Below are 72,089 nucleotides of genomic sequence, written 5' to 3'. Positions count from 1 at the left end.
TATAAACAATTAGACTAAGGGCTGTGGTCACTACATACATGTAAAGATGCCTAAAGGATCTCTTTTAGTGCTCAGAGAACTTTGCGCTTACGGCCCTGGGGGTTTTCTATAGTCATCTAATTCCTAGGTGTGTTTCAATTAATCATGCCCCTCTGTTCGTTGTTAATGCTCAAAGGAGAGATCAGTACATTTTGAAATAATCACTTTCAACCTTTGACTTGAACCAGGCGCTTTTGGACCGTTTTGGCAGAAAAGTGCTTTACTACAACATTCTCATTTGGAAAATTTTGATTCAGTCATTCCTACCATCTCAGATCTTCATGACAGCATGACTTATCAAGAAATTGAAGCACTAAAATCAGCTGCCTCGCTTGGTACATCCGTCTGCTCTGGGCTCCCATTGAAGATGGTCTGTCAAAACGTTGCCGGAACTAAGGCAAAGCTGGAGGAACCCGGGTGGCTCGCTTATTTGAGCAAGTATGATTTTATTCTGCCGCAAGAAACTTGGCATTTGGGTGCAATCACTTGGGACGGTTTCCAGAGCTTCTGTGTCCCAGCTAGTAGGTCGGGAATGGGCAGAGCAAGGACTGGCTTCCTAATTTTTGCTCGTGTCTGTAGCAATTATGTGATCATTCCTTACCGATTAATCTCCGTGGTATTCAAATTCAAATTCATGGATTATTTGCTCTGCTAGTACTAATAACTTATTCATGGTGAATTTTTTATAATACTGTTTCCCAAAACAGCAACAGATGTAATATTGATAACTTTTTTTTTCCAATTAAGAGACTTTGGGATAGGTTTTCTAAAGCGTTAGGTTGTTTTAGTGTTATCATGGGGAGGTGGGAGGGTGTCTTTAACGCCAAATTAGGATCCAGCACCGACCTGGCTTCATATTTTCATGGATCCTTACCTTTTATCAACAATGCCGATAGATGGGATGAACAGCTTCTTGCATGTCAAATGTAATTTGGCTTAGTAAATGCATTTCAATTATATGAAGATGCCAATGTCCTTCCTCCCACTTTTATTGGCTGGGGCAGAGGTACAACTATTGATTACATGTTTATTTTCCCATTAATTGGTGAATGTGTGATTCAGTTATCATCAAACTTAGCTCCTATAATGCTGATAACCCTACGGAATTTACCTTTTCCTTTCCTATCATACCTAATCATGCTCCAGTAGATGGGCCAAGAAAATCAAAGACGATCGATGGAGGGCTCAGGCCAAGATGGCCCCATATGAACATCTCTGCATTATTGGTTAATGTGGTACAATCTAACTTCACCTTGTTCCACAATAACGTTTTATCCATGTCTCAGCCTTATGATCTGGTTGTTGATGCTTTTATAATGGGAAACAGGAATGTTGAAAAGTGTATTTTGTGCCCGGCAGTGCTTCAAGAAAAAATAAATCTAAGTTGGTTTAATCAGGGCTGTAGGGCTGCTAACCAAATGCCGCGACAGGCTTTAAATTGTACCCTAAGGGATGCCCCATTAATAATCAAATGAAGGGCTGAGTATAAAAAGATTATTAGAGCTAGCAAAGTGGCAGCTAAAAATCCAATGTGGGACTGTCTGGTAGAAACGTTATTAGTCAAAGATAAAAAAAAGGCTTCTGGAAAATCATTAATCAGCCATGTCCACTAGATGGCCAGATGAATAATTTAGGGACCAACATTAGTGCTTTTCAGTGGGTGAAATATTTTCAAATATGCTATTCATATTTGGGCCCTAATTCCACATTTTCTCGATATTAAACCAGTATTTCCACTGAAAATCAGGTTTAGTCTTGATTAAAGAACTCAATCGATTCATTCTAGTCCTGAGCAGAAAACTCCAGGCCTGATGATGTCCCTATGGACTTGTACAAGGAGAACCCCGAGGTGTGAGCCCCTATTGTCATTATTAATATTATTAATTGCGCTACTAGCATTAGATTCCCTGGCTCCTGGCATGCTGTAGTAATCGTTCTGCTTTTCAAAAAGGGATCTAGGCAGGACCCTCTCCCATCTAATATGCCTTCAGAGAAGGGCTTGGCACTCTAGGCCAGTACCTCAACTCACATCTAGTTATTAATAAGTATACAACGGCTAAAGGGGGGCTTAATACCTCTCTATTATGGACTCAAGCAGCGCCTTCAATAGAGTGAACTGAAGTAAACTCTGAAGCATTTTGTTAAAGTCAAGCTTAGATCAGGATTTGGTTGATTTCTTAAGAGCCTTGCACTGTGGGGTTAATGCTTCGGTAAGATATGGCCCTGGTGGAGGAAGTTTTGATTCTTTTATGCTGGAGTGGGATGTGCTACAGGGATGTATGCTTGCACACATTGTTTTTCTACTCTATATTAATGATTTGAATATTTATTTGCAAAACTGTGGAAAGCACATGCCTAAGATAAGTTCTGTTTTTTCTGTCCTGGTTCTGCTTTAGGTGGATGATGGTGTTTTGCTTTCTCGCCTCCCGAATGGCCTGACAGCATTGGTTGAAAGCTTTGGGACATTTATGGATAGTCTGGATCTTGAGACTAATATTTCCAAAACGAAGATCATGGTCTGTGGGTCCAGAGCATGTCATCTATGCCCCGCTAGAATACAATGGGCAATTGCTTGAGAAAGTTACTACCTTTACATTGGTGGGACTAATTTTTGAGTCTCAGAGTACTTAGCTGGCTTGTACTACCAACAGGTGTCAGCGTTTTACTCAAGCTGTGGGGGTGCTTTTTGATTTTGCTCTCAGAGTGTGAAATAACCCGATACAACCTCTTATGGAAGTGTTTGTGCGCAAGTGTTTACTGGTTTTAACATATGGGGCTAGGATATTCAGGATGTGGCCAACTTGAAAACTAAAGAGAACCAATTTTTTCCCAATTACCCTCCCCCGTTCCTCCACCGCCATTTCTTCCTGCATGAGGCACTGGGTTTACCTTATATAATGGGCTCAATAAAAATTGCCCCTCAATTGCTTTGGATTTCTCACTGAGCTAATAAACAAAAAATAAAAGTTTTAAATGGGCTCTTATTTCAAATTGTTTACTTTGTTATAATGGCCACATGATTCCCTGGCTTAGAGTCCTCTGCAAAAGCAGTTGGTAGAAGTGATTTGATTACAACTCCTCACCTTCTGATTAAGGCAGATATTAGCCGGGTAAAGAAACAATACCTGTCATTTTGTTAGGTGTCCAGGGAAACGGATGATTAAGCAACACCACTGTTGTGGGACTAATTCATAGTACAAACCTCTCCAAACTTAGAACCTTTCTTGAGCTGGATTAAAAATCTCTGGGAAAGGCAACTTTTGCTGAAATTTCGGTTGGGGTCGATAAGATCCCATCTTGTTATAATTTATCCTTAAAACAGGTGATGAGTCTTCTGTGCAAACGCTAGAGCATTTTATCCTGTTCTGTTTCTAATATAAATCATTGACCGAGAAATGTGGTTTTAATCAGTACAAACCAACACTGTATTTCTTATGGATGCTCCCGAATCATTTTGTTTTACCGTAGTTTTTTTTTTAAATGGCTTTTCGTAAGAGAATTTCAATTCATTTTTAATGTATTTCTTTGTTATCATATTTGTATTGTTGGTTTTATTTATTTATGTACTTATAACTTGTATGATTGATTAAAGCCTTGATTGATTGACAGTACCCATGACATAAGTGAAATGATTATCTCCTTTTTCTGTTCTACTTGGCTCAGCACTGCCACCGAGGCCATGAACTGATATCAGTGGGGAGAACTGCCCCCGCTGTGATCGTCAAACTTGTCAATATTTAAATATCCATGCTACCAATTAATATTCCACTCAAACCTGCATTTATTTTTTAACAAGACTTGCATGGCTTATTTCATTGTTTGTAAGCAACCACATTGTCATACTTCAATCAGATAATCAATTTACTGCATGTTGGCACTTGATTCTCGAGAAGTAGGGAAGTTGACCAGTCAATAAGGAGGAACAGCTACTATTATTCCAATGTCCTGGACTTATCCCAACTACTAAATGATGATAGCCACTACCTAAAGGTCTGTCCCTGACCTATATTCTTCCCTACAATACTGGTCATGCATGTCATTCCCTCTTTGGCACATCCACAGAACAAACAGGGCCTACGGAGCTTCAATTGTGGTGGATGAGGTCATTTGCCTCTTGTGTCCTGGGGTCCATCCTACTACTGCTTTTTAAAATGGGCCACTCTTTCTGCACTGGACTCTCAGGGTAGCAGGGGTGAGCTATCAAAGGCTGTTTTTTAGAGCTGTAGTATGGGTAGCAAGAACTCGGAACTCAACAATCGACCAAGAAGCACAAGGTCTTTGCTTGTAAAATGATAAGTACTTTGATAACACAACAAAATGTAATACTAAACATGGGAATTGGGTTCAGTTACAGCATTCTTCCAGCACAACTGGTTACAACCAGTTGTAAAACTCCTACATCTACCCAGGGTTCTAGCTCCGATGCACTAATACCTGCCATACTAAAGAGATCCAGTACTTTGGCTGTAGCTCCCACCTATATAAGGGGACGTGTTACTCTGGGGACCCTAAGGCAATCGGCTCAGGTGTGAGTACAATGTTTGGTTATGCAGGTGGACCCGTATGTCTGTTCAAATTGCATCTAGATAAAGAGTTTGTGGTGTCACTCGTACTAGACTGCAGTAATCAGCTCTATGGCAAGACAAAGGCCCTCATTACAACCCTTGTGTCAGTGATAAAGTGGCGGTAATACTGCCAACCGTCCGAAGGTAGCAAAAATGGAATTATGACCACGGTGGAAACCGCTCAGACAGACAGCCACTTTAACACACCGACCACCACGGCGGTAGCAACAAGCACCATGGCGGTAACCGCCAACAGCCAGGCGGAAGACAATGTACTGCCCACTGTATTATGACAGGCCTATTCGCCACCTTTTCTGGGGCGGTGCCAACGACATCAAAAAACACTGTGGAAACAGAACACAGAAGTCAAAGGACTCGCCTCAGGAGACCCGGGGAACAACCACAACGCCATGCAGCCTGAGTTGCACATTTTTCCCATGCTCGTCTACCTCTTCCTGCATCATGAACACCAACGCCGGCAAAGACGACCACAGTGAGTACTGCTGCCTAGCACACAAGAGAGGGGGGAGGAAAAAGAGAGTGACCCACACGCCACCCCGCTCACCCCCAACACCATGCACACAAACAGATGCAGTAACATTACATATTCTTCCTCAGGAATAATGCAAGGACAAAGTGATTTGAAGAAAGTGAGTGTAATAAGAAAAAATACAAGGAATAAGTGCATCAAAATACAAACGTATAAACATATTCACAAATGGAGGGACACTGCTAGTTCTCAATGTCCATGGGCCACAGGGCCACAACACATAGGACAAGGCCCCACCTCACTCCTGCAACAAAACAGAGAGAACACTGTAGGGGCATCAGGTCGAAAATACACAGGCACCTCAGGGATATGGGGAATGGGGGAGCACCTCAGCCGGAAGATGGTACAATACCACTGGTCCTGGAGGGGGCAAAATGCCCTGTGCGATGTCCTGGGGAGTGCAAAGCCACAGTCTCTCAAGTGGGTGGTTTGCCCACTGCTTGGTCCTGGGGAGTGCAAAGCCACAGTCTCTCAAGTGGGTGGTTTTCCCACTGCTTGGTCCTGGGGAGTGCAAGGCCACAGTCTCTCTAGTGGATGGCTTCTTCCACTGGTTCTGGAGGGGGCATTGTGCCCAGAGTGCTTCATCCTGGGAAGGATGGGGTGAGTGGATGGCTTCTTCCACTGGTTCAGGAACGGGGGCATTGTGCCCAGTGTGCTTCATCCTGGGAAGGATGGGGTGAGTGGATGGCTTCCTCCACTGGTCCTGGAGGGGGCATTGTGCCCAGATTGCTTTATCCTGGGAAGGATGTGGTGAGTGGATGGCTTCTTCCACTGGTTCTGGAGGGAGCATTGTGCCCAGAGTGCTTCTTCCTGGGAAGGATGGGGTGAGTGGATGGCTTCTTCCACTGGTTCTGGAGGGGGCATTGTGCCAAGTGATGCAGATCTTGGGGAGTGCAAGGTCACAGTCTCTCACCTGGGGGTCAGACCCACTGGATTTGCAGTGGCCAGGACGCACAACAGCCCATAGAGGAATGACTACACACTGTCCGCCGGCGGTGACGGCTGCTCAGCGCTGCTGGTGGCGATGCTGGCAGTGGTGGAGGGAGGCTCCAGCCCATTCCCTGCAGCCTCGGGCCCATTCCCTGCAGCCTCGGACGGCTGCCAACTGGGGCTGCTGCTGGCAGTGGTGCTGGTGTCGGCGCTGACAGTGGTGGGTGAAGGCTCCAGCCCATCCCCTGCAGCCTCGGACGGCTACCCACTGGGGCTGCTGCTGCTGGTGGCAGTGCTGGTGTCTGTGCTGGTAGTGGTGGGGGGAGGCTCCAGCCCTTCCCCTGCAGCCTCGGACAGCTGCCCACTGGGGCTGCTGCTGGTGGCGGTGCTGGTGTCAGTGCTTGTGGCGGTGCTGGCAGTTGTGGGGGGAGGCTCCAGCCCTTCCCCTGCAGTCTCGGACAGCTAAACCACCATGGCTGGTGGTGGGGGCTCCAAATGAGTCCCAGCACCAGGCTTCCTGTCCTTCTTGCCCGCTGGTGCAGGCCCCTTGCCCTTCCTGTCAGCAGCCGGGGATTGCCCCTTGCCCTTCACACCTGCAGCTGGTGGTGCCTCCTTGCCCTTCCTAGTCGCAGCTGGTGGTGCCTCCTTGCCCTTCCTTTATGCACCTGGTGCAGGCACCCTGTCAGTGCTGCTGCCTTTTGCCTGGAATCCTCTCCCACCTGCAGTAGCTTTCGACACTACTGTGCCCCTGGACAGGGTGGCTGAGGTGCTTGCCTGGGTTTTCTTCACCCTGGCCTGACGTGAAGGACGAGAGTGAAGGATTGAGAGTGAAGGATTGAGAGTGGAGGAAGAGGAAGTGGTTGTAGGAGGTGTCTGTTTGCTGTATTTGGGTGCAGGTGCATGGGCTGGACGCTGTTGTGAGGTGGATGGCTGTTGGGTGTCTGATTGCTTGCGTTTGTGTACCTTGGGAGGAGGGGGCACAGACACAGTGGGAGAGGACACAGGGGACGTGTGCATGGAAGTGGGGGTGGTGACTGCCAGTAAGGGGCGTGTAGTGATGGGCGTGATGGTGGTACTGGATGAGAATGTAATGCATGCAGGAGTGAGTGTAGACGCAACTGGGAGGGAGGTGGACGATGAGGAGGAGGGGGACACAGTAGAGGCAGTGGATGTTGGTATGTCTGTATGTCTGCATCTGGATGGTGTTGGTGTGAGTGCCTGTGTGATGATGTGTGGTGCTTGTGTTTGCTTGAACCACTCCTGTGTGTTGTCCTGGGTGCATGCTGGTCTGCCTGTGTGCTAGGGATAGGTTGGGGTTGAGGGGAATGGGATTGGGCAGAGGAGGCTGTAGGGGGGAGGCTAGAAACAGGGAGGAGGCCAGAGCCTGGATTGATCTCTGTTGGGCCGTCATGCCAGAGTGAATGCCCTCCAGGAATGCATTTGTTTGTTGCAAATGGGCTGCTAGCCCCTGGATGGCATTCACAATGGTTCACTGCCCAACAGAGATGGATCGCTGGAGGTCAATAGCCTCCTCACGAAGGGCAGTAGGGCTAACTGTGGCAGTGCCTAAGGTGCCTGGGGCGAAGGAGATGCCCACCCTCCTTGGTGAGCGGGCACGGGCAACACGCTGAGGGCGGTGTTGGTACGGGGGTGGCAACTGTACCTGTAGTTGGGGTGGACACAGAGGTGTCTGCCATCACCAGGGAGCTTCCATCAGAGGAGGTATCACTGTCAGAACTGCCCACTCCAGTCTCTGCCGCGGGGTGCTCCTCCGCCAGATGATGCTAATGCACATAAGGAGAGGGTGACCAAACAAAAAGGGAGGGGACGAGACAAAGGATACCTTTGGTCAATGGCGACAACAACAACACCGTACGCATACACAACACACTCACACACAGGGAACCGCCCTATGCACTAGGCAATGCGCTACCAGTCACAATGCTAGTCACCATCCCATGGACAGGGATACCTAACGCCAATTGCAGCATACCTGAGACCTACAGACCCCTGCCCTGTAGTGGATGCCTACCAGCTTGTGTGGAGGAGGTTGACATCAGACCCTGGAAAACATGGGCCCTACCCTGCCTGGCTGGCCTGTCCTAGGGGCCCCCACAGGCCCACATCCCCTACCCGAATGCCACCCCACCACGTGCAAGTATCATATTGGGGCACCGTACTCACCCCCTTGTGGTTGCTGTGATGCCCCCAAGCGCCCATCCAGCTCCGGGTAGGCCAAAGCCAGTATGCGGGCCATCAGGTGGGTCAGGGTTCGACGGGCACCCCTTCTTCGTTGGTAGTCCATCCCCAGCTGGGCCACCGCCGTCTTCCATGCCCAGCATCTCAGGTCCTCCCACTGTTTGCAACAGTGGGTGCTCCGCCTGCCGTAGACCCCCAGGGTCCGCACGTCCTTGGCGATGGCACGCCATATACCCTTTTTTTTTATGGGCGCTGACCTGCAGAGAAATACACATAGGAAAAGCTATCAGTCAGACCGTCCTGCCTGTTACACTCATGGCCCACCATAGCCCTCACATCCCCTTATGCACAGACATTGCCCACCATACATGCAGCACGCTGCCCAGGGCCCTTACCCCATCCCCCCCTACACGAGGCCCTCACACACAGCACTCCTTGCATTCATGCCCCATTCATCGTGCTCACAGTGTACTCACCTGTTGGTTTGGAGGCCCATACAGCATTCGGTACTGGGGTAGGACCCCCATCCACCAGTCTCTCCAACTCTGCAGCGGTGAAGGCAGGGGTCCTTTCCCCAGTGACACGAGCGATGGTCCGTTCCAGACACAGGTCACAGCAGCACTTGCAGTGTTGGTCCTCTCCTGTTGAAGGTCAGGTAGCAAGTGGGTAAACAGATAGAATGGCGGTCACGTCCGCGGTGGTGCCACTGTAACCCATAGGGCCCAATGGGATCCAATGAGGATTTGCACAGCGGTTTTCGACCGCCTCCCGCAACGACGTACAACGTCAGTGGAATTACCTCATTTCCACCTGTCCCTCCATACAGGACAGGCAGACGCCATTTTGTGGGGGGGGGCAGGCCATGGCACCTAACTGCGTCACAGTACACATAGGCGCCATTCGGGCCTATACAACAATATTGTGTTACAGTCACAACATGCAATACAGTGTAGTGTATGGGAATATGGAATACTGACCAGCTACTCACCGTTTGCCCCCTAGATTGCAACCGCTGCGGATGAATAGAAGATGGAGACTTCCCCCCCATGTGCAGGCCCCTGGTGGACTTGGCAACAATGGAGGACAGGCACATTATCCTCACCTATTGACTTGACACGGCCACAATCACAGAGCTGTGTGCCCAATTGGAACCTGACTTGATATCTGCTATACGTCAGCCCACCGGGATCCCCCCTGTTGTGCAAGTCCTATCTGTGCTCCGTTTCCTGGCAAGTGGCTCCTTCCAAGTGACAGTGGGCCTGGCAGCTGGAATGTCCCAGCCAATGTTCTCAACAGTGCTGACCAGAGCATTGTCTGCCCTGATTAAACACATGCACAGCTAAATCGTTTTCACCCAGGTGGAGGATTTGGCCTCAGTCAAAGCTGATTTCGATGCAATGGGACATATCCCCAACATTATTGGGGCTATTGATGGTACACCTAGAGCATTTGTCCCCCTCCCCCAGAGAAATGAACAGGTGTTCAGAAATCGAAAGAGCTTTCACTCCATGAATGTGCAGATAGTGTGCTGGGCGGACCAGTACAACTCCCATGTCAATGCAAAGTATCCTGGGTCTGTGCATTCACCCTTTATCCTGAGGAATAGCAGCATCCAATATGTGATGGCTCAACTCCAGAGGCACCAGGTGTGGCTAATAGGTGAGCACTGGTTACCACCCAGGGGTTGTTGGTGTATGGGTATGGTGTGTGCCCTAAGGGTTAGTCTGTGTCCAACAGTTGTCCCTCAATATTTTCAGGTGACTCTGGTTACCCCAACCTCTCATGGCTACTGACCCCTGTGAGGAATCCCAGGACAAGAGCAGAGGAACGTTACAATGAGGCACATGGGCAAACAAGAATAATAATAAAAAGGACATTCGGCCTCCTGAAGGCCAGGTTTCATTGCCTCCATCTAACAGGTGGATCCCTGTACTACTCACCCAAGAAGGTGTGCCAGATCATCGTGGCATGCTGTATGTTTCACAACCTTGCCTTACGTCGCCAGGTGCCTTTTCTGCAGGAGGATGAGGCTGGAGATGGCAGTGTGGCAGCAGTGGCAGCAGTGAACCCTGTGGACAGTGAAGATGAAGAGGCTGAGGATGAGGACAACAGAATTGCAATAATACGGCAGTACTTCCAATGACACACAGGTAAGACATTGTAATGACACTTTACATTGACAGTTTTGTATTTGACATTGTCACTGGCAGGCTGATTTTCCAACTTCTGTGGCCACTTACTGTATCCTTTGGCATCTCTATTTTCAGATATTTGTGCCCCACTATCGGTCCTGGTGTGTTGACAGCAGCCAACTACAGGTCATTCCTATGTATACTTTACTGTACAGTTATATTGCAGTGTTTAAAGCTTGTTAAACAAATACATGGTTAAATGATTTGACAGACTCCATACTTGCATTTATCGAAATGGTGTTTATTTAAGTGCTAATGATTAGAGGGGGTGTGCAATGGGCTGGGGTGATGATGCAGGAAAGTCCAGGATAGAGTCCAGTCTGTTTGTATCACAGGTGCATTGTCCAAGGGGGCATAGGAAGAGGAGCAATGGCAGTTCAAGGTGGACAGGGTGACTGAGTGGGACACAGGGGTGACATTCAGGAGAGTCTTATTTCCTGGCGGGGGTCTTGGCAATGTTCTGCCTGGATCGGTGGACTTGTGTGTGTGGCTGTATAGTGACGGATTGCTATGTGTGTGGGTCATAATATGGGTGGCAGTAATCTGCTGCGGCAGCGGTATGTTGGCGGCAGTCATCATGGCGGTAAGCGGTTCTTACTGCCAATGTCATAATGAGGGCCAAAGTCTCTCAGTCTTTCAAACATGGCCTTGTGTTACCTGCATGTGTAGAGCGCTCTTTGGCCTTGCTGCGGTTGTGCTGCACCCTTCATGGTTAAACTGCAGGCTTCCTCCAACAGTGGGAGCAAGATCAAAAAGGTGGCCTTACCTCCCAGTGAAGTCTGAGTTGTGGCACGGGAGGCTAAGGGGTCAGCCCTCATCTATTTCCTACCATCAGGAAAGTGCTTGGTTGTAGCTGCTGTGGGGTCTAGATGCAAAGCTTGTTGGCATCGCTTTTGGGTGTTACAAACATCAGGAAGATGGCTGTGTGCCTCCTCCAGGGCAGACTCTCCTCCTGCAGGGCGAAGCACTCATTTCTTATCTGTGAAGGATAGGTAGGCTTCTGGGCAGACCCACAACTTCTCTAGCAAGTTGAGCAGACTTCAGGTGATGTCCCCCTCAATTCTCGGAGGCTGGCTGTCCTGAAGACAACATCCTTAGTTTCACCAGCTCTTGAGAAGTACTCCTTTACTTGGTCAAGGGTAACTTGGAACTGCACAAAAGTAGGGTGGCTTGGGCCCCACGTTTATACTAATTTTCCAGACAGGGGATGTAGATCTAGTTTCAAAGGTTCAGGAACCAATTTGAAGTGGTTCCTTTTCAAATGCTGTTTTTTTGTCTGTAGTGCAGACACAGCCCTTGTACAGGGTGAGGACTCTCACAAAAGGTAGTGATCCTGCTACCTCTGGAGAAGTGTGACACAATGGTTAGAGTGGCAGACCCTGATGCAGAGATCTGGCCCAGGACCAGGGTTAAATTCCCACCTCGGCAGGTCTTGGGCTCAATTCCCTTGGACCAGATAATTTTCACCTCGGTGCCTAATCTAATTGATAGGTCCCACTCAGTAACTCTGGGCAATAGCTTGCTTAATCTCCGCAACGGCCCTCACAGGGCTTTGATGCCTGTCTTCACCCTGGGGCCGTCCAGGAGTGGGTACCTCACAGGGAAAAGCCAGGAGGGGTTCCACAGCAGTATGCGTACAGCGCCTTGAGACCCTAATGGGTGAGTAGTGCGCTATACAAGTGCGAAGTTTACAGTGTCTTTTACAGTGCCTCTAAGCATGAGTATCAAAAATACAGACACTCAAGTGTGAAGTATTGCCACAGGTTTGTCTTCATCCTTTCAGAAGTAACAATTGAGGACAGACAAAAGGCCAAGTCCTGGCTAGGAATTTCATCACCTTTAGCCCCAGAATCTGGTGACTCATCCCCTCCTATTTCTATCCACAAAATTGCAGAGCTCAGACTGGACTAATCTGCAGTCCGCAGCTAAAAGGTAATCACAGAATTTCTACAGTTAGCCTTGATATCATTCACCTGGATGGAAATGGACTCTTTCTGCACATGTTATCCTGGTATTTGTTTGTCTTTGTCCTGAACCCTATTTTTACTGGCTGTAGAACTCTGTGTACTCTATCCTGACTAACCAGTGGTAAAGTGCTTGTGCTCCTTCTTTCAACATGAGATTGGAATGCAACTATTAGGCACATGTACCTTGCCTGTAAGTCCCTAGTATATGGTACCTAGGTGTACCCATGGCCTGCAGGTTAAATGTCACAAGTGGACTGCAATACTCATTGTGCCATCTACTACAGTGACAATGAAAACATGACTGCACGCCTGCCACCAGTAACCTGGCTGTGCAGGATTTAATTGCAAATTAACCTATCAAAATAACCCCTTTTGACAAGTCTAAACACTCCTTTTAAATATTTATAAGTCATCTTTTATTGCCCATAAGGCAGCGTACAAGTTATTTAAAATTAGGACTTGTAAAAGTTTAATGTTAAACATGTCCTTACAGTGAACACGTTTAAACTCCTGTTTTCACTGTAGCAGGTTTAGCTGTTGTCAGGAATCCCCAAGGTGCTCCCTGCATTATCTGTCAGCATCCCCAGGGATTTGGGTTAAATCATATCTCTTTCTTGGTTAAACCTTCATGTTTCTAAGTAAACATAATGGGCTGTGTTACACAGTTGGTTGTATCAATGCTTGTTTGCTAATGTGAGCCGGTTTGGACATGTGCTTCTAATTGGGTGTGGTGAAGACGTGCTTCTAATCGGGTGTGGTGACTCATCCCCGTGTGGAAACTCAACTGCTTTCCTGATTGGCTATAAATAGCAGAGTGAAGCATGCCTCCCTGCTTGGCTTTGTTTTGCTCCCTGATCTCAGCATCTGATTTGGCAGTGGAGCCCCTGCTGTCATCCTCGTATTCAGGACTTTTGAGGCAATTCTTTTCCCCGTTCCTGTACCAGCTGACACCAGGCATTCCTCCAGCACTCTGGAAAAGACTGCAGCTAAGTGACTAGTATTCTCCAGGGAATTTGTTGAGTGCCGTGCTTTCCCAGAACAGGTGGTGTATTTCAGACCTCGTATTTTGGCAGAGTGCTTATCTTGAAGAGACAAATGAATTTCTGAACATTTTACATTATTATTGTAGTTACTTGCCTAAATGTGCTTCAGGAAATCTGCTTGAGCTCAAGTACTACAAAAAGTGACAGTGCAATTTTAAAAGAACATTTACTTGACTTTTCTTTCTCTAATGGCATAACTCTTGGATTTCGATTGCGTCATTCATGCCTGTGTTTCAGGTTTGAGGAATTTGCTTTTGGAGGGTTTTTCACACACACAGTGAAACCAAACCAAACTGTGCCACCCTAACTGTTTAAACCCTGAGTGGACATTTGTATTTCTTGGATGGTTTTTGTTCCTTTTAGCTTAACCCTATGCATGCAGGAAAGTTATATGTGATATAATTAATGCCCTTGTTTGTCTTTCTTGTGCATGATAAGTGCAACCACTGTTCTAATTGTAGTGTGCAACAGTAAATCTCTGTGAAGCCAGCCCTAGTGTCGCAGTACTTATTGTTATGGTACTCCGTTTGGGTTTTTGGTAATGCAGTGTTAGTAATTGTGCCAACAGTTATTATTATCCAAGATAGCATCCCAGTGTTCTTCTACTGCTCCTGTGCCCATATCAGAAAGAGAGATTCAGTTTCAAGGAAGTTGAGTGCACTAACTCTACTATCACTTTGTCAACAACGACCTGCCCCCCCGAAGATACAGAGTGCCTACAGAAGTGTGGCTCAATGGTTAGAGCGGCAGACCCTGATGCAGAAATCTGGCCTGGGACCAGGGTTCAATTCCCGCCTCTGCGGGTCTTGTGCTCAATTTCCTCGGACCTGATAGTTCTTGCATCGGTGCCTAATCTAATTCATGGGTCCCACTCTGTAACTCTGGGCAATAGCTTGCTTAATCTCCACAACGGCCCCAACAGCGCTGGGATGCCTGGCTTCACCTTGGAGGTTGCCCAGGAGGGGTTCCACAGCGGTATGCGTACAGCACCTTGAGACCTTAACGGGTGAGTAGTGCGCTATATAAGTACGAAGTTTACAGTTTGCAGTGCCTGGCTGGACCGGTAAGAAGTGGCAGTGTTTTGTCTCTTTCTCTTCCACTCCCCCTTTTCATTTGGGACACTTGCCGGGGTTTCTGTGTTCACCAGGAAGTGCCGAGAGGTGTTCCAGGAGGTCGGGGGGCATACCATCGCCCCTGCAGACATCCTGCTTTTCAGGTGAGTGACCCAGTCTCAACAGCTGTTCCACAGGAAAGCATTTGGGTGCAATATTAAGTTTAATCAATTATATCTCCAATAAGAAACAGCCATAAATGTAATTTTTATACTTTCTGAAATATTTGTTACTAGTCCAATTCGTAGGTGAAGTCGGATATATAATAATTATTTTGGAAAGATGCATTTAAAAAAGTTATTCCTTGAAGCGCCTGGAAGCTAAATCTGCATGTTTTTGACCTATTTCTGCCAACCAGTAATTGGCATTTCAGTAAGTGTGAATGAAGTGTGAACTTGTTCCCAGGAGACTGACAAAAGACCTTGGGTGTGGGGAGGTGGTATTGTGTCCTTGACCGGATGGCCTGTTGGCAGTCCCAAGGTCTTGATTGACTTCAAAGCGGCCTACCCTGTCACAAGCATTTGTGGCTAATACCAAGGCCCCCCCCCCTTCTTTCATTCCCCTAGTCAAACCGGCCTCCATCACATTGGGCCTCTCGTTGACATCTCTGTTAGATCTTGCTGGAGTCTCAAGACCTGTTTGATAGGTCTGCTGGGTTTTTCTTATGAGAGTCGGGGCTCACTGCAAATGAGGGAAACAGAATGCCAAAACAATTTGTGTGTATCCTCTCTGCTTGCTGAAAGCTCAGCTTTATTATACCAAACACCTGTTTCTGAGTTTGTTGGGGAAACAGGGACTGCCAAAAACTGAATTTTAGTGTTCGAAGTGAGAGGACACTGGATTACTGTAGCACACTTGTCTCACACACCCTCACCCCTCAGAGCCAATATTTATTGTGGCTGAAGACTTTGGCCATCATGAAAATGCCCAAAAGGGGTAGGAATAGCCAAGGGAACCTTTACCCCATTGGGTAGGGCCCTCTAGGGGTCATTCCAACCAACTTGCTCGTGCCAGGCATAAATGTAGCTGCTCCAGGCACCAAATTCAGAACACTTTTGGACATGTGGAAGATCAAAAGAAGACTGAACTTACTGTCTGAGTAGAGCCAAGAAGACTGGCCCTGCTCTCCCTTTTTTACCTAGGACAAAAAGTGGACTTCAAGGGTCATGAACCTCCTGGTCAAGCTAGAGGGATACAAGAAGCTCCAAGAGGTCTTTGTTGCAACGGCCCAACTCATCATTTGAAACAGGACCTGGTGCAGACTCTGCCTGCCACTCTAAGAGTGCTTAGGTACCTTCCCTGAGGTTCTGGGGGGCTTTAGAAATGTACTCCTAGGGTGGATTGGGACTTAAAGGACTGAAGTCAGAAGGTGAAATCTTTGACCAGGACAAACCAGGCTAGTGTGTTTAACCTGTACTCTATTGCAGTCAGCATCAAATTGAACCTATGTCCTGCTCTACCACAACTATTGAATATAATTGGCACTTTGTGCTTTTTGGCATTATTTCTACGTAAAACTTTGAAAATCATATCTGTTTCCCCTTATTGGATTTTTGTCATGTTGTGACATTTTGTTTACTAATTCTTACCCTATTTTTCTAATTTGTTGTGGGATTTGTATTGTTCTTCATTTCAGCTTTATTACTGTTTTTGTACTGCATAAATACTTTAGACATTGCCCTAAGCTAAGTCTGTCTGCTTTGTGCCATAATTGCCAGGGGGTTGAGCTCAGGTTAACTTAAGTCAGTAACTTTGACAGCTCACCCTGACAAGAATTGTGATTATTGCTTGACGTGGATACTTAGCCCCTCAACCAATAACCCAGTTTCTTACACTTCTCCGCCTCAATGTCTGGGTGTCCATCCTCCAGCCATAGGAATGAAGGCAGTACATTTCCGCTGTCTCAAGAAGCTATATCCAGCCTCCACCTTGTGGCTTGCTAAACCAGGACAAATCCACTAGTCACAGCAATCATACTCTCACCACATAACAATCTTGCTACCATACCGATGCCACATATCCACTATGAATACATGCATTCAATGCGTGCACAGAATGCGCAAGAGTCTGACTGTTACATCTCAGCGGAACCTTACACGAGTGGGGGCAGTAAGCTGCATTCTGACTGAAACAGATAAACAGTCTTCTCAGGACTATGAATTGTTAAAAATAATTTTACTGTACCACAGCGTATGTCAACAAACTAGGACACGGACGGTAGTTCCATATTGTTACTAAAGGCACACTTGTGCTTATCCAGGTCACAGAGAAGCTTCTGGACCTTGGCCTTACCATGGACAGGCCTAACCCTCAGTATATAAGGTACCTGGTATAGCCTTTCAAATTTTATGGCATTAATCCCACAAATTGTTATATAACAAACAAGGCTCAGTGGTTTACCATAAATTACACATCAACTTTATTTAATCTATTCATGTTTGCATATATTGTTTACAGTTTTAATTATAAATCACAAAACTTTAAAATATCTATTTCTTTTTTCTAGTTCTATTCCCAGAATTGGCCACTTTGGGTAATATCTGGGTGAAGTATTCTATGTACCATCATTATACATTGAAGGCATATTGCAAAAGGTAGAATTCTGCTCTGTTTGGTACTGTGATTGAAATAAACATAACCTGAATGTTTTAATAATATCCGTGGTTTTGGTTTATCTCCTAGCAGAAAGGCACAAAGATAAAAGTGTCTCTTGAACAGACTGGGGATCCTATTCCATGTGTGAGCATGGAGCCATTGCTAACTACCCCAGTTTTGGAAAGTTCCCGTTGTCAGGTGGGTTGTTGGACCCACATATTCATTTGTGGATGTGATTGGGTACATTAGGACTCTCTGGGTATATAACCGCACTCAAGTCACGAGTTTAGGGGAATTAATGGTACGCCTTCACTGTGAGGAGCTTAACTTCCTCCAAATCACACTTAAAGTATGGGACCTTTCATTAAAATAACATTTGTAGGTCTCCTGAGAGCATTAAATGCCTATTAATTTTGGTATTTCTTTTCATTTGTTGGGGATACTCATGATTGTAGCAAGCTATGGTTCTGACCAAAGGGATGTGACATCTTTTTATATGATTGTACATAAAGGGTGCAGCTCAGTTGGTTATTCTATGTTATCTGTTTGCAGGTTTTTGTTCGATCTAAAGGGTCACAGAATGTGACAAACCTAAAGAAGGTGGTTTCGCTAAAACTTGCATTGATACATAGTCAACAAGCCACATTAGCCTAAGAATTGCAATGAGGGACCACTAGTAGAACTGTATAAATAGGAATGAAGGACATTGAATAAGCCAAAGTATATCATGAATGCATTTCAAACAAATTATTAAGATAAATGTTGATGTTGAGATATACTGTTCTACAAACGGTGGCCGGTTGAGATTGATCTAGATTTAACATGCCACACTTTTTAAAGGAATGAACCACAATGGAAGACTATAGAAAGAATGTGCAATATAAGAATTGAGGTCTTGAGACCAATATTGATGTTTATATGCACTATCCTACAAATGGTGGTCATTAATGGGTTTTCGACTTTTTGTTTGTAATTGGCTGTTTTGAGGTTGAGTATGAATGAGTGGACATGACTGAATGACCTGAATGAATCTGTGAGTCACAGTAAGGAGTGTAGTGTCATGGGATATGTAATTTTGTCAGTTGTTTGAGCTGCAATTTTTAAAGTTGTGTGATGGAAAATTAAAAGTGTAAACAAAATATGCAAACAAGAATAGATGAAATAAAGTAGATGTGTAATTTATGGTAAACCACTGAGCCTCGCTTTGTTATATAAAAATCTGTGGGATTAATGCCATAAAATTTGGTAGGCTGGTTGGGGGGGTTTTCTCTTTATGTATATGTACTTTTATTACCTGCCCCGTTGCCTAAGTGTGTACAGGGTTTCCCTTCTTATTGTGCTTTGTTCTAACCCTCAGTATGCACTGGATTAGCATGTTAGTTGTGCCAAAAATAAATCAAGATACCAATTTCACATGCGCTGGGGTCACTCAGTGAACAGGAACATGTCCATATGCCATGCAGGAGGATTTCTGATCCCCAAAACGGTCTCCTCAAATTCTAGATGAAGAACAATATACTGGCTCAAGGGGGCCAGTAGTTATGCCCTGTTAAAAGTACATGCGGTAATTGTGAAACAACTATGACAAGTTCCCTTAGTGTGGGCTAAATGCACATGCAGCACACACACACACACACACACACACCCCTCTCTCTCCAGCTATTAAGGACTGACTAGGCCTTTACTGGGTAGAACTGGTCTGTAGTTGCAACAAGAAGGGTGCTAGTTAGAAGACCCGTGCCCCTGACCTATGATTGACCACCACAACTTCTAGCCACCTAACAGTCAAGTAAAACAGACAGGAGCCTTGCATGTTACGATTGAGGGCATTCTTTAGGAGTACCTTTCAGGCGATATCTGCTGTGGTGTGTTTCTGGCTGGAAGGGGGGGGGGGACACCTCCACGGCTCTTCAAGATTGTGAATTCTGCTGGTGGAAACATAAAGCAGTTTAAGGTGTGCTCATGTGCAGTTCTAAAAGACCAATGGTTTCTGGTTTGAATAGGTAATGCTGGAACCAGAAAGCAGTTGCTGAGTAATTTATATATTACAACCTTTTGGATTCTCTGACTATTCATAATATAAGGCTTGCAATACTCTTAATCAACCTTTAAGAAAACGTATTGGGGCAACCACCCTGAAAAACTTTCCTGCCATTATGATTGAGAAGACCATGAACCATTGGGGAAATCAGCATACTGTCTTTTTAGTTTGGATTACCAGCCATGTTGTTTTCCGAGACTCCTGAAAGGGAGCAATGATGAAGCCAATTCAAAAAAAGCCAAACATATGGTGAACCCCATCTAAGTATTGGATAATTAGGTTCATAAAATGTTCTAGGAAAAGGATAAAGTATTCTCTGAATTTATTTTCCAGTATTCTATCTCTTGGGAAAAGGGTAAATTCCTTTTATCTCTGAGTGGGGAGGGATTAGCGAGTGACATTCTACAGCTGTACTCCAACTTTGTGCAACTGAACAGAAGATGATGGAGGGGACTGGAATACTGTATTGAGGCCTCATTGACTACTGTACTGCACTTGATTTGGTCAAAAGACCCGGACTTTGGAAGAAATTGAGTGCTTGTGTTTTACATGGTGGTATGCTTTCTCTTCTCGGTGCACTTCATTATTCCAGTTGGGCTTGGGTGGAACTCAACTTGGGTAATCGATTATCTAACAGCATTCCCGTGACCAACTGTCTTAGGCAGGAATGCTTTTCAGCTCCACTATTGTTCAGTTTTTTTTTAACATACATGCCAACATTATTACTTAATTCTCACTTGTTTTATCCAAATATGAGTGGAAGCCATAGTCAGTGTCTATATGAGGGTGAACTTGTGGCCTGCGATTTAACCCATATGCCTCTGGAAAATACTGTTGCATTTAAGTGATTATCCTGTTAGTGATACGCTGATAGATAACATGGATAAAAACAACAGCCTGATTTAGGGTTCGGTACACAGTACTCAGTCAGTCAGGATGGCAGAGGACATTACTTCTGCCAACCTGATGGACAATCACTCAACAAATTTAGAGATGCTGTGCTGTCACCTCTGTACCTTTTAAGGGACTGCCGTCATAGCGGTTCCATTTAAGGTACAAAATATTTAGTGGACTTTCACCGTCTGCAAGGCACAGGAAAAAAAGAACATTGCACCATCCCCCCTAACTATGGGAAGCTGTGTAATGCTCTTCCTCTGATGACCCTACTCTGTCAGGCCATTGGATGAAACTTTCTATTGATGGAATCAACAGTGGCTTACTTTTACAGTCTGTGCATTTCTAAATGAGGTAGGTGGACCGAGAGTTTGTAGGCCAGAGTACTGACTGCATCACGCTTACATCAGGGAGACTTGTCTGCCAAACTCCAAATCAGGCCTCAATGTAATCTATGTGGTTTTTTGGTGGCAGTTGACTGGAGTGTGTATTGTTAAAACTGTTTGGTACTGCAGTTTTTGCCCTTGACATCAGAGTTTCACGAACCTCGGTGAAGATCCAATGTTTAAAGCATTTAAATGTCACACCACCTAGTTCTATGGTAAAGTCAGTTCTTGGGGGGTGTAACCTCACTTACTGGCTTGTTATTGCTGGATTATTTTGGGTAAACTGATAATTCAATTAGTAAGGGGAAATTATGGGAATCTCCTTGTGTTGGAAGGATGCTTTATTCATTCAAATATGCTGGGTGCAAGAGGCTTGTAAAAAATACCTCAGCCATAAAAATAATATATAAAGATCTTGGACCTATTTCTGTTTGAAGTACTTTCAATACTTAAGTTAGTTTGGAAGGACAAGCCATTTTGATTTCCTTTAGGCTTGAACTTTATAATGGAAAAAGTGAAATTGAAATCTTTGACTTTAGATAATTTGGGAAATGCCAAGATGTTTCCTTATTTGGAATGTCTCCGTTCATATGCAATGAGATTAAGGATTCTTAGGTTGAGGTTGTGTAATTAACCTTAGTGATGTTTTTCAAATTTTTTATTTAATTTTGTATTAAAGATGGAAACTTTGAATGTAATATCATGCCTACTTAATCTTCTCCGGTGAGTAGCATGTGGGCTACTGGTAGCTCTCCAGATACCTATAAGAAGGGCCACTGGAATTATGCAGCAGGAGAGGGCCAAATTATGGTGCAGGGTTGAGTAAATTATGCAGCAATGAAAGGCAAATTATGAGAAATAATGTAGCACATTTTGCAACATTACTTCATTATTTCATCATTTTTCAACTTGCTAACACTATGTGGTCATTGGTTGCACCTCATTAGTACCAGTTTAACATCCACCTGTAGCAATAAGCAACAGAAAGGTGACCAGTCCAGGTCTGGAAATGGCCTTCCACTGCACAGAAACGTGTGTTGCAGTATTTTTAGTAACTCTTGAACTGTTTGAGCTACAAACAAACTTTTTTTGTTAAAATCGACATATTATGCAGCAGATGTTGGCTTATATGGCAAAAGCAACAGATCCATAACTATGCAAAAATCGCCTCGTCCAATACCGCACACTTTTAGTGACCCTGCCTATAAGTAGTCATCTTGTGTACAACCCATCATACTGAATTAGAAGTTTTGCTTTGTCGAATTAATACATGTATCCCAAAATTTAAAAGCCTGCAATCCAGACGTAAATTGAGCATTTTCAAAACTGGTAATGTGATGTTTGGAGAAAAATGGTTGAATGTACGAAATATATTCAAAGCTGACATTTGAGTAATAATTCATGCAGCACTGGAGCACCTTGTTACTGATATTACCTTGGTGCGAGGGCTATTACAACTATGACTGTCAAATATTAGCCATAGAGTGGCATTCCAAGTTGATAAAGCATTATTTTACATTACTGCTGGCACCTATGCCTATGGACTGAGGCAATCACTGCTGGTAATCATGACACGGCAACAACTGTAAGCAGGCATCACAAAGCAACACCAAAGGACCCTTTACCTGTCGCCACTGCACATTCACCAGCCTCTGTCACTCAAGTCCATCCCTGAGGACCCACAAAGCAGAACACAGCCTCAGATGTATCCTGATCAACACTCGCTCCATCCACAGGCACGCCATCGAACTCTGGAACCTCATCGACACTACATCCCCGGACATCGCTTTCCTCACAGAAACATGGCTTAACCCCTTCTCGGCTCCAGACATCGCCATCCCTGACTGCTACAAGATCATCCGCAAAGACCGCACAAACCGTCCCGGGGGAGGCATCGCCATCATCCACAAAGAGTCCCTATGCCTTGCCACCAGCACCGAAGACTGCACAACCAACATGGAACTCTTCCACTTCCAGATTGGAACCAACCCTAACACCACTCTGCGGGGCACCCTCATCTACAGGCCTCTGGGCCCTGCCCCGCCTTTCTGCAACACCATCGCTTACCTAGCCACCACCCACGCTCTTACATCCAAGGACTACATCCTACTGGGGGACCTCATCTTCCACCTGGAAAACCCAAACGACAACAGCTCCACCACTCTAATCGAAAACCTCGCCAACCTCTGACTCAAGCAACTCGTCACTGCACCCACTCACTCGGCCGGTCACACACTGGACACTTTTTTCTCCACCAGCAACCATGTCTCCATCAGCCACACTACCGAACTTCAATGGACCGACCACTGCTGCATTCACTTCACCTTCAACAAGCCCATCAGTCGCCACCACGCTCCCCAACTTCCCTGAACAAATTGGAACAAGGACACTGAAGCCAAGCTCACTACCAGCCTCAACGCAGCACCATCCCCAAGCCGATGATGACGTCAACACTGCCGCACACAAGCTTCACAAATAGATCACTGACTGCGCCAACATCCTTGTCCCCCTCAAGACACTCTACTACAAAGGCACAGCCAAGAAAGCAAACTAGTTCGCCCCCACAATCAAAGAACCGAAGCAGGTCTGCAGACGTCTAGAGAGGAAATGGCGGACCAACAAGACTCCTGCAAATCACAAAACCTTCAAAAACATTGTCAAACTACACCGCCAGCTCATTAGGACCACCAAAAAACTCACCCTGCAACAACGCATCAATAAAAACGCCCACAACAGCAAGGCACTTGCAAGGACCTTTTTACCATCATCAAGGAATTCACCAACCCCCAACTCCAACTCCACCGACATCCTCCCGTCACAAGAACTCTGCAAAAACCTTGCCAACTACTTCCATCGCAAGATATCAGACTTTAATGACAGGTTCACCACCTATGGCCCCCCACTACTGTCACCAGCAGCCAGACGATTGAAGCGTCACCACGACCCCCGCCCTCCTCCGCTGGAGTAACATCACCCACAATGAGACCCGCAACATCTTGGCAACCATCCACTCAGGAGCGCCCACCGACCCCTGCCCTCACCACATCTTCAAGAAAACGAGCGACATCATCGCACCCAAACTCCGACATACCATCAACCGCTCCTTCGAATTTGCCACCTTCCCAGAGAGTTGGAAACACGCTGAGATCAAACCTCATCTAAAGAAACCCAATGCGGACCCGACATCAAGAAGTACTGGCCCATCTCCCTGCTCCCCTTTTTGGCCAAAGTCATCAAGAAAGCAGTCAACAAACAACTCACCGCCTTCCTGGAAGCCAACAACATCCTGGACCCCATTCAGTCAGGATTCAGAAGCAACCATAGCACCGAGACCACCATCCTCACTGCCACACACATCCGCACCCTCCTCAACCGAGGCCTGACCATCGCTCTCATCCTCCTAGACCTTTCTGCCACCTTCGACACAGTCTCACACGACACGCTACACGTGCAGCACCACAACGCCGGCATCTGAGACTCAGCTCTGCAATGGCTCTCCGCGCTCCTAACCAGCAGAACACAGAAGGTCCGACTCTCCCCCTTTCTCTCGGAAGTGACCAAGATCGGCTGCAGCGTCCCCCAAGGATCCTCACTGAGTCCCACCCTCTTCAACCACTACATGACCCCACTGGCCGCCATTGTTAGAAGCCACGCACTCAACATCATCTCCTACGCCGAGGACACCCAACTGGTAGTCTCCCTCACCAACAACCTGACCACCGCCAAGAACAATCTCCATGAAGGAATTAAATCAGTCGCCACTTGGATGAAAGACAGTTGCCTTAAACTGAACTCGGACAAAACAGAAGTCCTCATCCTCGGCTCCACACCCTCTGCCTGGAACAATTCCAGGTGGCCCACCGCCCTCGGAAACAACCCCACTCCCACCGACCACGCCCGCAACCTCGGCGTCATCTTAGACTCATCACTCTCAATCGACTGACAGGTGAGCGCCGTCTTATCGGGTTGCTTCCACACCCTGCGCATGCTTCGTAAAATCTACAAATGGATCCCTACTGAAGTCAGAACTGTCACCCAGGCCCTCATCAGCAGCCACCTCAACTATGGCAGTCCACTCTACGCGGAACCACCACCAAGACCTGAAAAAGACTACAACGCATCCAGAACGCCTCCGCCTGTCTCATCAAGAATGCCCCTCGACACAGACACACTTCTGCCCTTCTGAGAGACCTACACTGGTTGCCTATCGACAAGGGAATCACCTTCAAGCTCCTGACCCATGCCTACAAGCCCCTACACGATGTCAGACCAGCCTACCTCAACCACAGACTCTCCTTCTAAACTGCTGCCAGATAACTCTGCTCCGCCGACCAGACCCTTGCCAATGTCCCCCGCATCCAGAAAATCACAGCCGGAGGAAGATCCTTCTTCCACATCGCCGCCAAGACCTGGAACACCCACCTCATTCACCTCAGGCAATCCCCCACCCTGTCACAGCTCAGGAACGGCCTCAAGACCTGGCTCTTTGACTGATCCTCAGCACCCCCCACCCAGCGCCTTGAGACCCTCACGGGTGAGTAGCCATGCTTTACAAATCCCTAATTGATTGATTGATTGGTATTCTTGCATGGGTGGCCACTAATAAAATCTTGTCTGATGTTCTCACTATTACAACATCAGTAGCTTAGGATGATTTTCATTGAACAGAAGTAGCTCTTACTATGGAAATGTTTGAAGACATGTAGTCTACTGTGTGGATGCAGAGATGTTTACATAAGTCCAGTGGGACATGAATACATTATGGGGGTCATTACAACATTGGCGGTAAAAGCCGCTTACCGCCGTGCAGAAGACCGCCAATACACCGCGGCGGGAGACCGCCACAGCTATTATGACACACATCACCGAATCCGCCGAAATTCAGACACCCACACAAGTCCGCCACACCAAAGGTCAGCGATAAATATGCGGAAACAAATCCTCCACCTCCACGCCAACAGAAACACGCCCATGCTATTATGACCCACAAATCCACGCAGCGGTCTTTCAACCGCGGTATTCCATTGGCGGTACACACTGCCGCGCCCAAAATACACACACAGCTCCAAAACACCGCCACATTGGACAATTCCAAATACACACACCTGATACACATACAAACAACACTCCCACACACCCAACACAATATAAAACACACACCCACAAACCCCTACGACCACAAATTAGAGACGAAGGCCAGAGAGAGACAGCACAGAATAGATAACACCATCACACAGAGGCACACTACACCATCACCCACACAACATCCACGCACAAAACACCACATACCACTACACTCACCATACTCATCAACACATACACCACCCCACACATCACACACAACACCCCATGTCACGCCAAAGACACCCCCGCTTCTCCGATGGGAGGAGCTCAGGGTCATGGTGGAGGAAATCATCAGGGTAGAGCCACAGCTATTTGGCTCACAGGTACAGTACACATCCATAGCCAGGAAGATGGAGCTATGGCAAAGAATAGTCGACAGGGTCAACGCTGTGGGACAGCACCCAAGAAATAGGGAGGACATCAGGAAGAGGTGGAACGACCTACGGGGGAAGGTGCGTTCCACTGTATCCAGGCACCACATCGCGGTACAGCGGACTGGTGGCGGACCCCCACCTCCTCCCCCACAACTAACAACATGGGAGGAGCAAGTCTTGTCTATCTTGCATCCTGAGGGCCTCGCAGGAGTCGTTGGAGGAACGGACACTGGTAAGTCAAATCTTCACTATCATATCCCCCACCCTACCTGCATGCTATCACACACCCCCACCCTCACACCCTCCCCTATCACCCTAACTCCTCACTAATCTACCCATAACACCAACCACCCATCCCAACCCCAAGACCTGCATGACGCAACTAAGCATGGACACCCATCACTAAAGCATGCCCACTGCACAGACCCACAACACCCCCCAACCATCACCACACAAGCCCCCACACAGGAATGCCTGCACTGGGGTTCACGCACACCCAACCATTGCACACCATGAAACACACACATGCAATAATCATGTACTTATACCCCCGCAGGAACCCGAAGGAACGTCACCACACCAGAGGGTCCAGACAACACCACTCCACCCCCAGAAGAGGCCCACAGTGACGACAGCAGCTCTGCCCTACTGGATCTTGATGACCAGCCCGGACCATCGTGGGCCTCAGGACAGTCGGTTCCCCTTGCCCAGCCACAGCCCAACACCGAGCTTCCACCCTCTGGTAACCCCAGCACAGCACCCACCCAGCGGGCCCATACCTCCCTACCCAGGACAGGTCAATCAGCGGTGTGTCCACCACTACAGGGCACCCAGGCTAACCCACCACCCCAACAACAACAGGGACCTGGGGGCAGTGGTAGTGGGCACACAGTCCAGGGGATGGAGGCACAGGAACACCGGGGAACTGGGAGGGCTGCTGTGTGACAGAGGGAGGACAGGCCAAGGGAACCCACTCTCCACGAGGCCCTATCCTCCATCATGGGAGCATACCACCACTCCCAGGAGACGATGGCAACGGTCCTGGACAAGTTGCAGGAGACCCTGCGTCTGCAGGAGGAGCAGTATTTGGGGTTCAGGGAGGAGCTCAGGACCATCGGCTCCGCCCTGGGCACCATCGTAGGGGTGCTGACGGACATTCAAAAGACCTTGAGGGACACCGTGGCACTCCAAGGGGCCCTGACACTAGCCAGGACGATGAAATGCCCACCACATCCGCCGGCGCTAGTGGACAGGACGCCCCGCCACAGGACCACCACACCAGCACCCCACCCCCTGCAGACGGACAACCACCACGAAAGCAGGCCCTGAGATCCAGGAACAGGACAGAGCAAGATGGCAAGACCCCTGCCAGGAAATAAGACCACCCTGATTGTCCCCCCACTGTCCCACTTTGTTACCCTGTCCAAATCGGAACTGACCTAGCTCCACTTCCAATGCCCAGATGTGCAATGTACCTGTGAGACTAATAGACAGGACTCTGCCATGGACATTCTTCCACCATGACCTCTCCCCATTTCACAACCCCCCTATATTTTTATGCACTTCAATAAACACCCTTGAAACCTCAATAATATTGGAGTCAGTCAATGTTGTGAACTTTGAATTGTCAATTACAGTGTTAAAAAAGGTTACCCATTGGAAGGTCAACATACCAATGTCACACATCACAAGCCTTTCAAGGGTGCAAACTGTTGACACGTAGGTTACCACATTACTGAAACTGAAATGGAAGGGGACAATTGAGTTACCAAATAGGGAGTGAAATGTAGGTAGAGGATAGAGGTAGACGTGTGAAATGTAATATAATGTGAAACATGAAATTGTACTCACCTGTGTCTCATTGAAAATATTGCTGTATGACTGACTCCCTGTTGTCGTTTTCATCTTCATCAGCTTCCTCCTCCTCACTGTCCACAGGCTCTACAGGCTCACCCGCTGCAACAACACTGTCATCTGGATCATCCTCCTGCAGAAAAGGCACCTGGCGTCGCAATGCCAAGTTATGGAGCATGGAGCAGGCGATGATGATGTCGCACACCTTCTTCGGTGAGTAGAATAGGGACCCACCTGTCATATGGAGGCACCTGAACCTGGCCTTTAGGAGGCCGAAGGTACGCTCGAACACCCTCCTAGTCCGCCCATGGGCCTCATTGTACCGTTCCTCTGCCCTGGTCCTGGGATTCCTCACTGGGGTCAGTAGCCAGGACAGGTTGGGGTAACCAGAGTCCCCCAATAGCCATACACGGTGCCTCTGGAGTTCACCCATCATATCGGGGATGCTGCTATTCCGCAGGATGTAGGCGTCATGCACTGAGCCAGGGAACATTGCATTTACCTGCGAGATGTACTGGTCTGCCAAACAGACCATCTGGACATTCATTGAATGATAACTCTTCCTGTTCCTGTACACCTGTTCATTCCTGCGGGGGGCACCAGAGCTACATGGGTCCCATCAATGGCACCCATGACGTTGGGGATATGTCCAAGGGCATAGAGGTCACCTTTCACTGTAGGCAAATCCGCCACCTCAGGGAAAATGATGTATCTCCTTACGTGTTTCAGCAGGGCAGACAACACTCTGGACAACACGTTGGAAAACATAGGCTGGGACATCCCTGATGCCATGACCACTATTGTCTGAAAAGACCCACTTGCAAAGAAATGGAGCACTGACTGCACCTGCACGTCAGGGGGGATTCCAGTCGGATGGCAGATTGGTGACATCAGGTCTGGCTCCAACTGGGTACATAGTTCCCGGATTGTGGCACGGTCAAACCGGTAGGTCACGATGACATGTCGCTCTTCCATTGTCAACAGGTCCACCAGCGGTCGGTACACCGGCGGATTCCGCCATCTTCCAATATGTCCCAACTGACGGTGCCTAAGAAGGGCAACAGCGAAAAAACTGTCAGCATTCCTCCAGGTATGTGCCCACAGTCACACACAAGACTACACCAGACAATTAACCCATCCGGGAAAGGTTTTGAGTGTAGGCCTCGGTATGTGTGACGCAGCAGTAATTGAAGCCATGTGGGCCCCTGAAATGGCAGCTGCCTGACCTCTAAACTGGGACAATGGAATTGTGGGGTAACTGCGCTGGCGTTGGACACCGTCGCGGTAGGCGGTCGTAGAGCGCGGCGCAATGCTGCATTGGTTAGCATTGGACCCTATGGGTCCCAGGAGCCAATGAACAGGTGCGCTGGCGGTGATGATGCGCACCGCCGCGGACGTCACCACCATTTTCTATCACTTCAATCACTAGATACCTGACCTTCGACAGGAGAGGACCTACACTGCTAGTGCTGCTGTGACTTCGGTCTGGAAGCGACGACGGCTGCTGCGTCTGGGGAAAGGGCCCCTGCCTTCACTGCACAGGAGTTGTAGAATCTTGTGGATGGGGTCCTCCCCCAGTATACGCTACTCTACGGTCCTCCAGACCAACAGGTTAGTACACAGGGAGCACGTTGTATGGGCTAGGCCTGGGTGGACAGGGCTGGGTGGATGAGGGAAGGGGGCAGAGTACATATAACAGTCATGCATGGGGATGAATGGGCCACAGGGATAGAGTTGGGAGGGGGCCAATTACAACGACGGTGCTGTAGGTAATGACTGTTCCTCTTTCCTTGTGCATGTCATGTAGGTCAGCGCCCACCAGAGAGGGACATTTGGCGTGCCATCGCCGAGGAAGTCCGGACCCTGAGGGCCCACCAGAGACAGGGCACCCACTGCCGGAAGAGATGGGAGGACATTCGCCGCTGCAGCAAGAAGACGGCGGAGGCTCAGCTGGGGATGGCCTCCCAACGTGGGAGGGGTGCCCGTAGCACCATGACCCCCCTGATGTTCCGGATCCTGGCGGTGGCCTACCCGGAGTTGGATGGGCGCTTAAGGACATCACAGCAGACACAAGGGGGTGAGTACAACCTCATCCTATGGACTTTGCGTGCAGTGGAGCAGTCTGGGTGGGGGTGGTGGGCTGTGGGTGTCCCTAGGCCAGGGCGAGTTAGGTAGGCAAGGCCCCTCCGGTATGTAGGCCATGTGGCACTCTACCCCAGCTCAAAAAAAGGCAAATTGATGTATAGTTGCCCCTTTGCCATCCATGTGGGCAGATTTCTACCATTGCCATGTAGGCCATATCCCAGAAATTGCATGTGCAGAGGGCAGGAGCACGGCGTAATGCAGGGGGCTGCTGCGTTTATCTTGTCCGCCAACGATAGCGGTATGCCATGCACTAAAACTCTCTTTCTTCTGTCTCCACCCTTTTTCTGCTCTCCCTGTCCTTCTGTACATCAGCATCAACAGGCGGAGGTACAGTGGCACCGGAGCACGAGGGAGCTGCATCCCACATGGCCATGGAGGGCCACACCACAGACTCTGAATTCACCAGTGGGACGGAGGGCGAGGGGAGCTTCACGTCGGCCACAGGATCACCAAACAGCGACACGGACTCGTCCGCCGATGGGAGCTCCCCTGTGGTGGCGGCACCATCTGTGCGCCCCACTTCTACAGGTACAGCCGCCACCTCCCCTACCAGCACTGCCCTCCCAGCAGCCCCTCAGCGTTCGCCCCGTGCCCGCTCACCCAGGAGGGTGAGCATCACCTTCGCCCCAGGCACCTCAGGCCCTGCCCCAGTCACCCCTGCTGCCCTCAGTGAGGAGGCCATTGACCTCCTTAGGTCACTCACTGTTGGGCAGTCTACCATTGTGAATGCCATCCAGGGTGTAGAACGAGAGTTGAAACACGGTAATGCATTCAGGGCATATAAAACATGCTAGGTAAACGCTTACTGACTTACTCGTAGAAAATTCTCCGGTTGGGTAGGCCATGATGCTCATTTTACAGAAACTAAACCTCAACAGGAAGCACTTACAAATATAAACGTAGCAGGTGCCCCAGTTGAAGCTCAGCTTCTGGAAAGGACAAGCCACCCTAACTCTTGGGCTTGGCAAAGATAAAGGAAGGCTCTGCGCTCAGTGATTCCATAGCAGAAAAAAATCTAGAATCCTTCCTGGAGGTGAATTGATGATGTACTGGAGCGTAATCCGTATAAGACTGTGACGAGCGGGTTCTATCTTCCGCTACTGGAGACACAGAGTAGAAGGTTCTCCCTTTATAAAACACTAACAAAGAAAAAAAAACAACAAAAAAAAACATAACAATCCCACAAAATAGCCTGCTACCAGTCCAAAATCTCGACAGGACCTGAAGCACTGTATACATGCAACTATAGCACAATGCCTCTGCCAGACCTTGGTATGTTTTCACACCCTGGATGAAGTCTGCTTTATTCAGGGTTGTTTTTTAAACTCGGCTCAGTGAAAAGCGCTCTTAAATCTAGTGAAAGGTCTCACTTGACATCCCCTTCCGAAGTCTAGCTATCTTGCTGTTCTTGCGAATCTTTTAAACCCTCACTGGTCCTTATGTGTTTGTTTCTAACTGCATGTCAACACAGTTTAATACATAATTGTCTCATATACAAGAAACAGAAGGAATACAGGCTGCCTTTGATACGGTTGACCATGACGCCCTAACTCAAAGACTCCATGAAGCCGGCATACAAGGGATTGCTCTCGACTGGATTACTTCCTATCTTTAAAAAAGAGCAAATATCATCCACTCGCCCCCCTTCTCGTCCGAACCCTACCTCACAAAAGCAGGGATCCCCCAAGGGTCAATCATCTCACCTTTGCTTTTCAACATCTACATGACATCTTTACCAGAACTGATCAATGATTTCCATCTCACATGCTACAACTATGCAGATGACACACAAATACTACTTAAATTAGAAGACCCCAAAAACATTGAAAACTCACAAATCTTCAGTTGCCCCAGAGCCGTTGATCAGTGGATGACCTGGAGCCATCTCAAACTAAAATACCTCCAAAACAGAAATACTCATATGTGGTGACTGGAAAAGTTATGACCCTCTGTGCGTCTGGCCTGACGATCTCGGACCACCTCCTCAATTATCCAAGGGAGTTAAAAACCTAGGAATCACCATGGATTCCAAGTTAACTATGAATGTCCAAGTAGACAAATTAGCACGCACAAGCTTCATCACCTTAAAGACTTTACGACGCATCTTCCCCCACCTCGGATTTCCTCACAAGGTGCAAGCTACCATCTCACTTGTACTATCCAAACTGGATTATGCCAATAGCCTCTACCATTGATCTTCTCTATCTGTTATGAAAAAACTACAACGTATCCAGAATTCCACAGCCAGGCTAATACTGTATATAAAGCCGCAAGCCCACATCTCCCCTGCCTTGAGACCACTACACTGGTTACCCGTTGCCAGAAGATGCACTTTCAAGCTGCTTTGTATCACCCACAAAGCTATACATGGAACAGGACCGCTTTTTTTTATCAGAAAGAAAATGACCAAATACATCCAACAAAGAACCCTCCGCTCAAGACTGGCACTGCGCCTTAGAACACCACCATACAAGAAAAAGACTATAGGTGGTACATCCTTCTCCGTCCAAGCAGCCAAACTATGGAATTCATTACCCCCAACTATAAGAGCCACAGATAACTTTCTTGTCTTCAGAAAACTATTCAAGAGTTGGCACTTTCCTTCATAACCACCTTTTTCAAACAACTATGAACTGTATATGCCTATGTGGATAAATATTTTTTTCAGATTATATGTATATTTATATTTATTTATAGTTTCTTTGGAAAATATGTATTGCTACTATGTCATAACAATAAAATACACACACACTCTTTAAACCTGTCTGACTAAGTATTTTTTTACCCATGATTCTAATTATGTATTGTATGTGCATATGTGTGTGTGTGTGTGTGTATATATATATATATATATATATGTATGTGTATGTGTATATGTTGTTTCTGTGCTTGGCATGTTCGTGGATCATTGCATGGCTCCTGGTTTTTTTTGGGTTGTTATACTAGATATCTATGAATTCCTGCTCTCATCTTATCACACTTATCTACTCATCACTCTTATGTCATGTCTCTATCAAACAATCCTCCATTCTCACTCTGACTCATCCCAAATCCCTTCTACCACTTTCATCTCCTAAATATCTCTGCCTAAGCTCTTCCCTCCACATCTAACTCACCAAACCTCACTCTACCTCTGTGACCTCCCACACAACCCTACTAAATTCTCCTGCATTCATCTCACCCTGCTACTATGCTCTCCCTAACCCTTCCACATACTCTTCCCCCTCCACCCCCCTTTACTCATCCCAAACCTTTGGGTTGAGTAAATGAAGGATATACTCCCAATTAACACCTCTGGATTTATTTCCTCCTCCACCCCTCTATTACTCCAGTCTAACTAACAAACTCTCATATCCGCAGCTCAAATTAACTCATAATAATACTAAAACTGTACTCATTATTTAACGATACTAATCCATCACTAATTCTTGTTGGGTTCCGGAGTAGCGTGCTACTCATCGAAAAGCGCTTCGATGCCTCGTCAGGGGTAGTAAGCGCTATATAAATACGATTACAATTACAATTACAATTCCTGGGAGGCATTCATTCTGGTCAGGCTGTCCTTCAGCGAACCCTGCAATCTCTGGCCTCAGCACTGATGGCAGCCATTGTCCCTGTGTCCAGACTCCCCCCTCCAACTTCCTCCACCCAGACCCAATCCCCTGTACCCCAGCCCATCCCAAGCACACCTACAGACCAGCATGCACACAAGTCAACACACACAAATAGCTCAAGCAAACATAGGCACCACACACACCACAGGCACTCACACAAGCATCAGACCCATACAGACACAGCAACATCCACTGTCTCCACTGTGTCCCCCTCCTCCTCTTCTCCCTCCCAGTGTCGTCTACACACACACCTGCATGCACCACATCTACAGGCACTAGGACTCGCACCAGGACACCCAGCACCACAAGCCGCTCACCTGCACTCACCACCTCCACTGCCATATACACGTCCCCTGTGTCCTCTCCCAGTGTGTCTGTGACGCCCCCTCCCAAATTATACAAACGCCGGCAATCACTCACCCAACATCCATCCACCTCACGACAGCCTCCAGTACCTGCACCTGCACCCAAAACAGCTAAAGTGACACCTCCTACAACCACCTCCTCTTCCTCCACTCCCAGAGCCCCTCCAGCTACCCATCCCAGTGTACGTCAGAAACTGTCCATATGTCAAATTGACCTTTTTGCCCCCACCCCCCCCCCCTCCAATTCATCAGTCCCGTCGTAGCGCCTCAGCCAAAAAGCCTCCAGTACCAGATTTTTGGAGTGCCCCGTCCACCAGGGCAGGCAGTAGGACCCGGAGCCAAGGCACTGTCAGCCCACCCCCTGTAAAGGCTCCGAAATTGGAGAGTGTACGACGGGACCATGTCAAGACTCCTGGTGGGACAAACAGTGAAATGGGATCCAAGGCGATTGGTGAGTCATCTGTAACTCAAAAGAAGGTGGGGAAGGTCCAGAGGAAGTCTCCCCAACCTGTTGTGAGTGTCACGGCGGAGAAGTGCGCCATCATTTCCGGCGGTCCAGACACAACCGCCAGCACCGTCGTCACTGGTCCAGAGACCACCGCCAGAGTCAAAGCCCAGGAGGGCCCAAGTATCGTTACTGGTCAGGAGACCACCGCCGGAGTCACAGCCCAGGAGGGCTCAAGTATCATAACTGGTCAGGAGACCACCGCCAGAGTCATAGCCCAGGAGGGCCCAAGTATCGTTACTGGTCAGGAGACCACCGCCGAAGTCACAGCCCAGGAGGGCTCAAGTATCGTAACTGGTCAGGAGACCTCCGCCAGAGTCATAGCCCAGGAGGGCCCAAGTATCGTTACTGGTCAGGAGACCACCGCCAGAGTCACAGCCCAGGAGGGCTCAAGTATCGTAACTGGTCAGGAGACCACCGCCAGAGTCATAGCCCAGAAGGGCCCAAGTACCGTTACTGGTCAGGAGACCACCGCCGGAGTCACAGCCCATGAGGGTCCAGAATCCCACAGCCCCGCTGGGCAATGATGGAACGTCAAGCCACAAACCAACGTCCAGTTTGGAGTTCGTCAAGCCACACACCAACGTCCAGTGTGGAGTTTGTCATGCTACACACCAACGTCCAGTGTGGAGTTTGTCATGCCACACACCAACGTCCAGTGTGGAGTTTGTCATGCCACACACCAACGTCCAGTGTGGAGTTTGTCATGCCACACACCAACGTCCAGTGTGGAGATCGTCTTGCCACACACCAACGTCCATTGTGGAGATCGTCTTGCCACACACCAACGTCCATTGTGGAGATCGTCTTGCCACACACCAATGTCCAGTGTGGAGATCATCATGCCACACACCAATGTCCATTGTGGAGATCGTAATGCCATACACCAATGTCCATTGTGGAGATCATAATGCCACACGCCAATATCCGTACCAGAACCGCCATGGCAAAGCACCGCTGAACAAGCCCAAGACCGCCATGGCAAAGCACCGCTGAACAGTCCATAGCCAGCCATGGCAAAGCACCGCTGAACAAGCCCAAGACCGCCATGGTAAAGACCGCTGAACAGTCCATAGCCAGCCATGGCAAAGCACTGCTGAACAAGGCCAAGACCGCCATGGTGAAGACCGCTGAATAGGGCAAAGACTGCCATGGCAAAGCACCGCTGAACAGTCCATAGCCAGCCATGGCAAAGCACCGCTGAACAAGCCCAAGACCGCCATGGTGAAGACCGCTGAACAGGGCAAAGACCGCCATGGCAAAGCACCGCTGAACAAGGCCAAGACTGCCATGGTGAAGACCGCTGAACAGGGCAAAGACTGCCATGGCAAAGCACCGCTGAACAAGGCCAAGACTGCCATGGTGAAGACTGCTGAACAGGGCAAAGACTGCCATGGCAAAGCACCGCTGAACAGGGCAAAGACTGTGTGGGTATGAATAGTCCGGCACATCAGGCATCGTTCTCCCATGTGCAGCTGGGACTGTGACAGGACATGTACTTTCACGGGGAGACTCATCCAGTCTGGGCACCAGTCCCACCTAGTACCAGTAGAGAACTGCATCTACTTGCGAAGATGTGTCTTTGCACTCCCCAGGATGTAACAGTGGGCAAGCCACCCACTTGTTAGACTTGAGAGACTGTGGCTTTGCACTCCCCAGGATGTAACAGTGGGCAACCCACCCACTTGTTAGACTTGAGCGACTGTGGCTTAGCACTCCCCAGGATGTAACAGTGGGCAAGCCACCCACTGTAGAGACTTGAGAGACTGTGGCTTTGCACTCCCCAGGATGGCACAGTGGGCAACCCACCCACTGAAGTGACTTGAGAGACTGTGGCTTTGCACTCCCCAGGATACATCAATGGGCATGGAGCCCCGTCGTGGATCTGGCTTCGCATTCATCTGGCTGAGGTGTGCTCCCTTCCCTTCCCCCTGAGGTGCCTGTAGTGTTTCTATCTGATGCCCCGGCAGTGTTCTCTCGGATTGTGGTCAGGTATCTATTGTGGGCGTCGCCCATGCATTTTTGGACTGTTGGTGCACGGACATTGTTGTGTACACATCTGCACTACTTCTTGTATTGTACATTTATTTTTGACAGATTTCGTGATATATATATCCGTATATTTTTTAATGAGTAGTATATTGGCACAATACAAAGTTTGACCGCTATTCGCTTTGTCTTTGCATTCTTCCGGGGGGATTGTGGGTTGTTACTGTGATTTTTGTGAATGCATTGGTGTGTATCTTGTAATATGCGAGGGTGGGGGTGGGGGTGTTTGGTGGGTGTCCCCGTAACTTTTGCCTCCCTCCTCCCCCGTGTCGTAGGTGCTGTACTCACCGGTATGTTCTGCACCTACATCGCTGTTGGTCGTAGATGAGCAGGAATGCAAGGGCAGGGAGTATTTGTAGTTCCGGATCCATGGTGTCCTCGATCCTCGTGGGATGTGTTGAGGTGAGCGTTTTCCCATAGCAAAAGCTGTTTCCGCCGTGTTTTTATCCACGGTGAATCCGCCCCGGAAAAGGTGGCGTACTGGTGTGTTGTGATAGTGTGGGCGGTACATTGTCTCCCGCCTGTCTGTTGGCGGTGACCGCCGCGCTGTTTGTCTGTACCGCCGTGGCGGGCAGTGTGTTAAAGTGGCTGTCTTAGTTGGCGGTTTCCGCCAGGGTCGTAATTCCCTTTTTTTGTCCGCCGGCCTGTTTGCGGTATTACCGCAGCTTTAACACCGTCCGCCAGGGCTGTAATGACCACCTATGTTGTAGATGGAGACTGACTAAGGAGTAGGAAGTAGGGAAGATGTATTAACGCTGCAGGCAGTAGAAATATTGCTTAATGGTTATTTGTTTCCGAAGCATCACTGGAAGGGGAATAGTCAAAAAGCATAGGGTAGCTTATTCCAGACTTTTTGAAGCAGAAGTGGTGAAGCCTGAAACAAGCTCTTCAATTTTGAGCCGTTTGGATCACTCGCCTTAACATGGTAGAGCTGCTGATTGCGTGGTTGCTTCTGCAGGTATGAATTTTGTCATTGTGGTTTCATTTCTTGTCAATTAGAGTAGTGTTTCAATTTGGTGAATGCTAGGAGATGTAGCAACAGCTGTTTAAGTGTGGTAGTGGTGGTGGTTGTGGTGAATTTCCTTTGGTTCCTTGTCAGACCCTCAGTAACTCTGGGAGTCCAGAGTAGTGTCTTTTAAGCTTCGAGCACAGACTACCATATTATGTGGGAAAGGATGAGGACTTTGAAAAGTGATTGGAAGTGAATAGGCAGTAGGGAGTGGTGACTGTACATGAGGTTCACTTGGTACCGGGCTATCTGGGTTTTCTTCATTATGTGCTGCTAGGATGTCTAATCAGGGACCAATGTGGAAGCTAAGGGATCTGGTAAAACTGTTGATGCAGGGAAAGAAGCTTTCGATATTCACGAAGCCATTTGGGGTATTGCCAGTATTTGAGCTCAATATTGCTTCATAACTTTTGGAGCTAGCCCTCTAGGGCTACAGGACAGGACCTTTTTAGCTACTCTTGGATGCATGCCTTATTCTACTGGAGTACAGACGCGCAGGCGTAAAAACATGATGTTTGCTTTAGACAAGCATGTGCAAATAGAGTACAAAACCAAATATTACCTCTTATTTTTATGAACGAACAAGGTGTCTCTATTAGCAGGGAAAAAAACTTGGATCCTCTGTCTAAAAGAAGACACGGTGCCCTGAGTGAAACACTCAGCTGGAACTAGACAGCTGGTAGTCATTTCTGATCAGATTTTCTAATTTCATACGGAAGTAACCTATTTATTTTTGCATTTCCATTCAGAAACCTATGCTTGTTTTTCTCTATGATGGAGGGCTGCCATGTATGTAATTTCTGTGTCACACTGATCAAAAGATAAATTATCCACATGTGGAGCAGCACAGTGATGAACATTTGCAATGGGTAACTAGTCACCTTTCAGTTGTTGGTTGCTGGATCCAGGTACTGAACTTGAACTAAGGAGGTGGAACTTCCCCCTCAGAGAGTAATGCACTGGGAATTGGCCTTTGCAGCATCAAAAACTATCCAGGTACACTTAAATGTAATTCATAAAAATGATAACAATTAAGAATTCTTTATAGTCACATATTTAGCTTCATTATAGTGCAAATTCCTTTTACACCACGTACACTATTGTCAAAATAGCAGTCAATCCAATTGGTGTGGGGTGCGAGGAGGCTCAGAGTCCAGAGAAATCACTAACATTTTACTTCTCTTGTTAACATATGATGTCTTGAACCTTGTAGTGCCTCCTACAGAGACGCTTAAATTATAAATATCTAATATAATCTAGTGTTATGTGAGGTTATTTTATTCTAAGTGTGACAGTGTAAGTTTTACACAAAAAACTAGTTGCTTTTGGGATCTAGAAGGGACGGTGTCAATAAAAAATGTTTTACAGTGCTTCTGCACAAGATTAAAACATTGTTGGTGAATGACACTTGTAGTAGTATCTGGTAAGTGTGTATTATTATTTTCTTAAGAAACCCTTGCATTTTGCATAGCATTGTGAGCTCCATTACATAAACGTGTCCGAATGATAAAATAGTGAGCACAAACTGCCAATGAGTGTGCCATGCCATATGCATGTAGCTTCACTTTCTTTCTGTATAATTTAGTCAATGTTGAGATATAATTTGGTCCTTCACTGCTAGTTCATTGGCACTGAACTAGCGGATGCAAAGACAAAAATATCAGGATTGGTAAACACACCTGACACTACATGAGGTGTGCAACACCCATACATCCATACTATTCCTGTCTCACTCGTGGCACCACCATCTCTTTACCAAAGACAAGAGAATCTAAGCCACCCCCACCTCTGTGTACCTGGTAACGCTTCCCCCTTCCTATGCTGTGTTTTAAAGGGGCCCATCCAGTGATAGGTGATAGAAGAGCTCTCAAAACCCAAGTAGATATCATCAAACAAAGGAACATTCTGGAATGCCTGGTGCAGGTGGTTGTTATTAGGTGAGCACAACTGGTTAAAAAGAACTGCATAGCCCAAGGAGGTTGAATACGTTGGCTAGTCTCGGTTATCAGGTATTGGAATATTTATGGGAGATTATGGTGATGTATCAAGTACACTAGATAGAAAAGTACAATTTGCTCTTGCGAGCTTTGTTTAGAATGAAATTAATGGCCCAAAGAGGGGAAAGAGAGTTGTATGACAAGGAAAGGCAAATGACTAATTGAGAGTTAGATTGAGGTTATTTCGGTGTGTGGTTTCAATTGGACATCCCTCTTGTTTCCCTGTGCTGTGAGCATTATTGCTCAATGCAGTAAATGGGATGCAGTTTCCAAAGTTTTGTAAACGTATATTGTGGCATGAATTATGCTTAATGTTTGTTAGGGCATGGCCAACAAATGTTACAGGTATGCGATGAGCCTAGAAGATCTTTTGGGAGGCTTGGATTTTAGCAGGCCACACAGGGCCCCCACTAGTTTGGTAGTGTCCCTTTATACATTACAGTTGTAGAATTCTATTCATAGTCCAGCCACTGACATATTGTTATGGTTCGGTTTTAGTATGAAATATGTATAGATTTTATTTTTAGGTAGTGGTATGTTTCATGTATTAGGGTTCGGGTATAATTTAACTATTTATGAAGACACAACATTAAACAACTTGAGGTCTCTGGATGAAAAAAATAAAGGCCCTCATTACGACCCTGCCGGTAAATCCCGCTTACCGCCACGCTGACCGCCGCCAACTTACCGCCGGGGCGGCGGACATCCGTTCACCATATTATGACACACACACACAAATCCGACAGAATTCAGCCACAGACACAAATCCGCCAGCCCAAAGGTCAGTGATAAAGTGACAGTATCAAAACCCACACCGTCACGCCAACAGAACAACACCCACCATATTATGACCCACGAATCACCATGGCGGACATTCAACGGTGGTAAACCATTGGCGGTACATACCGCCACGCTCACAATGGACACCCACAGACAAAACAACACCACATTAGACAATTCAAACAACACGCACCTGACACCCATACACACACCACACCCACACCACTATAAAACACCCACCCACATTATACACAACCCTTTAAGAATATGAATCATTGGCATGAGACTGACACCAAGACCACTGACACAACTACATACACACACCACATACATACACACATTCATCCCTCACGCACCCCACTTCACACACCCCACACATTACCCAACACACGCACCACAAAGGCACCCCTGTTTCACTGAGGAGGAGTTAAGGGTCATGGTGGAGGAAATTGTCAGGGTAGAGCCACAGCTATTTGGAGCACAGGTGCAGCAGATATCAATAGCCAGAAAGATGGAGCTATGGTGGAGAATCGTGGACAGGGTCAACGCCGTGGGACAGCACCAAAGAACAAGGGACGACATCAGGAAGAGGTGGAACGACCTCCTGGGGTAGGTATGTTCCATAGCAGCAAGACACCAGCTCACGATCCAGAGGACTGGCGGTGGACCCCCCACCTCCTCCCCCACAACTCACAGCATGAGAGGAGCAAGTCTTGGCACGCTGCATCCTGAAGGCCTGGCCGGAGTCGGAGGAGGACTGGACTCTGGTAAGTCAACTCTCTACTACTATCACCCCCCTACCTGCATGCCATCACATACTCTCACCCTCACTCCAATCACTCCACTGCATCCCACACACTCCACCATCACATCTCTTCAATCCCAATGCCAAGCCCTGCATGCTGAAACAAATCATGGTCACCCCTCACAGCCCTGCATGGACACTCATCACTAAAGCATGCACAGCATAGAGAACTAACAATCCCACCATATACCAACATACACGGATAAAAGCTTTTCAGGACAACACCAACCATAGAGGGGAAGCCAGGGATGTACAATATGTCATACACATTAACCATAACACATCATTTACAACCCCACAGGTATCCCAGACAATGTAACTGGAGAGGAGGTGCCAGCACTATCCAGTCCCCCAACTGAAGAGGCCCACAGTGATGACAGTAACTCTGGTCTTCAGGATCTGGATCATCTACCTGGCCCATCAGGGACCACTGGACAGCCAGTTACCCAAGCCCAGTCACAGACCACCACAGACCCTCCCCCATCAGGAAACATCACAGCACCCACCCAGCGTCCCCAAACCTCTGTCCCCAGGACACGTCAATCAGCAGTGTGCTCACCTCTACAGGGACCCCATGCCACACCTCGCACACAAGACAATCAGGGACCTGGGGTCAGTGGCAGTGGGCACACCATTCAGGGGACAGATGCTCAGACCAACAGGGACACTGGGAGGACTGTTGTGCACCGGGGGAGGACAGGACCAGGGAACCGACTCTCCAGGAGGCACTCTCTGAGATTCTGGGAGCCTATCAACATTCCCAGGACACAATGGGCCAGATCCTAGACAACGTGCAGGAGAACAGGCGGCTGGAGGAGGGACAGTACCAGGGGATCAAGGAGGACTTGCAGGCCATCAACAACACCCTGATATCCATAGCGGGTGCTGGCAGACATGGGAAACATTATGAGGGAGGCAGCATCACACCAGCGGGCCCCTGCCACTAGCCAGTCATCTGAACAGCCTTCCACTTCCGCTGCCACTAGTGGCCAGGAGGCCCCGCCACAGGACTCACAGGCCACCAGCACCCCTCCCCCTGCAGAAGGTGAACCACCTCGCAAATGTTTCCTGTGATCCAGACAGAAGCCAGAGACACTTGCCAAGACCCCCGCCAGGAAATGAGACTCTCCTGATTGTCCCCCTTATGTCCCACTCAGTAACACTGTCCATCTTGAACTACCATTGCTCCCCTTCCGATGTCTCCTTGGACAATGCACATGTGCTACAAACAGACTAAAACAATACCCTGGACTTTCCTCCATCATCACCCCATCCCATTGCATTGCCCCTCTATATATTAGCACTATAATAAACACCCCTTAATACAAATCGACTTCGAGTATGTCATATATTTCAAATATGTTTTGATTGAAACAGGTACAAACATTGCAAATGAACTGTACATAGAATGAACATAGAGTAAATGATCTGTAGCTGGCTGTTGTGATCACACCAGGAGTATTTGTCAAATCACCAACATCTGCAAAATAAATAGCCAGAGGTTACAGTAAGTGGGCACAGAAGTGGGAAATACCAGCATGCCAATGCCACCCAGAATACAACCAAAGTCATTGAAATGTAAAGTTGCACTGTCTCACCTGTGTGTCATTGGAAGTACTGCCGGATTACAGATGTTCTGTTGTCCACATCCTCATCCTATCCTCTGCCACCTCATCCTCACTGTCCACAGGGTCCACTGCTGCAACAGGGGCATCTCCAGTCTCCTCCTGCAGAAAAGGGACATGGCGTCTGAGGGCCAGGTTGTGCAACAAGCAGCATGCCACCACTATCTGGCAGACCTTCTTGGGTAAGTAGCACAGGGATCCACCTGTTAGATGGAGGTACCGGAACCTGTCCTTCAGGAGGCCAAAGGTCCTCTCAATTGTCCTTCTGGTTCGCCCATGTGCCTCATTAAAACGTTTGTCTGCCCTTGTCCTGGCATTCCTCACAGGGGGCAGCAGCCATGATAGGTTTGGCTAACCAGAGCCACCTGCAAATATTGAGGGACAACATTTGGTCACACATTATCCCATATGGCCAACACCAAAGCCACACACCAACATATACTGGGTGGGAACCAGGGCTCACCTATTAGCCACTTCCTGTGCCTCTGTAGTTGGGCCATCACATTTGGGATGCTGATATTCCTTAGGACAAAGCATCATTCACCGACCCAGGATACTTAGCATTGACGTGAGAGATATACTGGTCCGCCAAGCACACCATCTGCACATTCACAGAGTGGAAACTCTTACGATTCCTGAACACCTGTTCATTCTGGCGGGGGGACGACAAATGCAATATGTGTTACATCAATCGTCCCAATTATATTTGGGATATGCCCCATTGCATAAAACTCAGCCTTCACAGTGGCTAAATCCTCAGCCTGGAGGAATGCAATGTAGCTGTACATGTGTTTTATCAGGGCAGACAACACCCTTGTCAGCACTATTGAGAACAATGGCTGTGACATTCCTGCTGCCAAGCCCACTGTCATTTGGAAAGAACCAGTTGCCAGGAAATGGAGAACTGACAGCACTTGCACAAGAGTGGGGATCCCAGTGGGATGACAGATAGCAGATATCAGGTCAGGCTCCAATTGGGCACACAGCTCTGTGATTGTGGCCCTGTCTAATCTATTGGTGAGTATTATGTGCCTGTCCTCCAGTGTAGCCAAGTCCACCAGGGGTCTGTACACAGGGGTATGTCTCCATCTCCTATTCATCCGCAGCAGTAGGAACCTAAGGGACAAAAGAGTGAGAAGGCTGTCACAAACTGAACAATGGAGCCACAACAGTAGTCTGCAATCTGTGAACATGTTATGGGACAGTGTTAATTGTCAAGTATGTGCCTATTTATCCTGTGACGCAGCATTAATCCATAGGGCTGCCCCCCCTGAAATGGCATCCGCCTGTCCAGTGTGGAGGGACAGGTGGAACTGAGGTAATGCCACTGACTTTGTGCGCTGTGGCAGGAGGCAGTCGGGAACCGCCGTGCAACTCCTCATTGGTTATAATTGGGCCCTATGGGGTTCAGTAGCCAATGGTGATCTACGCCGGCGGTGACTGTATGCACCGCCACGGACGTGACAGCCATTTTCTATCTGATTCCTTACTCGTTTCCTGACCTTCCACAGGAGAGGACCTACACTGCATGTGATGCTGTGACATGTGTCTGGAACCTACTATGGCCCCTGTGACCGGGGAAAGGGCACCAGCCTTCACTTCAGAGGAATTGAAGAGAATGGTGGATCGGGTCCTACCCCAGTATGGACTGCTGTATGGGCCTCCAGACCAACAGGTGAGTACACTGTGGGCACTATGTATGTGGCATGGATGAATGGAGGTGGGTTTGAAGGCATTGTGTAAGGGGGATGTCCTCTTGGCTGGGTACACGTTGAGTGCTGGGGTATGTGTGTGCCAATATTGATGGAAACTGGTTGGTGTGCCATACGTGCTACAGGCTGGACTGTTTGGCTGATTGTGTTCTCCTGTGTGTATTGCCTCTGCAGGTCAGCGCCCATCAAAAGAAGGGTATATGGCGTGCCATCGCCAAGGAGGTGGGGACCCTGGCCGTCTATGACAGGCAGAGCACTCACTTTTGCAAACGGTGGGAGGACCTGAGACGCTGGGCACGGAAGATCGCGGAGGCCCAGCTGGGGCTGGCCTCCCAACGAGGAAGGGGTGCCCATCGAACCCTGACCCCCATGATGGCCTGCATACTGGTGGTGGCCTATCCAGAGCTGGATGGCATCACAGCAAGCACAAGGGGGTGAGTACAGTCTTCTTCACCCCAGGCACCTTAGGCCCTGCCCAGTGAGCCCTGCTGCCCTGAGTGAGGAGGCTATTGATCTCCTGAGATCTATCTCTGTGGGGCAATCAACCATTGTGAATGCCATCCAGGGGCTGGCAGCCCAGATGCAGCAATATAATGCATTCCTGGAGGACATTCACAGTGGATTGGCGGTACAACAGAGATCGATCCAGGCTCTGGCCTCCTCTCTGATGGCAGCCATTATCCCTGTTTCAACCGTCCCCCCTCCAACTACCACTTCCCTGTCCCATTCTCCTCTACCCCAACCCATACCAAGCATATAGCCAGATGAGCATGCACACAGCGCAACACCCAAGGGTCTCACAGGCAAACACAAGCACCACACTTCCTCCCACAGACACACACACAAACACCATTCATTTGCAGACACAACAACATCCACTCTTTCCACTGTTTCCCCTCCTCCTCCCACTCTAACCCAGTTACGTCCACACTCACACCTGCTTGCACTACGTCATCATCCACTACCTGAATCATCACCACACCAAGCAGAACACACACCACCTCCACAACATCCATGCACATGTGCCCTGTGTCCTCTCCCACCGTGTCTGTCCACCCTAAAGTACTCAAACACAAGCACTCAGACCCCCAACAGCCATCCACCTCACAACAGCATACAGCCCATGCACCCAAATCCAGCAGACATACACCTCTGACTACCACTCCCATTACTTCTCCCGCTTCCCGCCCAAATGTCCCTAAAAAGCTTTTCTTTTCCACGATTGACCTCTTCCCTAGCCCCCGTTCTGCACGTATGGTCAAGGTATCAAGAACCCAGCCAGGCACCTCAGCCAAACAGTCCACGGGCCCAGTTTTATCAGCACCTACTCATGGTGGAAAGGATTGCAGGCTACAATTACTGAAGGGGAAGGAGCCTGCACAGCCAGCAAATAAAAGGAAGGAGCCTGCACCAGCCAGCAAAAAGGGGAAGGATCCTGCACCACTAGCTGTCACAGAGCCCCCACCACCAGCCGTGGTTGCGCAGCCATCAGTGAGTGCAGGGGCTGAGCATGAGCCTCCCACAACCACCACCACAGTGGAGCCATCGGAGGGTGCAGGGACTGAGCAGGAGCCTCCAGCTACCACCATCACAATGCAGCTGTCACCGCAGGCAGATGTCATATGATCCAGCCTCCATGGGCTGCTGCGTGGCCTGCCCCCACCAGAACCAGTGGGGTATTCACCCACCTGAGAGACTGTGGCACTGCACTCCCCAGGACCAAGCACAGGGCATGTTGCCCCCTCCAGAACCAGTGGGTAAGTCACCCACTCCAGAAACTTTGGCCCATCACTCCCCAGGACCAAGCACAGGCAATGTTGCCCCCTCCTGAACCAGTGGGCAAGACACCCACCGGAGAGACTGTGGCCTTGCACTTCCCAGGACCAAGCACAGGGCATGTTGCCCCCTCCAGAACCAGTGGTCTTGTTTCCGCATCCGGCTGAGGTGCCCCCTCTCCCTCTGAGGTGCCTGCCTATTTGCCAGCTGATGCCCCTGCAGTGTTCTCTCCATATTGATGTAGGGATCGAGTTTGCCCTTGGACTTTGCCCTGTGGCCAGGTGGCCCCTGTGAAATGTGGAGTGGGCAGTGTCCCTTATTTGTACATTTGTACATATCTGTTGCAATGCCACATCGACTTATTATTTTTGATGTTGAACTTATTACAATCGCTTTAGTCAATTCCTGTTGCCCTTGCATTATTCAGCCGATTTACAGGGATAAATTGTTTTCTTGTGCTGGTTGTGTGTATGGTGTGTGTTGTGTGCATGGGGTGTGTGTTGTGCGTGTGTGTGTGTGTCACTCTCGTTTTCCTCCCCCCTCCCTTGTGTGTAGTTCTGGTTCCATGGCGGTGTGGTTCTTCCCTGTGTCTTCAATGGTGAGTCCTTTCTCTTCTGAGCTCTGACTCCGCTGGGCTTTTGATGGCGTTGGTATCGCCCCAGAAAAGGTGGCGGTTTGGCATGCCATAATATGGTGGGTGAAACTTTGTCTTCTGCCTGGCTGTAGGTGGCTACGGTCGTGGTGGCTGTTGTTTCTTCCCTGGCGGTCGGTGTGGTACATTGGCTGTTTTTCAGAGATATCACCACCATGGTCATAATTTGGCGGTAGTTACCGCCAACCTGTTGGCGGTATTACCGCCACTTTATCACCGACCGCCAGGGTTGTAATGAGGGCCAAAGTGTCTTCAATGGCACAAGAACTTGTTACAAAGCTGATCTAATCCCTTAAATTATTGATGATGATTGTTTAGTAGCTAACAACCAGGTTAACATGGTCAAATGAAACACGTTGTTGTACATGGTGTGTCACAGCTTGTTTTACATGCTGGAAATGTTGTTTTAGAGGGCATACTAAAGGAGCTGAATAATGATTCCATGGAAATGGGAGGGTGGTCTGCTGCATTATTTTTTAAACAGTTTTAGGTCTTTCCTCAAAGAACACATGTGCTGTCTGTTGTAAGACATTTTGTTACCTTACAGTGGGTTTAGAGCCAGCCAATTACTTACCATTGGTTGGCTTCATTGTCACTTTAATTTGCTTGCTTCTAATTCGTTAGTGGCATGAGCTTCCCTTCCTCTTCTTGGCTTTGTTTGCATTGACCCATTACTTCCACTGCTCTGTATTCAGGAACTACTTTTTCCTTTTGTTCTAGCACTCTAGGAGAGTGTGTGTGTTTTCCTGCGGTCACCCTCATGTACGTCTCCCTCTTCTCACCACCAGCTGCCTATGTACTTCCCCGGCCCCCTTGTGCTTATCCCACCCTTGCTTTCCTCTTCCACCTGTGTTGTCCCTCTCAACTCTCTGTTGTGCTCTCTCATTTTCATTTCCTTCACCATGTTCCTCTCCCTCTCTCTTTGTTCCTGTACTCCATGTTGTTTCCCACCACTAACCACGCAGTCAGTGGCGACTGGCAACTATGGTGAATGGAGGGGCGGGCAAATGGGTGGTGGGTGGGTGATAAAATAAAAACAAAATACATAAAAATGTACTTACCCTCTTGCCTGCAGACACATCCTGCGCTCCGGTCTAATTCTTGTGTCATGTCACGTTCAGGACCCCAGCTAACTCCCTTAACCAATCCTGGTGCTGATCTCATACTGTTATCCAGCATGAGAGAAGTGCCATGATTAGCGGGAACGGCCTATCATGGCACTGTTGTGGACACTGGAGGCTTGTGCATGCTCTCAACCAAGCTGTCTAAAACAGCTGGGTTGAGATGCCTATAGTGCGCGTGTCCGACTGGTCGTCGCCACATGGCCAGCCAAAGTGACATGTGCACCATAAACTAATGCACAGGCAGTCCTGCCCACCACTGCTACCGCTGAGCAGGCTCTGCCCTGTCTAGACACTTGGGTCTGGGGGTGATGACAAAAAATAAAATGGTAATAAATTAACTTTATTACAGTTTTATTTTTAGTCTCTGGGGGTTTTCTGGGGGTAATTTAATGGGGCGACACTCCTCCTCTATAATGGAGGAGCCGCCCCTGGCCGCACTCCCCTTTGCTACACCTTTCCAGCGTTGTTTCCGTCCATCTGTGTTGTACCCCCATTTCTTACCCCTCACCAGCATTGCGCCCTCTCACTCATGCTACTTTTTTTGTTTACCAATCCAACTTGAATCCGGAGACAGAAGAAAAACGCACACCTTGCTTACAAAATAACGAAGCTGGATGCGTACGCTTTTTAAAATATATAAACCCAGTACTGCACAACGTTGGAATCTGTACAGCATATCTAGACTCGTTGGTAAAGCCAATGGTCCCCAAAGGCGAGGCCTACTGACTTTGCCATTGCTTGTTTCATACTTGACAGTCCTTTCTATGCTTGTGGAGATAATATAATCACTGTAAAGTGATTCCATATAGTCCTTTCACAGACATAAAAACAGATTCATCACAGCTCCAGTGAAGTCACGCCCACCGCCCATCTGTGGCGCACTTTCCTTAGCTGCTTTGTGGGGGTCAGGGGGAGTAGGAGGGGGGTCAGCTGTCTGACGCAACATGATATTAATCCTTGTGACTGGGTAAGGCTTCGAGGCCTGGCTCTCCTCGGGTGAAAGTAATGGGATTATTCTGCTGCTATCACCATCTCTTTCGACAGCTTCGCTCGCTGCAGCCTATCGCCGCTTCAGGAATTCATCTTCCTGAAAGGTTTTTTGATAATTCAATACGCTTCTTTTTTCAGACTTCACTGTGGTATCTTTGTCCGCCTGCGTCTAAAACGTTTCTGTAAGCAATCGCTGTGCTCGAAGAGGACGTCTGAGATGAATGCTGTACACCTGAACTCGCTCTCACATTGCTGCTCCGCGGCATAAAAGAAGGGATGGTTCCAGTCAGATTAGAGTTCATGAAAACATTAGCTGCTGCGATCTTTTTTTTACGCCAGTAATGCTGCGCAGTGTTACATTTTAGTGAGGGTTGGTCAAGTATAGGCCAACCGCCGCCCTCGCTGTCATTAGGTTTGCAATTTCCGATTCTTGGCTTTCATGCGATATCCTAATGCATTCCAGGTATTTTGAGTTAAGGATGTACCTGGAAGTTTGTATAAAGTACTGAGAAGTTTTTCTCAGTGAGTCCCTTGCCCATGTGTGGTACAGGTTAAACCTGATTTTCAAACTTACCTTCACACTTAGGTTACATTTAAAGTATAATGGAATTAGATAATATTTTTGTAAGGGGCTACATTATATCGACAACCTAAGCTGTGGAGGTGAACTGACTGAATAGACATGGGTTTTCCGCAAATGCTTATTTCTTGAACGGTGGTAGACACAATAATGGCACCAGTCTAGAGCAAACATTCGTATTTTGCGTGTATTACCGCAATTTCCCTTGTAGGGTGGACTGTACTCTGCTGGGATGGCCCTGTGAGCCACATAGAGTGGCTTTAAGGAGAACCATCTTCCATCAGTTGCATCCATCCCATCCATCAGCTGCATGACATCAATCGGAAGACTTCACAATCTAATCAAAGTTCATCGCATGACATGGAACTGCAACATAGGGTCATGGCATCCATCTTGGCTCATCTGTATGGTTGAAACAATTGTATATAGTACATTTTCACAGTACCTCAATGTGCTGGATTCAAGGTTACTTTCTCGGGCTCACTATGCGTAAAACAATAGGGCATCTATTTCCAAGCTAGTAATTCATGGGAACGGAACCTGAAAGAAAAGTCATGTCAGCAAGAATGATTAAACATTTTTTCTACACATTTTCTGAAACAGCCTTGCAGGCCTCACATAGTCTAATTAAAACAAATTAAAATGGCTCATTCATTTATTATTTATATCAAGCAAGACACATATAACATTTAAAATGATGAATTCATCATTAATAAACTGTATTCATGTTACAGTAGTTTTAAAATGAAATATCTGTTAATATATTTCAGTGGGAACAATGCAGAGCTGCATTTTTGACATCTGCATCTAATATTTATAATATTTCCTTCTAGAAATTCATTATCGTTTTAGTGAAAACTATTAATTATCTTCATAAAGAAACACATTAAATCAAAGCAAATTATTATACTTGAAGTTTTAGGGCCATTCCACATCACTTACCATAACTATTCTACAGTGAATGCACTTTAACACAGGCTTTCAGTGCAACACTTTACAGTAAATGTATTAGACTTTCATATAACAAAATGCAAACATTGTCACCTATAGATGGTTACTGTGATGTCACAGTAGCAATAACATTTCTGCTACATCAACCCGATGAGGAATCAGGGATGGAGAGGGCATGAGCTGACTCACTTCAGCTGTGTGCCACAGTTCTGCACATTCCCAAGCAGGTGGGGTATCAATTCTACTGCCCCCCCATGGGACCATGCTGTTGGGGAGGGGGGATCCTGAGCCCTGTTCCCCTGCTGCAGCTCGCTCCGTGCTGAGCCTCCCTCCTGCAGTATCTTCGGTATCCCAGGACTGTTTTGTTAGTCCCCATTCATTCATCGACTCATTGTTAATTATTTTGCTTAGTGTTTTTTATTGTTGCTCCCTGCATGTAGCTGCCCCTGACCTGTCTTCTTTTTCCCACCGCTTTTCTACTGCCGTCCCCCCCCTCCTCCCACTGCACCCCGACCTTCGTCCCTCCAGGACCTACTTAATGGCAGTCACTGCGTGACCCCACTGAACAGTTCCTGAACCCTGCTGCAGTTCGCTCTGTGCTGAGCCTCCCCGGGTCTGCTCCCTCCTGTCTCCCAGGATTGTTTTGTTAGTCCCCATTTGTACGTCTTCTTCTTGTCAGTTATTTTGCTTAATGTTGCTTAGTGTTTATTATTGTTGCTCCCTGCAAGTAGATGCCCCTGGCACTGACTTCCTTTTTCACACTACTTTTCTCCTGTGTCTCCCTCCTGCCTTTCTTCCACTGAGTCCCACCCTGACCTACTTAATGGCGGTCGCTGCGGGTCTGTGCATCGGGTGTGCCGCTGGAGCGCTAAAGGCAAGCCAGACTGTGCCTATCTGCATCTGTCCGCACCTGGACCGTGCCCAGCACCAGGACCCCTGGATCTGCATTTAGCTGCCAGTACTCTGACGAGATCCGAAACCTCATGCCTGAGACCCAGAACACCAACCACAACATCGCCACACCTCAATCCACACAAAGCCCCTTCTCCTGCCACAACTGCTGCAGCTTCTGCGAAGAAGGAACTACCACAATCACCAGCCAGTGGACTCCAAGCCACAAATCACAAGTCCACTGCTCACTACTCAACCTCCGATCCCTCTGCAAGAACGCCATGGAAATTTGGGAGACCATAACCACCCTTTCCCCTGATGTAATGTTCATCACTGAAAGTTGGCTCACTCCGGCATTAGCACTGGACATCGCCACTGTGATAACCCCGGATACAAGATGATCTACCACGACTGCCCCACCAGACATGACGGAGGCATCACCATCATCCACAAGGACTCCCTCAACTGCACTGCCTTGGATGACAACACAACACCAATCATGGAACATCTCAACTTCCAGATAAAACCTGATGCCAAACCCACCATCAGAGGAACCCTCGACTACAGACCTCCTGCCCCTCACCACAGCTTCTGCAACTCCATCCTGGACCTCATTGCCACTACATCTTCCTAGGGGACCTAAAGTTCCACCTAGAAGACCCTCATGACACCAATTCCACCTAGTTCCTCGAAAACATGAGCATCATTGGCCTCTCACAATTGGCGGCCACCACCCCCACTCACAGCACAGAACACACGCTGGACCCCATTTTCTGCACCAGTGACAGAGCCAAATTCTCCCACACCACTGAGGCAACGTGGACAGACCATAACATCATCCACTTCACCATCGATGGACATCCAGAAGCCCTGGCAAGACGCTCCATCCTCCCCCGCCACAACTGGGGCAAAGCCACAGAAATCCCCTGGATCACTGCACTCCAAGAATCTAGATCCATCTCCGTAGACACCCTCGAACTCCACGTTCAACACTTTTCCAACTGCATCTCCTCAGCCACCGACACCTCCGTCCCCCTGAAGAGCACCACCAGCAGCAAACCCACCAAGCAAGCCAGCTGGTTCACCCCAGAACTTCTGACCCTCAAACGTCAATGCAAGAAACTAGAGAGACATTGGTGCTCCAGCAAGACCCTGCCATCCTCGACTCCTTCAGGTCTGCCCTCAACAGCTACCACCACCGACTCAAGGAGACCAAGAAAGAAGCACTCACCAGCCACATAGAGGCAAGCGCCAACCACACCAAAGAACTTTTAGGCATTGTCAGAGAATTCTCCTTCCCCTCCACCACAGGAAACACCTTCCACCCCTCCCAAGCCCTCTGCAACACACTATCAGTCTACTTTCACCACAAGATCTCCGACATCTACAGGTACTTTGACCCGCAGCCCACCAACCTCATCTACCCCTCACCCAAACCGACACCTCCACTACCCACGGCCCATGGATAGGAAGCAGCTCTCCACCGAAGACACCATCTCCATCATGACCTCCATCCACTCTGGATCCCTCTTGGACCCCTGCCCGCACCACTTCTACAACCTAGGAAAATAAGTTATCCGAGGGCCCCCTCACAGAAATCCTCAACACCTCCATCTCCAAAGCCACCATCCTCGATGCCTGGAAGCATGCTGAGGTCAAGTCCCTCCTGAAGAAGGCCTCAGCCTACCCAAATGAGCTAAAAAACTATCACCCCATCTCGCTCCTCCCATACGCCACAAAGTCTTCGAAAAGGCCATCAACCACTAGCTGATGGACTACCTCGAAGCCAACCTTCTCGACCCTTCTCAATCTGGATTCCAGCCTAATCACAGCACTGAGACCCCCCCTGATCACAGCAACCAACGACATCAGAAGCCTCCTCGACTTGGGGGAACAGCGGCCCTCATCCTCTTCGACTTATTGGCTGCCTTTGACACCGTCTCCCACCACACTCTCATCACCATACTCCTCTGCCTGGCATCCAAAACAGTGCTTTCAACTGGATCTTCTCCTTCTTCTCCGGCCAAACACAGAGGATCCACCTTCCACCCTTAGTCTCCACACCCAAAGACGACATCTGCGGCGTACCCCAGGGCTCCTCCATCAGCCCCACCCTCTTCAGCACCTGCATGACTCCACTAGCAGACATTGCTCGCCCCATCAACATCATCTCCTATGCCGACAACACCCAACTCGCCTTAACCCTCACAGACGCCGCCACCACCCAAGAACCAACTTTCAAAACACCATGGCCGACATCGCCACATGGATGAAAACCACCTGCCTCAAGCTCAATTCAGACAAAACAGAGGTCCTCATCTTCGGGAACAAGTCCTTCTTATTGGATGACACCTGGTGGCCTGCAACCCTCGGGCCCCCACCCACCCCCACCAGCCACGCACACTACCTTGGAATTATCCTGGAAACCCAACTGACCATTGAACAACAGATTAAAGCAGTCTCCTCTGCCTGTTTCCACATCCTCTGCATGCTCTGCAGAATCTTCCGATGGATACCCACCTCCACCAGGAAGAAAATCACCTTGGCCCTCATTTCAAGCTGACTCTACTATGATAACGCGCTCTACGCTGGAACCACGAAACAACTCCTGAACCGCCTCCAGACCATCCAGAATGCGGCAGTTAGACTCAACCTTGACCTCCCCAGAAGAACCAGCATCACTCCTCACATCAGGGCTCACCATTGGCTCCCCGTCCAGAAAAGATGCCTTTTCAAGCTCCTCAAGCACACCTACAAGGCCCTCCACAACTCTGGACCTGCTTACATTAACAACCGCATCACATTCCACCGTCCGACCAAAGCACTCCGGTCAGCCTCCCTCACCCAGGCCCATGTTCCCTGTATCTGTCGTGATCGCTTCGGAGGTCTCTCCTTCTCCCACCTCGCCGCCAAGTCCTAGAGCGCCATTTTGTGTGTCCGCACTTCACCAACTCTGTATAGTTGACTTCAGGAACAATGGAAGGTCTCACATACATTGCTAATATCCATGTTTTTATTGCTGGACTTACTTTGAATTTTCAATGTTTTAAAATAATTTGCAGTCTATTCTGACAAAGCCTACTCTGTATCTAGTGAGAGAAGGAGAATGTCAATCAATCAACTATAGCATTTGTAAAGCACACTACTCGCCCGTGAGGGTCTCAAGGTGCTGAAAGAGGGGGGAGGGTGCTGCTACTGCTTGAACAGCCAGGTCTTGAGGTGTCTCCTGAAGGTTAGAAGGTCCTGTGTCTGTTGCAGGTGGATCGGAAGAGTGTTCCACCTCATTCTGTGGATGCGGGGAACGGTGGTAAGGTAAGATCAGCGGAGCGAAGCTGGCAGGTCAGGGTGTAGGAGGAGAGTCGTCCGTTGAGGTATTCTGGTCTGGCATTGTGCAGTGCTTTGTGAGTGTGGTTGAGGAGCTTGAATGTGATTCTCTTGTTGACAGGAGCCAGTGCAGGTCTCTCAGGTGGGCTGTGATGTGGCTGTGGTGGGGGATGTCCAGGATGAGGTGTGCGGAGGCGTTCTGTATGCTTTGCAGTCTTTTCTGGAGCTTGGCCGTGGTTCCTACGTCTAGGGCGTTGCTGTAGTCCAGTCTGCTGCTTATGAGGGCTTGGATGACTGTCCTTCTGGTTCCGGTGGGGATCCATTTGTAGGTCTTCTGAAGCGTGCAGAGGGTGTCGAAGCAGGAGGAAGAGACTTGCTGAGTCATTAATAGCAATGAGGACAGGATGAACCTCAGGTTGCCTGCGTGCTCGCTTTGTGTGTCGGTGTGGTTCCCAGTGTGGCAGGCCACCAGGAGTCGTCCCAGGTGGATGGGGTGGAGCTGAGGATGAGGACCTCAGCCTTGTCAGAGTTCCGTTTCAGGCAGCTGTTCTTCATTCAGCGATGGCCTTCATTCCTGCGTGGAGGTTGGTTTTTGCGGTGGCGGGGTCCTTGGTGAGGGAGAGGATCAGCTGAGTGTCATTGGCGTATGAGACAATATTAAGGTCGAGTGATCGGACGATGTTTGCGAGCTGAGCCATGTAAATGTTAAAGAGGGTCGGGCTGAGGGATGACCCCTGGGGTATGCCACAGATGGTCTTGGTGGCTTCAGAGCAGAATGGAGGGAGAAGGACTCTCTGAGTTCTACCGGGGAGAAAGGAGGTGATCCAGTCCAGGGCTCTGTCTCGGATCCCTGCGTCATTGAGGCGTGTGTGTGGGTGTGGTGGCAGATAGTGTTGAAGGCAGCCAAGAGGTCCAGGAGGATGAGGGCCTCGGTTTTGCAACTGTCAAGTAGGGTCCTGGTGTCGTCGGTGGTGGCGATGAGGGCGGTTTCGGTGCTGTGGTTGCTGCAGAATCCGGATTGGGATGAGTCCAGAGTGTTGTTCTCCTCAAGGGAGCGGGTCAGTTGTTTGTTGACAATCTTCTTGATGACTTTTGCCAGGAAGGGGAGTAGGAAGATGGACAAGAATTTCTTGAGGTCCTTTGGGTCCGCCTTGGGAATCTTGAGGAGGGCATTGATCTTGGTGTGTTTCCAGCTCTCCGGGAAGGTGGCGGTCTTAAAGTAGCTGTTGATGATCTTCCGGAGCTGGGGTGTGATGATAAAGCTCGTTTGTTGAAGATGTGGTGAGGGCAGGGGTTGGATAGTGAGCCGGAGTGGATGCTGTTCTTGATTTTGATGGTGTTGTTGTTGTTGACGTTGGTCCAGGATAGCAGGAGGTTGGTGTGGCTGGGGGGCAGTGAATCTGTGGTGTCGGTGGTTGACGGTGGGGTCTGGGTATTGAAGCTGTCATGGATATCTGCGATCTTGCGGTAGAAGAAGGTGGCTAGGGAGTCACAGAGGTTGTCACGGTCTGCACAGTGCTTCTCACCTTTGACTGAAGGGTTTGAAAGAGCACCCGGTCTTCTGCTGGTTCTGGATAGACCAAGATAAGGGCGACCCTTTCTAGTAACCACAATGCGGTTTGACAGGAAAACGCCAAAACAGACCGTACCCTCCAGAAGGAGTCCCAGAGGATAAAAACCTCAAAAACAGGAACTCCTGAAAAAGAGGAAAAAACTGGAATGAAAACTGGAAAAAAGATTAAAAATTCACAATCAGAAGAACAGGAACTGGAAAATAACGACGAACAGGAGCGAAGATCACCACCACGTGGAAGTATTTGCAATGCAAGGCAGATCAGGACTGAGTGACTTATATACTGGAAAACAAGAAGTGACAACACAGGAAACAACACCATCTTGGATTGGGAAATGGCCCATAGAGAAGAATGGGAAAAAAGTAGCAGTATAAGAGAAAAAGGGCATGCTGGAGAAAAAGGAACAGAAGAAGACAACATGGAAACGTGCAAGAAGGCAACATGGAGACCAGAAAGAAGAAAAAGACAAGAGCACAGAAAAACAGAAGAAAAGAAGAAAAAGGAAAGGAGTCCACTACCGATAGAAAATAAAAAATATTACAAAGACAGATAAGGATGACGCGACTGCGAGCATGAAAAATGCTTCCTGGCACACGTCGCAAGAACTGGGCAAAAAACGAGGAGGCCGGTGCTCCGATAATCGTAGTCACGGCCGACCGCGGTTGTACACAGAGACGCCGCGCTTAAGTACGGCATCACAGTAGATCCCCTCCACGAGGCCCCAGGCTTGTCATGGTAATGGGAATAAAAAAGGCAAACCAATTGGGGGGCATGAACGGAGGAGGCATCCTCCCAAGAGCAGTCACTGAGGGGATAACCCTTCCAGTGGATCAAAAACTGCAGTTTGTTCCGCAAATATCGAGAATCCCAGATTTCCTGTACTTCATATTCAGGATGGCCGTCCACAGAAAGAGGAGGAGGTCCTTGAAAATGTCAGTTGTACGGATCAGAAACTAAAGGTTTTAACTGGGATATGCAAAAAACAGGATGAACTCTCCAGGTCTGAGGCAACCTTAGTCGAACAGCGACAGGATTCAATACTTGAGGGATCTGAAAGGGTCCATAAAAACGAGGTTTGAATTTGTTTAGGGAAAACTGAGAAGGCAGAAATCTGGAGGAAAGCAAGACATTGTGTCCTACTTAATAAGAGGGTGCCTTCTGACGTTGGCGATCCGCCTTTAGTTTCATTGCTTGTTTAGAGGCCAAAAGAGTGGCATGGATTAGGCCTTGGATTTGGCAGATTCGCTGTGCAAAAGAAGTGACTGCAGGAACAAGCAGAGACTTACTAGGAATAGCGGACATGGTCCTAGGATGGAATCCATAGGTGCAATGAAAAGGTGTTGCTCCAGTTGCACTATGAACTGTATTGTTATAGGAGAATTCAGCAAGGGCAAGAAAATCCGACCAATTACTTTGAGAGGCATTACAGTAACATCTCAGGTATTGTTGGAGTTCCTGATTCACATGTTCAGTCTGACCATTGGTTTGTGGGTGAAAACCAGAGGACAAGGACACGCCAATGTTTAATAAGGCACAAAAAGCTCTCCAAAATCGTGACACATATTGTGGCTCTCTATCAAAAATTACTTCTTGTGGAAGACCATGGCGATGAAAAATGTCTTGCATTAATATGCAACTCATTTCAGGGGCTGTTGGTAATTTCTTTGGGGCTGTAAAATGCGCCATCTTGGTGAAGGAATCAACAGTTACCATGATGCCATGGTTACCCGAATAAGATGCTAGGGAACAAATGAATTCTGTGGAAAGGGTAACCCAAGGAGCTGAGGGAACGGGTAAAGTCATCAATAAACCTGTTGGTTTGGTTCTGGGTATCTTGGTCTCTGCGCATACAGGGCATGCTGAGACATAGGTTTCCATATCGTTCTTAAGGAAAGGCCACCAAAAAGATTGTTGAAGCAGTTCCTAGGTCTTCTTGATTCCTCGATGCCCAGCCACCGGAGAATCATGACACATTTGCAATGCCTCAGTCTGTACCTTTTTAGTAGGTAAGAAACAGGTTTTTTGATGATAGAAATAGTCTTTTTCTTTTCATAAGAGAGGTGTCACTTTTTTCCACTCTTGAAGTGGAAGGAACTGGTACTCCGATTTGACACGATCCAGAAAAGATTGAGTAACCCTATGATTCTACTGGACTCAATGATGTGTGGAGAGGAGGTATTGGTGATGTCAGTGTGTCGACGGGATCATGCATCTGCCAACAGATTCTGGGACCCAGTTATATAAGTTATCACAAAATCGTATTGGCTAAAAAAGAAAGCCCATCTTGCTTGCCGACTGTTACGGCACTGGAAGCTTCGAAGACATTATAAATTGCGGTGGTCAGTCCTGGCTTCAAATGGCTCTCTAGTGCCCATCAAGAAATGTCTCCATTCTTTACATGCTACTTTGAGAACAAGTAATTCCCATTCCAGTACTGAGTAATTACGTTCTGCTTCTGACAAGATGTGAGAGAGATAGAAGATAGGGTGTTCTAATCCATCATCGTCTTGTTTTTGAAGTTAGAACTGCTCCTATGGCTCTTTCAGACGCATCAGTCTCTACTATAAATTTTTTAGTAGTATCAGGATGTCGCAAAATGGGTGCTTGGGTGAAGGACTTCTTTAGTTCCTGAAAGGCCCGCTCAGCACATTCAGTCCAGACAAACCCCCTTCTTCAGATTTTCTTTTTTAATAGTCTGGGTTATGAAACTTTGTTGGTGGGCAAAATCCTGAAGGAATTGTCAGTAGAAGTTCGAAAGCCCAAGAAAACATTGAGTTTCCTTTATAGAAGAGGGAAAAGGCCAGTCAAGGATGGCTCTTACTTTGTCTGGGTCCATGGATATTTCGGTTTGATTAATACTGAGCCTCAAATACTTCACTTCGGTCTTGTGGAATTCACAATTCGCTGGTTTGCAATATAATTGGTTCTTTTTGAGTCTTTCCAAAACCTGTAGTACATGTTCAGTATGTTGCTCAGGATTATGGGAGTATACCAATATGTCATCCAGATAGATTACTACATTGTGGTTTAGCAAGTCAGAAAACACAGAATCCATAAATCGTTGGAAATCAGAAGGTGCATTGGTTAATCCAAAAGGCATAACACGATATTCATAGTGTCAGAATGGAGTACGGAAGGCTATTTTCCATTAATCTCATTCCTTGATACGCAGGAGATGATAGGCACCTCTTAAATCCAATTTAGTGAACATCTTGGCTCCCTGTATGGCATCCAGTATATCCCGAATAAAAGGTAAGGGATAATGATCTTTGACTGTTATTTTATTGAGTCCGCAAAAGTCAACACATGGATGCAGATCTTTCATCTTCTTGGGAACGAAGAAAAGAGGAGCCCCAGCAGGAGAAGAAGAAGGAGTAATTAACCCATTCTTTAAGTTATCATCCAGGTATTCTTTGAGTACCTTCTTTTCTTGATCTGTCAAAGAATACATTTGACCAACTGGAACTATCTTGTTCGGAACCAGTCATAGATTCGATGAGGAGGTAGGATGGGATGACTAGGTTTCTGAAATATGTCAAGTATTCCTGGTAACAATCTGGTACTCCTTGAATCATATTTATAGCGTTATCGGAATTCTGAGAGGACTGATAGAATCTTTTGGGAGACCAATATGAGTTGGTAGAAAAGCAATTTTGCTGACAAAATTGAGATGTTAAGGATATTTTTCTGGTTTCCCAATTGATATAGGGGATGTGCCGGGTTAACCAAGGTATTCCTAAAATCATTGTGTGATTAGGCGAGGATATAAGATCAAAAGCAACATGTTCTTGGTGCCTTCCAAAATTCAAACAGAGTGTAGGAGTATAAGCAACCACTAGCCCAGAGGTTAAAGGGGAACCATCTACTGTTTGTACTTGCTCCGCGGTTTCCTTATAAATACGTGGAATCCCCTTATTCTTAGCCGAGGTCTCGTCTAAATAGATACCGCTAGCGCCACAGTCTACAAGAGCATAAAGTTGTTCTTCCTGAACTTGTGAACATTGTAATGTGACCAAAAGGATAAACAAGGTGGACATACTTTATCTGGAGGAACATATTGATGGTACCTCAGCTCCTCCCATCTCCTTCATCCTTACAGGGGACGGGAGTTGCCGTTTCCCAAAGGTCTGGAAGGACGAACAGGGCAATAACGAATCAGATGGCCAGCCTTGCCACAGTAAAGGCAAAAACCCTTTCGCCTTCTATCCTCCTTTTCAGACTCAGATAATGGACCACAGATGAGATCAATCTGCATGGGTTCTTCTGTAGAGGATGGAGAAGCTTCAGAATGGACTTCATTAGTTCGCCGACTGATGGTACGTTTAACTCCAGGCTAATATGGTACTCGCATTCTTCTTCTTTCCATCTTACGCTCTCGTAATCTATATTCAATGTTCATGGCTTGGTCCATTAATTCCTTTAAGGGTTGGAGTAGAATGTACTAATTCATCCTTGATTTCTTCACGGAGTCCTCGGCGGAACAAAGTTACAAAGGTTCGTTCCACCTAGGTGGTTTCGGCTGCCAACTGTTTAAAGCAGGTTACATACTACAAAACGTCCTGATTGCCCTGCTGTATGTCACACAAGGCATCCGCTGCTTCTAACCCAGGCCTTTCAAACATCTGCTTGAAAAGTTTCCAAGAAAGCAGGATAATTATTCAGGACAGTATCTTCTGCTGAAATCAAGGGAGTTGCCCAGGCTAGTGCAGGGCCTGACAAGGCACTGATCAGATAACCAGTTTTAGCCTTATCGGAAGAAAATTGTAGCGGACTGAAAGCAAAGAAGACCGTTAGGCCATCCAGAAACTGCTTTATCTTCTGAGGATCCCCGGGAATATTGAGGTGTAGCAGCAGATACGGGTGGCACATCCATTGACCTGGAGGACAGAACTTGTCTTAGTGCAGTATTTTCAGCCCACAATTGCTGTAACTCTGGAGCTTGTTGTTGGACAGTCTGCAGCATGGCTTATGCATTTTCTACTACGTCTTATTGTGGTCCTTCAATTGTCTCACAACGCGGATTCTTTGGGCGTTGCAATCTGTCACGGTCTGCACAATGCTTCTAACCTTTGGCTGAAGGGTTTGAAAGACCACCCGGTCTTCTGCTGGTTCTGGATAGACCAAGATAGGGGCGACCCTTTCTAGTAGCCACGATGCTGTTTGACAGGAAAATGCAAAAACAGACCGTACCCTCCAGAAGGAGTCCCAGAGGATAAAAACCCCCAAAATGGGAAAAATCTCAAAAACAGGAATTCCTGAAAAAGTGGGAAAAAACTGGAATGAAAACTGAAAAAAAGAGGAAAAATTCACAATCAGAGGAACAGGAACTGGACAACAATGACGAACAGGAGCGAAGATCACCACCAAGAGAAAGTATTTGCAACGCAAGGCAGATCAGGACTAAGTGACTTATATACTGGAAAACAGGAAGTGACAACACAGGAAACAACACCATCTTGGATTGGGAAATGGCCCATAGAGGAGAATGGGAAAAAAGTAGCAGTATAAGAGAAAAAGGGCATGCTGGGGAAAAAAGGAACAGAAGAAGACAACATGGAAACGTGCAAGAAGACAACATGGAGACCAGAAAGAAGAAAAAGACAAGAGCACAGAAAAACAGAAGAAAAGAAGAAAAAGGAAATGAGTCCACTACCGATAGAAAATAAAAAATATTACAAAGACAGATAAGGACGACGCGACTGGGAGCATGAAAAATGCTTCCTGGCACACGGCGCAAGAAATGGGCAAAAACGCGGAGGACGGCGCTTCGATAATCGGAGCGATTAAGCGTGGCAACACAGAGGTCTTGTGATGGTCTTGTGAATATGTGCATTCTGTCTCACTTAAGTTTAGGGCCAAGTAAATATTATCCATTGCTTGCCTGTATTTTATGAAACTGGAATGAGCTGGAGATATTATCAAGGCCCAATTATTTTCCAAATGAGTTGGTAACAGTTTTGCAAATTGTTTTGACATTCATATTCAGGGATCTTAGAGTATAATCCACATGCAGATGGATCCTTACGAGGTCTTAAAATCAGAATGGTTTCAGATTCCATCATAGTGTTTGTGACCTCATCCACTCTTGCAAATACTTTAAACAGTTGAGCTAGGGGTTGTGCTAAAATATTTCTAAACTATTTGTGAAAAGGAGTGAACCTGTCTGAGACATGCACCTTATTATTAGGGAGCTTTTGTGATTGCATGTATTACCTCTGGGCAGGTATTAGATTGTTCAAAGCTTCTACTAAGTCAAATGGTAAGCCTGGGAACTTGATGTCAGCTAGCCATTAAGTATGAGTCAAATACTGTGTTTGTTTTGCTCTATATCGGTTAGCATGATAATCATAAAGTTTTTGTTTTATCTCCAGTGATGTGGATAGTCATGTGCAATCTTTTCTTTTAATTTTCTTGATGTTATTACGATTTTGCAGTAGATTAGGTTTGTAGGACAGGAGTCAGTCTATTTTTTCACCATGATCATAATATAATGGTTTAGTCCTAAGCAATTTCCTCACTGGTTCACCTAATAATATTTGTTCTAATTCTCCTCTTTCTTTTTGTAATTGTTTTTATCAGTGCTGTGGGAGCAGGTTTGTGTCCCACTGTAACAGTTAGTTTAGTTTCATTTTAATTTTCATTGTAGGGCTTTGTTTCTAGAGAAGTAGTATGAAGTGTCAGTTTACCTCTTTTATATGTAGCTTTGCAACATCCCACCTGAGACACAGGGTCATTTATTTGCTTTCATTTTTCAGTTACAGTAGGCAGCCCTTGATGTTTTCGTTTTAGGTCATTTTAAATTATTTTATGAGTATAAACACACAACTTTCTGGAAAACATGAAGCTTTATGTTTATGTCCTTTGCAAACTGAGTTTTGAAATGCACATTTTGCCTGCCCTGCTTTACAAATGTCCCCAAGTGATGGAACATCCCTCTCTTCTTTACCTCCAACATTTACCGGGTGTCCTGTGCTGCTTGCTTGTACAGCCCCATCCAGAATATGTTCCAATGTGCGTGGTGGTATTTCATTTGTCTGGCTATTCCTGTGCATAGGAAACAGCTCTAGATCCTCCCCAGCCCTGCCAAGTGTCACACACCTCTCGTTAGAATAACGCATTTCCAGTCATTTTTCCCACATTACCGCAATGCCTGGGATTGCCACACAAGTCCTGATGTGCGGTAAAACCTTGTTCCAGGTTTTTACTTTGCTAGGTAAGCTCTGAGTAGTGTTTATCAAAGGCCACGAGGAGGTGCTGGTGCACAACGGGAGGTATAGATTTCTCGATATATATATTACAACATTTTTATGATTCCCTCGTCTTAATAGCTTAATTTTGCTTGCAAGAAAGTGTCACTCATAGCCGTTGAAATGTCACTCATAATTACACTGACATTTCGAAAATGTCACACATAGCAATATGAAACTTTGCCAGCTATGCCTCCCATAACACAGAGAATTGTCAAAGTACAGCCTGCAGCAGTGGAAGCACAGAATATGAACAGCAACAGCTGTGCATTCCTTCCTTCGAGTGAATGGTAGTGTTTATGCAAAGAGAACAGAATAGACGTGCACAACATTTGCACGAAGGCTCCAGGTCTCTGAGTATCATTGCACGAAGAAGATATTACTTTCTACAGCAGCATGTAGAGAAAATATAAATGCAGGAACATGTAAAGTAATGGCAGTGCTCCCAGAACAGCAATTAATGTTCAGGAAAGCCTTAGAGTTGTGGGAGATTCCTACTTTCCTAATGTTAACTCACTAAAACAAAAAGGCTTTGAGTGATAGGAAACAAACAGTTTTAATATGCACCTTTCATTATGCCGTGCTCTCTGTAAGTCAACTTTAATCATAAAAATGCATTACAAGCAAATTGCCTGGAATAGTAATTTATAATTCCACTTTTCAGTGCTAAAACCATTGCCCCTTCTAATGGTATTGTCGTGAATAAACTGTGAACTGCCATCCCTCAGAGATAACGTTTTATTTAGCGCATCATACCAGAGATTTGCAATTTGTAGGCGTAGTAAATAACAGATGGACTGGTTCCTTATGTTATGGCACGCAGCGAGAGCACACATTGTTTTACATTTGCCATCAATAGACATATTTTTGGAGTGTTGCTGGGGGGTTAACAAAATAATAACATTCTCTGCAAAGATTTGGTAATGGATTGTCGCCCTTTACACTTCCCCTTTATACTCAAAAGAAATAATATACAAATTTTAAAAGCTGTTTTTGCTGAATATTCGGGACATTGACTCCAACACCCTTCTTTTGGTGTAAAAGGCCATTTATTAGGACAGGCTTGCTCAAAAATATAACATGTCAAAATACAAACAAAACTTAATACAAAACTTTATTTTAACCTTGTAACCCCCTTTCGTCCATTCGCATTTCAAACCTCCACTTATCCTTTTCATCTCACCAGCTCCACTTCTATTTCCACGCATCTCTCTTTTCCCTTTTACCCTTTGCCTGACTCTGACCTCCCCCCGTCTGTCATCCTTCCTCTGCTCCTTTCTCCCCCCCCGGAAGGGTGGACAAGCCCGCATCTGACTCTCCACCCTCCCCCATCCACTGCTCGCAACAAGCAGCCTGCCCTAAAACTGGCAAGAGAAATGACCCCACTCCCATCCCCCGTCCTCGTCTCTCCTTCACACTTCCGGACCTTGCATTCAAGAACAAACCCCCCTTTTATTTCTTATACATATATATATATATATATATATATATATATATATATTTTTTTTTTTGCAGGGCGGGTGGGTGGCCAACTCTTGCGCAGCGTGACTCATCTGGCGCAGAAAGTGGCCGATGCCCCCCAACCCACCCCTTTTGTACCCTCCCTCATGTCCCACCCCCGCACAGCAAGCCGCCTATCCGCTCCCGGGCCATCTACATCCGGCCTGAGAGCTCCCGTGAATAGACTGTACTGTGTCCAGCTATTCACGGGCCCCTATAGGGACATAGACTCCGACACCCTTCTTTTGGTGTAAAAGTCCATTTATTAGGACAGGCTTGCTCAAAAATATAACATGTCAAAATACAAACATAACTTAATACAAAACTTTATTTTAACCTTGTAACCCCCTTTCGTCCATTCGCATTTCAAACCTCAACTTATCCTTCGCATCTCACCAACTCCAGTTCTATTTCCACGCATCTCCCTTTTCCCTTTTACCCTTTGCCTGACTCTGACCTCCCCCCTGTCTGTCATCCTTCCTCTGCTCCTTTCTCCCCCCCCCGGAAGGGTGGACAAGCCCGCATCTGACTCTCCACCCTCCCCCATCCACTGCCACACAGCAACAACCCACTTGGCGTTTTGCTGCCCCACCAGTGAACCCACTGCAACTCATGTGTCCTTATTCATGGTCCCCGCCAAAAACTTTCTCCCCACAAATTTGTGAGCAAAAACCGAAGTTCCATCAAATAATGTGCATTCCCCATATCGGAGAGATGCACACCGTCATCCCTGAAAAGCACCTGCTCATCTTCCTTCAAACCTTCGTGCCTCAAAACCTTAATGTCATGGGCTCCACAAAAAACTTGCATGGCCCTCTTTATCTTTCTCCTTGCTTTCTCAATTGCCCCGTGTTTCAATGCCCCGCGCCATATTCTTCGTGGCACTATTCCGTCCACACTAAGCAAGTCCCATGCATGTTGAGCCTCATCAGGACCAGGTTGCGCTGCATGTGTTGCAGTAGGGTGAGCCCTGAAAGGCGTACCAAATCATTTTCCCCGAGGTGTATGACCAGCAGATCTGGAAATCCCCAAGTCTGCAAAAGTGAAGTAAGAAAAGGAAGCAGATTGCCCCACCTCATTCCACTCCTCCCCCACCACTGAACCTCATGCCGGCTACTCGGTAGTCCCAAAGATCGTCCGTAGATCTGTTTCTCCGCATACTTGGCCGTCCAGTGCATGAAGGAGTGTCCCACCAGCCACGTGGTTGACTTAATATATTCCTGGCCCCTTACGCAACCTGAAACGAGAAACAAAATTAGCCCTGTTGCCACCCAGCTCACAACCCTGGCCCGAGAAGACCTCACTCTGTTATCCCAGTGCAACTAAACTCGGACATACCGTTCACAACACTTTGAGTGCCATCGGCCAATGCGCCTGATCTTGTCCCAGTCCCACCCCAACTTGGCTGCTTCCGTTGCTGCCCCTATTCAAAATGAATATGTACCAAAATTACCCGCCTGCCTTCCCAAACGCCTCAAAGCCATCCTCAAAACACACAACAACTGAAAAGCTGTAACCTTGGTACCGTTCCTACGCTGAAAAATGCCTGCAGTAAAATTGTCCCATTCTCGCACCGGACAGGCATCCAACACTCCAACCACACCCACTTACTCCTGCCCAACTGGTCCGTTTTGGAGCGCCTCAACCAAATCCCCAACCTGTCCCACCAAAAAAACATCCATATCATGCAGAGCCGGAATAACGGCACCTCATTAGCATTAAAACAACACACTGGCAAAACATGCAAGATCTCTAACAACAAATCGAAAGTGATGACTTCCCGAACAAAGACTGAACTAGAATGAACCCTAGAATGAACCCTTCAGCATTTTCCCCAGAATATCGTTCTTTGCCGGATCCCAACCAAAAAACAAGTTCCCGTAGAAAGACACCCCTGCCAGTTTGCCCCCAATCGTAGTGGGAGATAAACCTTTATGAATCAAAAACAGAACAAAACGCATCACTCGCGCCTCCAATACCACCCGCTCCTGGCTCCAAAATTGCCCCCCTGTAAGCTTCAAAGTCCTGAAACTCCAACCACGCGAGACAATAACTCCTAAGGGTGGATTCTGCCAGCGATCTCTCCACCAGTTCCATGACCATCACACCCCCCATTCCTAAATGTCGTCCGGAACTGTTGTCTTGAATTCGTCCGCGCCGGGTGCCAATTGTCAAAAACGCTGCCACTGCAAACGAGATAAGGAATCTGCGATAGAGTTGTTTACCCCAGGAATGTGCGCCGCCTTGAATATTATGTTCAGAGTCAAACAATGCAACATAAAAATTCTGAGCAATTTCAATACTCTCACATCCCTAGCTTTCTGATTGTTGGCCAACTGTACCACAGTCCGATTGTCCACATGAAAAATCACCATCCTGTATGCCAATTCATTGCCCCATACTGCCAGCGCAACCAAAAAGGGAAAGAATTCCAGGAATGCAATACTCCTGCCTTGGCTGAGCCATTGCACAGGCCACGATTCTGCACACCAGCGCCCATCCCAGAAAAGACCAAAGCCTGCTGCCCCAGCCGCATCTGAAAAATCCGTACCTGCCACACTGTGTCCTCATCTCGAAAGGCCATAGAGACCCCGTTAAATTGTGTCAAAAAGGTTTCCCGTATCCTGATGTCCTCCCTCAAACCTACCGTCAACCTTATCCTGTGGTGTGGGAGCAATGCCCCCGACATGGCTAAGCCCATGCGCCTACAAAAAGTCCTGCCACCTCGAACCACCCGACATGCAAAATTTAGGTAACCCAGAAGCTGATGGGCCACTCTAAGCTCAATTTTGTGCATCACCCTGACCTCCCTTAAGAAAACCAGCATCTCCCCCACCTTTTCCTCCGGTAAGCGAGCAATGAAAACCCTTGTATCCAATTCAATCCCCAAAAAGGTCAAAACGGTACTGGGTCCCTCCGTCTTCTCCCGAGCCAGGGGTACACCGAAATCCTGTGCCATCTGTTCGAAAAACCTAAGTGCCCTGCCACAGGAACCTGACTGCGCTGACCCGACAAACAAAAAGTCATCCAAATAGTGTGACACCGTCCGGTGCCCACTGCGCTGCACAAAAACACACTGCAAGAAAGTACTGAAAGCCTCGAAAAAGGCACATGAGATCGCGCACCCCATAGGAAGGACTCTATCCACATAGATCGCACCTCCCAGCTGCATTTCTAGCAAAGAGAAATCTCCTGGATGTATCGGTAGCAGCCGAAAAGCTGCCTTGATGTCACATTTTGCCATTTCTGTGTGCCTTCCACATCCCCGGATGATCCGTATGGCATCATTCACAGTGGCGTATACCACCTTGGTGTCCTCTGGTGCAATAAAATCATTCACCGACGCCCCTTCCGGCCAAGACAGATGGTGTATCAGCCTAAACTCCCCCCTGCTCTTCTTCGGCACTACTCCCAAAGGTGAGATCATCAAGTCCTCCAAAGGCCACCCGTAAAAGGGGCCCGCAATTCTGCCCTCCGCTACCTCCTTCTGCAATTTCCTTGACACTACCTCTGGCATAGATTTTGCAGACTGCAGGTTTTCAGCCCATCTCTTCTGCCATAGACCCTGATAACCCACCCGAAAACCTTCTCTAAAACCCCACTCCAATCTGAGCGATGTGTCCGTGTCTGGGTACACGGCAACCAATGCAGTAATGCCTCAAGTCTAATTGGAGTAGGAGCCCTTTGGTGCAGTAGCACCTTGATTCCCCCTGCCCCTTGCCGCTCTCCACTGCTCTGCCGGGCTAGTGAGTGCGAAACATTGCATGAATGGATGTTTGCCCCCACATTTGGAACACTCGTGCTTAAACCTACCAGGGTGCCTAGAGCAGAATCCCTTGTTAAAGTTCCAACAGGCTCCTGATGTGGCTCCCTGCACTCTCTGAGACACCCCCCCACCTCCCTGAGCGGAACACTGCTGAAAAGGCTTGTACACCACTGGGAGGTCACTAGCTGTATGCACTGATGCAGCTGAATGTGACGAGGCCATCCACTGCATCCATAACTCAGAATCCACATCCCTCCATGGCTTCTCTGGGTTGATACTAGCTCTGGCTCGGAACTCCTCATCGTAGCTGAGCCAGGCAAAACCCCCGAAATGTAACTGAGCCTTCCTAATTATGTCCATGTATTAAACCATGGCAATAGCCCGGTCAAGGTATTTCTCACAATATATACTGGCATAAATGAGGAAAGCCGCAGTCCAGTTATCCATGGTTATCGGAACTCTTGGCCTCCGTGCCAACTCCCATTCTTCCTCCTTAGAGCCCTCTTTTGCTTGAATATCCCTATGCAGGAGCTTGAAAACATCGACATACTCGTGCTTTCAAATTCTTGCCTTTGTCTTTTCGGCCACATGGGACCCCAAAGGCATTGCGAGACCCATGTAAGGTAACCTTTTCTTGTGTCCCGCCCCCCCCTTTTCTTCTTCTTCCTTATTGCCCTCTTCCCCTTTTCCTTCGCCCCCCTCTTTTTCTGTCGCTCCTTCCTCCTTCCCCTTGTCTGTCCCGCTTGCTGTATTACCTCCAGCTTCCAATTGAAGGTGCACCGAATCCTCCCCCATTCCTACTGACTTATACTGGGTTGCGCCCCCTGGCCCTTTCTTGGCCTCCCATGGTGCCCACCATTCTCTTTTCCCTTGGAGCCCACGAGCAGTCGTTCCAGCCTCCGACGGTAGTTTGCGCCTGCCACCTTCCTTGCGGGGCACCACTTGTCCTTGCTCCGACTAATGCGCCTGTAAAACAGAAACAGCAGAGGGGGTTGCGCCGCTCCTGCGCCCTTTCCCCTTCCCTTGTACCCTGCTCACCTCTTTCTCCTGAATCTCACCTTCCTCCCAATCATCCAGCTCATCCTCATAATCGAGCTCAAGCTCCACTTCTCCATCCATCCCCATACCTTCATTTGTGCCACTCGCTTCTTCCATGCTGCATTCGAACCCCGCTTTGAAACCCCCCTGGCGCAAGCCAGTCGTATCCTTCTTGCGTTCCCACGGTGTAGAGAAGGCCGCCGGGGACCCCTCTAGTGCTTCCGACCAACATCCAGGGGCCGTATTGCGCCCCATTGGCTTCGCCACCCTTCTGCCCACCTCTGATGTAGGCATGGACTCTTTTCACCGCGGCTGGTCGTATGCGCCAGACGCTGTCGTCACACTGCCACATCCTCTGGCCACACCAGCCTCCTGTCCTGCCCCCTGCTCTTCTTGGGGTATCCATACCCAACTACCTTTCTCTGTCCCCAAGGACACATCTGGGCAACCGCCCGCCTCCCCTGCCTTCCTCTTCGCCTTCTTGGGCCTACCCTCCGCCTTGCTCATAGCCATGCACAACTGTTCCCACCTGCGTTCCGTCTCCTCCACCATCTGCCTTTGCTCTAGGATTTACGCCTCTATGTCCACGGCTGCCCAATCCACAAATGGTTGGTGGCCAGCCACCTTTGTGCGTCGTGGGGGGCCAAAATTAGCAGCACCCCCTTCATCACCCAGGTTGCCTGAGCTACTTGCTGCGCCTCCTATGCCTCCCTTGACTGCCGCAGCCTTGCCTGCCATATGGGCCTGACCTGCGCCTTCCCCCTCCTTCACTGACGTGCCCAACATGGTCCCTTCTCCAGGGCTCCCCACCTGGTTAAGGTCAAGGGGCTGTTCAGCCCCCAGTGACCTCCCTGTCACCTGGCCTACTTGCCCTGGGGCACCTGTGCACACCTTAGTCTCCCCAGAAGGGCCAGCCAAGGCACCCCCCCGTGGCCCCCACCTCCTGGCCTGTATTCGATTGGGGCTCCCCTTTTGTGCCCTGTTGCCTTAACAGGGGAGGGGGGGCGACCGTGCCGCGCCCCCGCCCTTTCATTCCTTTTCTTTTTATATTTTTCCTTGGGGATAAGCTGTATTTTACATAGCGCGATCGCGCTGTTTTTTTGTCTTTTAATTTGTGTCAAGAAAAGTCCGATTAGGAGTTTAGAACTCAAATAGCTCTAACTCGAGCAAATGCGAGTACCCTTGCATTGAAAATGCTTGTTTAAAATGTAACTCTGCAGCCAGGGAAGGCCACATTCTAGCTAATTGTACTTCATTTTTTTTACACTAATATTGAATAATGTCATAATTAGCACTCTTAGCGTAATAAAAAAAGAATAGAACAAGGAATGGAGCCCCAACCGAAATCCATAAGGACGACCTGCCACTGTTCCAGCCACTGCTTTTGCCACCTCTGTGGACAGGGGTCGCCAAGGAAGTGCTAGGGGTCGCAAGAGGCAAGCAACCCCTGACGACCCCTAAATGAGGTCAATGCTGTCCGAGTTTTAGAGAGCGCAGATATGTGTACAGTGGGTTGTGAAGAGATCTCCCTATGTTGAGTAGTGAAGGATTTGCATTGAAAGTATTAGCCGAGATGCTGGTCTAGAAGAAGGCTCACAAAATTTCTTGATGGGTTAGCCTCCACGAATGCCCATCGTTAATGGCCTGACAAGATTATCCACTATTGTAATGTAAAACTGGCAAAAGTAATCCGATGGACAGTGAACACTTATAGTAAGCCTTTCCGATCCCACAAGTGTCATCCGTGCTGACGATTTAAAACCAAGACACAGTGGTCATAATGCTGGTTTCTGCACTAAACTAAATTGATTGATCCTTGGCAAATCTGTTTCTCAACTTGTCTCTCGCTTAACCAGACATGCTGTAATATGTGCTACCTATTATTTATTGTTAAAGAAAAATATGTTTAATTCACTCTTGCAACCGTCCTCATTTGTCAACCAGCATGACACGTACACACACAGCCTCTGACCTGGATTGCCACGGCGACTGAACTGAGAGCACAAACAATACTCAAATCACTTACCAGTAATTTGTATTACTCTGAGTCCCTGAATTATACCCTAGACAATGTCACCTACCTTGCCAAGCTGCCAGATCAGCAGTCCCTTAAGGGACGAAGTGACACATCTCTAAACAGAAACAGACAAAAATAGGAAATGTGTGGGAGATACCCTTCAGTAGCCAGAAGCAGCTGGGCCTTGT

Source organism: Pleurodeles waltl, chromosome 9 (genome assembly GCF_031143425.1).
Source record: "Pleurodeles waltl isolate 20211129_DDA chromosome 9, aPleWal1.hap1.20221129, whole genome shotgun sequence".
Taxonomy (NCBI): Eukaryota; Metazoa; Chordata; class Amphibia; order Caudata; family Salamandridae; genus Pleurodeles; species Pleurodeles waltl.
This window is presented reverse-complemented; position numbering follows the sequence as displayed.